The sequence below is a fragment of the Phaseolus vulgaris genome, chromosome 8, assembly GCF_000499845.2.
Source record: "Phaseolus vulgaris cultivar G19833 chromosome 8, P. vulgaris v2.0, whole genome shotgun sequence".
NCBI classification, from domain to species: domain Eukaryota; kingdom Viridiplantae; phylum Streptophyta; class Magnoliopsida; order Fabales; family Fabaceae; genus Phaseolus; species Phaseolus vulgaris.
Genome location: NC_023752.2, coordinates 38216282 through 38287445, shown reverse-complemented (window position 1 = coordinate 38287445; position 71164 = coordinate 38216282). Strand labels below are relative to the sequence as shown.

Here is a 71164-nt window from a genome sequence, read left to right as displayed (position 1 = left end):
ACCGCCCTGGTGGTCGGGTGTGATGACGTGGCATCCTGCTACGGTGTAGGCGTGTTGACAAGGCGCCAGGTTGGCAGAAGGGAAGGAAGTCGGGGGACACGTGTAGTCGCCAGTTGTTAGGCTGGCGTGTTCCGACTTCCAGCTTACCAGAATAGGCGATCGCCAGGTTGAAGATGAAGTCGCCAGATGTAGACCCAGGCGACCAAGCAGTCGGAGATCGCCAGAACAAGCACATCGCCGAAGATGAAGGAGAAGCAGATTATGAAGGCGGCCGGCGAGACCACGGGGAAGGTGTATGAAGGCCCCTAACTCGCCAGTTCCAGTATAGATCGCACTCCTAAGTTAGCTATGCACTGGGCAGTACCATGCATAAATAACTTAGCCAAAATGAGAGTAGAAGCAGCGCCAAGTCAGGGAGCCCCCAGATGATGGCACGTGTACAGTAGGATGCGAGCCACGTGTCCAAGTCTGTAACTGCCAGGGGAGAGAAAGCCACCAGGTATATAAGAACTCTTAACAAACTTTCTGAGGTACGCACGTTCAATTCATACACTTTACGCTTGCGAGTGATAGAGCTGATTGTGAGAGAGGATTTGCACGGTTCTTGTTCTTAGTATTTGGTGATACCGTCACTGACTTGAGCGTCGGAGTGCGATCGGCCGCAGCGGCGCCGTGTCGTTTCTTTGCAGGTTCTTGAAGTGGATCCCGTAAAGGAACGGAGGTGAGAAGCGGTGCGCACGTCGATCCTTTGACGAGGCATTCTCCAGCGTTCTGGTCAACAGGCAGGATCAATATTCGTCTTTACTTACAAGGCTTTAACTGTAATACGACTTGAGATGTGTGGCGTTCCAAGTGCGAGGAATCGCCCCTCCTTCTAACGTCTCCAAGCGGTAGGCGCCATTCCCGAGCGCCTCGGTTACTCTGAACGGTCCCGTTCACTTGGGCGATAACTTGTTCTGCATCTCATACTGATGGGCCTCCCTCATCACCAGATCGTCGCTTCTAAACTGCCTTGACGTTACCTTAGAGTTGTACCTTCGCTCAACTCTTCTCTTTACCGCTTCGGCTTTCACTCTCGCCTCCTCCCTGACCTCATCCAGTAAATCCAGATTCATTCTTCTTTCTTCGTTCGAGTCTTCCGCCACGAAGTTCTGGAATCTCGGCGAGCTTTCCTGGATTTCGACTGGAATCATCGCATCACATCCACAAACCAAACTAAAGGGGGTCTCGTGGGTTCCTGACTGCTCAGTGGTATGGTATGCCCAAACTATGCGGGGTACCTCTTCAGCCCACGATCCCTTAGCTTTCTCTAATCTTCTCTTTAAACCTCTCAGCAACACCCGATTGGCAGACTCCACTTGGCCATTCGTCTGTGGGTGCTCGACAGATGCAAACACCTGTTGTATCCCCACCTCTTCGCACAGCTTTTTCAAGAGGTGACTTGCAAACTGAGTCCCATTGTCTGACACCAGGCGTTTAGGCACACCAAACCGGCACACTATGTTCTTCCATACAAAGCTCTCGATCTTTTGTGCGATGATCTGGGCCACTGGCTCCACTTCGATCCACTTGGTGAAGTATTCAATCGCCACCACCAAGTACTTCATCTGCTTGATCGCCAATGGGAAGGGTCCCAGAATGTCAATTCCCCAAGTATGGAACGGCCAGGGGCTGTAAATCGACTTCAGCTCTTCTTGGGGTGCCTTGTGCCAATCGGCGTGCTGCTGGCATTGCTTGCAACGCTGGGCGTATCTCTTGCAATCTTCTCTCATCGTGGGCCAGTAATAGCCTGCACGGATAGTCCTTGTCGCCAGCGATCGACCTCCAATGTGGCTCCCGCAAATTCCCTCATGGAGCTCAGCCATAATCCTCGTGCACTTCTCTCCGTGTATGCATACAAGAAGGGGGTGCGTGAATCCAAACCTGTACAGCTCGCCGTCAATAAGGGTAAACTTGCTGGAGCTCTTCTTTATTTTTCTGGCCTCAGTTGAGTCCACTGGAAGCACACCATCCGCTAAATAACGTTGGTAAGGCGTTATCCACGTGTCTGGCTCGTGGACAGCGCAAATCTGCATCGATCTTGCCCCTTCTTCTGCTGGGCGCGCTCTGATCCTCGGCGCCCTCAGAGTTTCCTAGCCTGTGAGGCCACTAGTGCCTCGTGCATCCTCTCTTGTTCAGAACGTGATGCTGCCACGTTCTCCTGCAACGTCCTCATTATCTCCATCATCTGCGTCATAGACATAGCGTCCTCTTCGATTCACGGCGCGACTAAATTGGATTGCGTTGTCCTCATCCTTCCTCAGCAAACTCAACAACTCAAAGAAACTCCAGACTAACGGTGAAAACTCCAGAAAACCGACTGCGACAGCAAGCAGTCGAACAGAAAGCACCAAAACTCCAACAAACTCGAACTGTGGTTGGGAATCACCTTTTACACGACCCCACGGTGGGCGCCAAATGATTCTGCCGCTTGACTAAGCTCAAGAACGATACCTCGTCACGATCTTTCTTCACTAGCTTTAACGCCACATGCGCTTCAAGTCCACGTTGCAGATGGTCTCTCTGGGAACCTGAAAACACAAGATGGCGCCTCTGCGACCGGTGGCGCTCCGACGCTCAAGTCAGTAATAGGAACACCCAAAAACTGAGAGAAAACTAAGTGTTGTAGAACCGTACTAAAGTGCTCTCAACCCAAAAAACAATGAGCCGTAATGAACGTACCTCTGCAAACTCTGTTAAGTTTACCTTTATACCTAGGTTTTTTCTCTCTCTAGGCAGTTACGCTTTGGAGGCGTGGCTCGCATCCAACCCTGTACGTGTCATCATCTGGGCTGGGGTAACAGGTAGTACCCAGCCCTACATGTGTCATCATCTGAGCTAGGATAACTTGAGCGTCATTTCTATGCAGCATCCAACCCTACACGTGTCGTCATCTGGGTTGGGGTAACTGGTAGTACCCAACCCTACACGTGTCATCATCTGGGCTGAGATAACTTGAGCGTCATTTCTATGTAGTAACCAACCGCGCGGCCAAGCCTCCTATTCAAGGAGTAATCTAGCACGTAACACGCTCTAGAACACCACCCGACAAGGCGAGTATCAGATGCAACAAAGTACACCGTCTCTGTGATATCGCTCGTCGCAAGTGCCACCCTCCTCATTACTACGCCATGCATGTTCTAGCTGAGGAAACCTCACCATCGACGAATGTCCACTCTGGGAATCCTGTCGTCGATGAGCAAGTTGTTTCCTCCAACTCACTCGACCTTCATGCTCCATGCTGACGTAACAATCAGCTTTACTGAACTTATACGCTTGAACTTACTCGCCTGAACCTCCAACAGCTTCAACTAAGTTTACTGGGAAACTCGGCGATGTGCTTCTTGTGGCGATGTCAGACCACTTGATCTTCCATTATCTAACATGGCGATGACACAAAAACCTGGCGACAACCGACTATGTACACTGCAGAACGCCACTTCCACAAACGGCGACTATGTTCACTTCTGGACCATTCATCTTTCTCTTGTCCACGTGTCCCGCTAAGCACGCCCCACGTAGTCACTTACTAAACACGTCGTCACACCCGATGGCCTGAACAATACAATAATAATAACAATAACGCTAACAATAACGATAACAATCACAATGACAATAACGATAACGATAACGATAACGATAACGATAATGATAACGATAACGATAACAATAACGATAACGATAACGATAAGAATAACAATAACGATAACAATCACAATAACAATAACGATAACGATAACTGTACCGAACAGTCCTCGGGCGTTGACCAGCCTCGGGTGTTGACCATAGTCAACATGATGGGACCTCTGGAAAGCATAGCGGATCAGGGAAGTGTCTTCATATACCACGGATAGGGGTGACCGTGGAGGAGGCAGCACGGGAGCAGGGCATGGAGGCCTCGGGCCTCAACACCTCAAACAGCAATGATAGATAAAGAAAGGTGGTTTTTAAGCCACATGCCCAGTTACCAGTAGGGAGAGACCCGACTCACGATGGAATTGTGCATGAGGTGTAGGGACGTGACAATACGCACCACCGTTGGAGAGCCACTTAGATTGAGATGACCCGTTAAAGGGTCACGTCGCAGAGGGTGATATGCATGCATGGCACGTGAGGAATGCGGGAAACAACTAGGGTTTGTGCTCTGTGTAAAACTTCGAGAATTAGGTCAAAACTCGGATCCCTTTTCAAATGCCCTAAGGTCCCTTTTTATACATCTCTCGTGTTTAAAACGCGTTAAAGCGCATTGAAAGCGTATAAAAATATTCCTTGGAACGTTCGAATCTTAACTGAATTAACGCGTACCTTGGCAAACTTTCACTGAAACATTTAATGAGCACGTGCTTATTGCCACGTGCTCTTCTGACTTGATCGTTATTCTGCGCAGAGGGTCTCACAACGCCGCAACCCAACTTAGGGTTATTCCATTGTGTGAGCCCTCTTTCCTCGAAGTGCTTATGGCACGTGGGGTGACTTCCTGGGTGCCAACTCATGCGCCCCAACCTCTAGTCACTCACCCCGGGAGTGTATCTACCTTCCTCTTGCGTCATGCACCTGGTTCACCCCTGAGCATGACCCTCTCATGGGTCGTATCTGTTCCGGGGGTCTCCCTGAAGTGGCGCGGGTACTTCACGAGTGAGGTTACTCCCTACTGGTACTAGAACTATGGCCTTGAAGCCACCTTTCTCGTCTCTTTATTACTGTTATGAATTGTCGAGGCGCGAGGCCTCCTTGCGATGCCTTAGCTTGGCTATGTCTTTATCTTGGCGACGCCTTAGCCCGGCGACGCCTTTGTTTGGCGACGCCTTTATTTGGCGACGCCTTTCTTATGCGACGCCTTACCAAGGCGATGCCTCCTACTGGCGACGTCCTAACCTAGCGATGCCTCAAGCGGTCAACCTGTTGACTTTCTTTCCTTCTTTGGGGCCCTCGAGCGGTCCACCATATGTTGACTTTGACTTTGGTGTTGACTTTGGTCAACGCCTAGGGACGGTACAGGCACCAAAGGTATATAAGGTTAACAAGAGACATAACTAAGGTACGTTTTGTCATTTTCATAGAAACACTCTACGCTTTCATTAAGTGCAAGTTACGCATTTCTGAGAGCGAACGGAGTGAGAAAGAACACATTGTAATCTAAGAGTGATGGTTTGGTGTTCGTTGTCCGAGATACTGACTTGACCGTCGGAGTGCAAACGGCCGCGAGGGCACCCTTTGTTTCTCTATTTTCAAGTGTTTCCACCGGAGGAAGGGAACGTTGGAGCGAAGGGTTCTTGTAAGGGAAGTCAATAGAAACGCACAAAGACATCAGGTCAACCAGCGAGAACATTTGACGCCCACCGTAGGGCCTGATCTAAAACATTTGTCCCAACCGCAAGAAAGTTCAAGATTCACCGCAGAAAGCTCAAGTTTCATCAAGAAAGTTCAAGATTCACCGAAGAAAGTTCAAGATTCATCAAGAAAGTTCCAAGATTTGTTAAAACAATTCAAGATTCGCCAAAAAACGTCCAAGAATGAGGAATACTAGGCAGAGTTCTACGGCGCACGTGGGAAATGAGAGCTTGACCCTACAGCAAGTGATGGAGATTATGCAGGGCCTTCAAGAGGCGATGGCGGCGTCGGAGGCGGAGCAAGAGCGTATTCAGTTAGACCTTGCGGCGTCGCAAGCAAGAAATGAGGAGTTGCACCGCACCAACGAGGAGTTGCATCGTGGGTTGCGCAACCAGGCTGGGAGTCGCGAAACGGATGATCAAGAATGCGTTACGCCTCCCAGAGAGTTTCCTATGCCCTTCTCGCAGGCGATCATGGATGCGGTGATACCATCCATGTTCGTAGGGCCGAAAGCTACGTTTACCGGCATGGAAGATCTAGAGGCACATTGATGAGCATATATTTATTCACACACAATAGCCTTAATCATAGATTATTGGACCCCACGCGCCCACGTGCACCAACGCGTGTGCAGCCCATGAGGGTGCATGAAGTTGCGATGGACAAGAAGACTCAGGGGAGGAAGCAGCCTTACGAGTCCAGAAAGCCCCAAGCTAAGGGGCGTGCGAGGGAGAATAAGCTTGTGAGGCACAATTTTGTGGTGGAGCTGAAGGATCTCAACGTAGTTCCCAACATTGCAGAGAGGCTGAAGATCCCAACAAAGACCGACAAGGTGTTAGAACCCCACAAGGACGCGTGGTGCAAGTTCCACCAGGTGCTCGGACACCCCACACGCAGCTGCTTGGCATTGGGGCATCAGCTAGATGAGCTGGTGAAGAGCGGGTTTCTGAATGACTACTTGGCAGAGTCACAAGGAATGGGGCCTCAGCAGCGTCAGGGGAAGATCAAGGGCATGAGATGCCAGTACATGGAGGAATCCATACAATCTCAGGTGGATTCTCAGGAGGTGGGTGTACTGCCTCTCAGTGCAAGAGGTATACACATTTAGTTATGTCGTTAGAAGCACAGGCGGTAGATGACGTGCTTGATGTCGACCTTGCTTTCACGAAGGCCGACCTTCGCGACGTCATTTTGCACGATAACGACCCTGTGGTGATCTCGGTGGTGACTGCAGGAAGAAAGGTGCATCGGGTGTTAGTGGATCAGGGTAGTTCAGCAAATGTAATGTTCTAGTCCACCTTCAACAAGTTGCAGCTGTCTCCTGACCAGCTCAGGCCCTACATAGGATGCTTGTACAGGTTTGCTGGGGATCAGGTGGAGGTGCGGGAGTACCTAGAGTTGAGAACCACCTTCATAGATGGCTTCGCCTCCTGCATAGAGAATATAAGGTACCTAGTAGTTAATGCGCACTTTGTGTATAATGTTTTGTTGGAAAGACCAGCCCTGAATAGGTTAAGGGCGGTGGCGTCGACACGCCACATGAGGATGAAGCTGTCAGACCTGAACGGGAAGGTGATAGTGATCAAGTCCGACCAACAGAAGGCAAAGAGATGCTACGAGAATAGCCTCAAAGCCAAGAGGGGGGTGTTCATGGTTGCTTTCGTGTAGATATGGGCTTCAACAAAGATAAGAAGAAAAAGTTGGCCGACCTGCTGGCCAAGCGAAGGGCGGCTGCTGTCGGGGAGGGCATGTCAACGCCCATTGCCCCCTCGACCTCAGCTACTCCTGCCCCTCACCCAACCGAACCAGGCCCCGTTGTTGATAGGCCAGAAGGGGTGGTGGCCATCGAAAAGGACAACGAAGAGACGTGCACCGACCTTGTCTACAAAAGGCAAAGAGTTGGTGAGGCCGTGGCACCCTCGACTTTTGCATCTGGTGGGACCCGACCTTCATGGACCACCCCCTTAGCGCCTCCTCCCCGCTTCAAGTTGTTGTTCACGAGGGTGGGGGAGAGAGTGCCCCTGAAGGCCAAGAAATGCCTTTTACCTCCCAGCTTCCCGTGCTGCTCCAACGACTATTCAACCGCTTCCAAGACAAGGAAGTGATGGAGAGCTTGAGCGGCAACCTCGCTCAGAATCGCGTGGTTGACGGCCTATGGGACTTCCTGATCGCATCCAACCTCGCGCTGAATAGGGTCCAAGAGACCGATGATCTTAAGGTTAGGATGGCGAAGATTGAATAAGATCTGTCCACCTAGGCTAAGACCTTTTCCAATCACAAGACTGCAATGCACGTCGAGTTGGGAAGCTTTCGCCAAGCTGAGAAGGACGCCAAGAAAGCTCTTCAGGATAAGAACCAGGAGGTGGTCCAACGTGGGTGCCCTAAGTATTCACATATCATGCATGCAGCTTTCTCTAGAAACCCTAACCCTAATGGGCCTTAACGCCTCATAGGATTATCCACATGTGTTGCGCCTCCATGCATCATACACTCCACGTGCATGGATCCCTCGTGACTTAGGCTTCCCACATATCTCATGTCTTTACTGTTAATTTATCATGACTCTTGGGTCCACCTTACGTGGCCCTTTACAACGTTCAGACGACTGATGTCCGATCTTCTCCCTCCACTGGTCGAGGTTCGGTATCAATCTCCAACATCGGTCTTAGGATAGCAATATCAAAGACTACCCAATCCCTTGGTAAGTGCGTCTGGGGCCCACCTCACGTGGTCCCCTCCCATTACCAAGCATCGGTGGGCGATGTCTAAGGTCAGTCTCTGAGTCGATGACCGAGGACTGGTCGGGACAAGGAAACAAAGTAGATGCAATGAGAAAATTAAGTGACAGAATAATATTGAATCTAGATTGGGGACACAAAGTGGATGCAAGTTAAAAATTATTAAAATAATAATAATAAGTTAGCGTCTAGAATGGGGACACAAACTGGATGCAAGTTAATATTACATTTAGCGTAGGTCTAGGTGACACTAAGGTGATGTGGACATTTATTGTTACCTTAGCCCATGCTAAGTTAATTATTGTTGGAAATCCCACATCGACTAGAGATTAGGACATTTCATAGTATATAAGTGGGTGCAAATATCACCTTATAAGTTGGTTTTATGAGGTTCAATTAGGCTTAAAGTCCATTTCTTAATATGGTATCAGAGTCATTTTGAGCATATTCTAGTGATGGTTTAGTGACCTTATTAGGCACCTGATACATGTGTTGGAGATCTCACATCGACTAGAGATTAGGACATTTCATAGTATATGAGTAGGTGCAAACTTCACCTTATAAGCCGATTTTATAAGGTTAAAGTTAGGCTTAAAGTCCACTTCTTAATAATTATTTAATTTTATATCAATCTTAGTATCCCTCAAACCTGCACTATAGTTAAATAATATATTTTTCTTTATGTAGGCTTAGCCAACACTATCTTGTAAATTTATGTCTCATTAGAGGTTGTCTCTAATGCATAGCCACCAAAAGATTAACTTTTATTTCTATTGGGACATTAAGCCCACACTAGCCCTATGTACCGTCTCTCTTTTGCTCTTTGTGTCGCTCTTTTGGAGATTCTACCATCATTATTTCTTGTAGTGTCTCCTTAATCCCAACACACCATAATGATGTGTTTAGATTGGGGACAGGATTTGAGGAAGTGAATTTAGAGTGATTTGAGAGGTAAGTGGAAAGAAAGTGACGTTGTTTGAATTTTAGTATGTTAGAGTTGATTTGTAAGAAATTTTTATTGAAGTTTATGAGTGATGTGATGGTTGTAGAGGAATAATTATATTATTTACATTATATTATATAATTAATTATATTTATTTTATTATAATATATATATATATATATATATATATTAACAGTAATTCCTTCTAAATTTTCACATATTTGTGAAGAAAGAAGGATAAGCTATTATTAGCTCTTTTTCTGTTTTTTATTAATTTTTTATTTCTTGATTTTTATAATTTCAGTGTTTTTCTTTGGTTTGTATGAATCCGTCGTTGGAAGAAAACATGCCAAAATTAATCAGGGTTTACATTTTCTTAACATGAAATTTTCTTCTCTAATCTTATATTTCGCGCATATCAATTGTTATTTTTTTGTCATATTAAAGTGATTTTTAATATAATTTTTATTTACAAAAGGTGTTCTTATTGGATTTGGTGTTGGATTATTTGAGGTAGTTGTTGGTGAAAACTAAACTTTTTCTTGGAGGATTGTCGAACTTTATTATCAAATGCTGAGTGGAAGTCCATCAACAAAATTTTTTCCGATGCTCAAGTCAGTAAGAGTATAATAATTTAGTAATAAGTAAACATCAAATATAGAGTGAGTGAGTTATAAGTGAATGTATTTAGTGAGTGAAAAGTTCTCCCTGTAGGTTTGTATTTATAGATAGCAAGAATTCAACATGTGTCTCCATAACCGCATAAATGGGATGACTAGTTTTAGGGATACATCCCAAGATTTATGGTAGTTTAGAGTATCGCCACCCTAATTGGCCACCAACGTTTTTTTATAATACTTTGAAGGTGGTTAATATCTAACAAATATTAATAGCCTAGATTTTATGAATTGAATAATATCCATATTATCAATTGGATATTAATGACCTAGATTTGGGAAGTCCTCCAAGCTCGAAAATTGGACTATCAATATGTTTTTGAAAACATTAGTTATTTATTGTGGTTTCAAGTTAATGTTTAAACTTCATATTCGTTTGCAGCTCAGAGTTCTATCACGCTTTTGTGCTTAAAAGGTGTCTTAGAAGTTTAAAGGAGAAATGTGTATACAAAAGCGATGTAAGATTATATTGCGTACAAGAACAAGCCCCGAGTTGAGGGATAAGAGAACGAGTTTTCAATTTTCCACAAATAACACAAATGTTCTGATCTTAAATCCATTGATCACTAGAGTTAATCAGAAATATTATACACTTTAAAACTCAAAAGTAATGTGTATATAAATTATCGTAACCTCTTAAACTATGTGCCGTCAAAAAAAATTAAAATGTTATCAAAATAACATGAAATTTAGTAATGTACTTGGAGCACTTTGGACCCAGTTTAGAAGGTGTTAAGACGTAACCTGAGTAATTTACCTGGACCAATTTAGAAAAGGATTTGACCTTTTCGTACCATAGACAGGGTAGCATTACATTATTGCCTTGGTGATTGTAGCCGCCTATATTAAATGGTACGCACAGCATTTACAGTCCCAAAGTAAAATCTTGGATGAAACATACATCTAACATTTTCATAAATTAATATTTTAATAATATTTATTTTATTTTTAATTTAAATATTATTATATTATTATAAAGAGTTGTGAAGTATGTGTTTTTTACTATGTTAAAGAAAAGTTTTCCTAAAATCTTAATAAAAATGGAGTGTTTGCGTATCAACACCAATTCAAAACCAATTCCTCTCTGCGCTTTGGACAACTCTAAATGAGTTGCTCCACCATACAACTGTTAATGTGGCAAAAAAAATATTAATTTATTTAGATTGTGGAACCTAATGTTGAAGAGGTCCAATTTAGCTTGCACGAAAATATTTGAATTAAGCGAAAACGGTCTAGTGCTGAAGAGGTCAAATTTAGCTTGCATGAAATAATTTGGATTAAGCGAAAATTGTCCAGTGTTGAAGAGGTCCAATTTAGCTTGCACGAAATAATTTGGATTAAGCGAAAATGGTCCAGTGGTGAAGAGGTCCAATTTAGCTTGCACGAAATAATTTAGATTAAGCGAAAATGGTCTAGTGCGGAAGGGGTCCAATTTAGCTTGCACAAAATAATTTGGATTAAGCAAAAATGGTCAAGTGCTGAAGAGGTCCAATTCAGCTTGCACGAAATAATTTGGATTAAGCGAAAATGGTCCAATGGTGAAGATGTCCAATTTAGCTTGCACGAAATAATTTGGATTAAGCGAAAATGGTCAAGTGCTGAAGAAGTCCAATTTAGCTTGCACGAAATAATTTGAATTAAGCGAAAATGGTCCAGTGCTGAAGAGGTCCAACTTAGCTTGCACGAAATAATTTAGATTAAGCGAAAACGCTCCAGTGCTGAAGGGGCCTAATTTAGCTTGCACGAAATAATTTGGATTAAGCGAAAATTGTCCAGTGCTGAAGAGGTCCAATTTAGCTTGCACGAAATAATTTTGATTACTTCACACCCACATCATGCTCATGCATCACCCTTCTCAAGCACTGCACTTTTCACAGTATGTCAAAATACGAAAATGTAGTGTGTGTGCAGAAACCTTGTTACAGGTCAACACATTTTCCTTCAGAGGTCACCACTTTTTCCTTCCAGGTCTCCACCAAGTCTGACATGAACCAAATCCATTTGTGATTGCACTTCTTCACATCCATATAGGTGGTCTCATCCTCACTCATTTCACACCCACATCGTGCTCATGCATCGCCCTTCTAAAGCACTCCAATTTTCACAATGGATCAAAATACAAAAATGTAGTGTGTGTGCAAAAACTTTGTCACAGGTCACCACATTTTCCTTCAGAGGTCACCACTTATTTCCTACCAGGTCACCACCATGTCTGACATGAGCCAAGTCCATCTGTGATTGCACTTCTTCACATCCAGATAGGTGGGCCCATCCTCCCTCACTTCACACCCACGTCATGCTCGTGCATCACCCTTCTAAAGCACTCCATTTTTCACAGTGGGTCAAAATACAAAAATGTAGTGTGTGTGTGTAGAAACTTTGTCACAGGTGACCACATTTTCCTTCATAGGTCACCATTTATTTCCTACCAAGTCACCACCAAGTATAACATGAGCCAAGTTCATTTGTGATTTTAATTGTTCACATCCATATAGGTGGCTCACTCCTCCCTCCCACATCATGCTCATGCTTCGCCCTTTTCAAGCACTACACTTTTGACAGTGGGTCAAAATACGAAAATGTAGTGTGTGCAGAAACATTGTGACAGGTCACCACATTTTCCTTCAGAGGTCACCACTAATTTCCTACCACTTGACAACAATTTAGTTCTGTTTGTTATTTTAAATTGTAAATATGATTAATTTTTCAGAAACATTAACTTCAACTTTTGGATCCAATGTTGCTTATGCATTGTATCATTAACTTTTTTCTTTCTTGCTTGGATCCTTGTTGTATATATCTTAGCCAAAGAGTTCGTAAAAAAGGGACCCAATTTTCTACCTTAACTTAATATTCTTCATTTTACAATTATTTTAGTGCACCAGAATGAGGAAATGTAAATATTTATAAGTTTCTTTTCACTCAATCCAATGAAGTCAGAACCAAGACATCCTTCATCAGGGACGGTCATAACAGTTACCTTCCAAAGTGTATGACACCTGCTAATGCACCCTTTGCGTTCAATACAAATAAAACCACTTGTGGAAAACCATGTTATCATAATCGAAAATGATGGAAAGTAATATTAACTGTAATTAGAAGCCCTACTGCATGTGACGCTACAACAATATTGGTCTTCATTTTTGGCATTAAAAATTTGTAACATTGTTCAAATGAATGCAAGTCTATATAAGGCATTGTGTTTGTACATTTCTAAATGCTCATGGGACCCTTACTACATCTTTTAATATGTACTTCATACAACATTTACAAAAATTCATTGTACAACTACATACACATTTCATTACAAAGTACATGTAAGAACTTGCTGACATCCTCTAAGAAATCTAACAAATAAGTACACAATTGCACGACATGAAACTTCAAATCCAACAGACTCTCAACCAGCATCATTTTGAACTACCACGAAAGTTGAATTGCTTCAAGACACTTTCGTGTTCTGTATTACGTGCATCTAGCACCCAATTGCAAACCATTTCCTGACGGAATTGTTGAAGTTCGTCCTGAAAAATTATCAAAATAAATTTTCTATTAACTATAAAACTGACAACTTTTAGTCCAATAGTAAAAGGAACAAATACGTACAATGTTGTATTCAGGCATCGTCTTCCCCTGATAGTCAACCATACTGATCCGGTCGGTCATCGGCAGTCGGTGACATCAGCAACAGATAGCCACGTGGACCGTTCTTCGTGGAACACGTGGGCCAGAGAAGCAGATGAGTCATTGAGTAAGTCACCCAGGGTGGTGATCGGTGATCAGGGGGCAGTGGTCAGAGAGGATGCACGATCAGCGCCTGGAAGCAGAAGGCGTGGCGCTATGGTGCACCGATCGGTCATCTGGTGTGAGCGATGATCATCGGGTTTTCGTGTTACACGTAGTTAAGCTGTAAATGAAGGGTGATTCCCGGCGAGAGCGTTGCATACGAGCCTTGCGTGACAGAGTATCAGAAAAAGGAGAAGTTATGTGCTTTGCAGTGTCGTGCACGAGAGTGGCCTAAGAGAGCTAGTAAGTCAGTCGGTGATTGGTGCTCTCTTAACCCATAACGTGCATGGTGCAAAGCAGAGGTGATCGTTCACACAGTAAGTAATGCCTGGTGTGTGTGCTTAGCCAAGCCACGCTTGGTATTCACACTGAGGTTGCACGAGCCACCTAGTTGAAGAAACGCGCTAAGTTACTTCATGCAGGGATAACTTAGGTGCGCAACAGAGGTGCGCTTTGACCCTCAGATGGTGCCACGTGTAAGGTGAGATGTGGGTCACATGTCTCCACGTGTCATCATCTGGAGAGAGGTTCGGCCAGAGTATATAAAGGGCATTCCGCGCTCATGCAAAAGGAGGTAAGATTCATTCTTGCAAGTTACCAGTTTACACACACACAAAGAAAAGAGAGAGAATCACAGAGTGCACACGAGTCTCGCAGAGAGTCAGTTCTTAGTTCTTTGGTGGTTTTGTAAGACTGATTTGAGCGTCGAAGTGCCACCGGCCGCTAGAGGCGCCGTTTGGTGTGTTTCGCAGGTTTGCTTGGAGTTCTTGTGGAGTTCTTGGAGCGTTCTTGCACTTGTCACGGTTGCGGAGGTGGAAGATAGAGTTTGACGAGGCGAATCCTTCGACGTTTGAGTCCCTTGCAACATCACATACCATTCTAAAGCTTAATATATTTCAAGACCAAAACTCCACAATCATAACTGCATAAATGAAGCACATGAAAATAAATTACATATTCATATGCATCAAAATAAGAATAGTTTTCATTGAAATACTAACCCGTTTGGCTGCATAGGAACTTTTTCTTTCACTACTTTTATAGGGGGACTATTTATTTCATCGAACTTCTGAAGAATTTTGTATAAATGGTCAACTTGAAAAGCCTGCAGCATACAATAAAAGAACATTACAAAGGAAATATCAAATTCATGGATCATTGTTTACTAAACATCATGCTCTAGTCCATAAGAATATCTAACTTTATGTCTCTTCCAAACACCTTATTCACCAACCCACCATCATCATCCTCTAAAGATAATTGTTGACCTACCACTGGCAACCCCACAGCGAAACACACATCAAGAACCTTAAAAGGCATTAAATGTTGTCTTATCCTAAAACAATCATCACTGACACTCCACCTACTAATCAGTTCCCGAAGAACGAGACTTGATATGTCCAACTCTTCTTGTAAATGCAACATCCACTTAAAAGGGATTGCCTTTATTCTTTGGCATTGCAACGATGTCAAATTTCTATTGATTTGAACAATATGTTCAGTCTGCACTTTGTGCCTTACTCGAATCTACAAAATAACCATGAAAGGGAAATGTTTAAATTGAATATAATTTCATATTTTCAAAATTAAATATTAGCAACATAGTAATAATATAAATGAAACCTTCATTCTCCTTCCTTCATGATCTTTGACTGTCATACTTTCCCATCGAACCGGCAGAAGCCATTTCAAAACTGTCCAAAACAAAATATATCAACCAATTCATCGAATACAACAACAATTCACTAACTTCTTTTCAACCATAAACCATGAAAAAAATAAACCAGTGAAGAAAGAATGTATTATGTAAATGTGTGTGCAGGAACACCTGATTTAACTCACTTTCTCCCCACCTCATGCCTCACCCCAACCAACACAAAAACTCACTTCAAATTTCCAAAAAAAGTTTCCCTACCTCTGTGGAGGAAGTTTAATATGGGTCACCACATATTCTTATTAGGGTCACCACATACTGCTACTCTTTAAGTTGAGTGAATTTTGTGCTCACTTGACAGTGCCTTACACTCATGGCCTCTAAAGACCTGATCTAACACACTTTCTCCCCACATCATGCCCAACACAAACACTCACTTCAGATTTTCACAAAATGTTTCACTGGTATGTGCAGGAAGTGTAATGGCCCAAGCCTGACTTTATTGTTTTATGGCCCAATTAGTCGCAAAAGCATACACTAATTATATGGTCTTCGATTATCACATACATTTTCCCCTTTACCTAAGATTAATTTTGATGATCTCTTCCTTGACATGGTTGTTTTGGCCTCATCATCAATTACACACTAAAAGTGTCTATCTTCACAATGAGTTGGACAATAACATTTAGATGGACCAAACTCCCAATTGAGACAACATTTATTCAATCTCTCTTAGACCAAGGATATTTGCTATCTAAAATACCTCCTCGAAATAGAGGTGGCTTAATCCAAGGAAAAAATTGAGAACTTATGCCTTCGATATCCTAGAAGAAAACAAGCTTAATGGATTGTAAGCTCATTGACAACCACATGGGTCCAAATCAAAAGTTAGCAAAGCAAGGTCAGACAAATTCAAATCCTAAAATGTATTGGGAAACGATTGGAATACTCATTTTCCTTAACAATTACCAAGAATTACCAAACTCATTTGTTCAACGCTTAGAGCATACAATTTATATGCTCGAGCTTCAGGAGTGTCAAATAAATATATCAATTTTATATCAGCCTATCTAGTAATGGACCAGTCTTTCTTTTTCTCTTCATTTTGTGGTTGTTTCATGTAAAAATTCATATTTAAGTGTAAACATTGGGTGAAATAATCACAATACCAACACCTCAACATTGATGGGAGAAAAGGTTCAGACTTGCTTGAAGAGGAAACTCGAACTAAAATTGAATCGTGAAAGCATACTACATGTTACTGTCTCTATAACAATTGGTGTAACAATCGTGAAAGCATACTACATGGTCTAATTCATTTTTCTCGTGCACTGACAAACCAACTCTTAGCAAGGAATTTTTAGAACATGACAATACTACTTAACGGTCTACACCACCATCAAAATAACACAAATAACAGAAAATCACACAAGACCAATGTTTCACTTTATAAACCCATGAATAAAAACTGTATTACCTTTATCACCCAACCACCGTGAAAAGAGATGGACAAGTCTCCTTGCAAACACCGACGACGACATTGGAGAACTTGAGGACAGCACCAAGGCACTAACTGAACAATAACACCAAGCCACTAGAGAACTCAAGGAGAAGAGCACGGAAGCACGAGACCGACAATCTGAAAGTGAAAGAGGAAAGTGAAAGACAAAAGACGAAAGTGAAAGAACACAATTCTAAACCTAATTTCACAATCGTAAAAAGTTTTAAACTTTTGAAAATGTTTCCTGGGCCCCACATGACAAATATAATATTAATATTTTTGCCAACTGCATCAGTTGTATCCTGGAGCAACATGAGCACCGGTTGCCAACCGGTTGTACACACTAAATGTTTCTTGTCAATTGAACCAATTAAAAGATGCAAGAATGCAAATGAACCGATTAAATTTCATAACAATTGAAATGCACCGAACAAATCAATAGAAAATGAAGAAGAACCGATTAAATCCTGCAAGGGAGAAGATGAACCGAACAAAACATGATTTAAAGCTAAAGTACCGAATAGAATTGCAAGAAAGGAACCTAAGACATGTTTAGGAGTTCATATGATCACGGAAATGGAAGGAATAGATGGAGAAGAAAGAAGACTTATGTGCTTGTAGTTCTTGGTTGATGAACACGCCACTTGAAGTGTGAATGCTCCAAGATAAGTGTGAATTGCCTTCACTTGAGGGAACCAAGGCACTCCAGATGAGACTAGGAAGAGGAGAAGACAAGTTCTCACTACACTCAATCACCAATTTGGGAGAGTTTTGATACTACAAATTCCAATTCTGAATTTAGAAGGACCCAAGCCCTCCTTTTATAGGAGCAAGGGCCGGTCATGAGCTTTACAAAGCTTGTACCACAAGCTACCCAAGAGTCTCCTAAGCTAACGCCTATAGTGACCTATGAAGAGTCACCTTCTTGAAAATTCTAAACTAAAGCCTAAAGATGCTTTACAAAAGAGGTATCTAATGTTTCCCTCTAAGCACCTTCCTAAAAACTATGTATTAAACATTCTACTTTTTATACAAAAGACACTATAAAAAGAGAAAACAATCTACCACTACTTCCTAATTCCATAAACTTGCTCCTTGTAAGCCTTTGAGGTAAGCTAGTGTCTCCTTGAGCTTCTTCAACTTCGGCCTCTACCTCCTCTTGTCCTTGATCTTTGGCCTCTATTTCTTCTTGATCTTGATCTCCATCACCTACTCTCACAGCCTCTAAATAACTCATTTAACCCACTTTCTTCTCACCTTGTGATGGAGATCAAGTTCAAGACCAAATGGAGGCCAATACTCAAGGACAAGAAGAGGAAGAGGCTCAAGTGCTAGACGCTCAAGGAGTTGGTAGCCCACCTCAAAGGCTTACAAGAAGTCAATTCAAAGCATTAGGAAATAATGGAAGGCTGTTTTCTCTTTTTATAATATCTTTGTTAGAAGGTGCTTAGAGAGAAACATAAGAAACCTCTTTTGTAAAAGCATCTTTAGGTCTTTAGTTTAGGAAAATAGTAGGAAGCTTGGGGGGTGTGAGCTTAGTAGAGGGGTGTAGGCGTAATAGGTAGGTGCCAAACTAAGAGAGGAAGTCACACCTTCCTCATGCTCTAGGATTGGCACCATTTTTATGTCATTTGGGGGGAATTTTGAATTTAATTAGCTTTTCATTTCAGCACCTCTTAGGCTATAAATAAAGGTGCTTGCCTTTGTAAAATTCAGATTGGAAATTAGTAATAGAGAAACTCTACTCAATTTGAGAGAGAATTTGTGAGAGCTTGCTTCTCCTTCACCTTGTCTTATCTTGAGTGCATTTGGTTCTCTCAAGTGGCGGCACTAGCTCACTCATCTTGGAGTCTTCATCCTCTAAGTGGCATGATCATCAAACCAAAGCATCCATCTCCATAAGTTCTTTTTTCTTTCATCTCCATATTCATATGAAATTCCTAAAACATGTTTAGCTTCCTTTTTGGTTCGGTAATTCAGTCTATTTTCCAGCTTTGCTTCGGTTCTTAGTTCATTGGTTGCTTATAGTTGTTTCTTCTTCAATTCTAGCTGAATTGTTCGGTGCATTTCTGTTCTTGATCATTTTTAATCGGTGCTTTTACCTTTTTACACAATTTGTTCGGTTCAATTGACAATAGATGGCTCCTCCATATGAGTTTGGTGTTTGGTGCAAGTCTTGGTGAGTTCTTGAAACATAGAACCTTGATCCAATTCTATTATAAGTGCCTAAGCTATCTCCAACTCAAGTTGAGTCCATAGAATGTCAAATAATCATCTCTTTTTTGCTAGTGGATTCATATCACCTTGTGTCCCTCCCTAACCAACACGAACACAATTGACATTTCAAGAAAAAGTTCCTTTGTTAGGTCTGTGCAGGAAGTGAAATGTGGGTCACCACATTCTGCTACTGAGGTCACCACATACTGCAACCCTCTAAGTTTACTGGATTTATGCTCACTTCGCACTGCCTTACACTCATGCCCTCTAAAGTTCTGATCTAGCACACTTTCTCCCCACATCATGCCCATCCCAACTAACATGAACACTCAATTCATATTCCCATAACAAGTTTCATTGGGTTTGTGCAGGAAGTGTAAAGTGGGTCACCACATATTCCCTGAAGGGAAATTTTGTGGTTAATTCACAAGGTCCTACTTCTCACAGTCTTCTTCTCCACCAACACGAACATAATTGACATTTCAAAAAAAAAAGTTCCCCTTTAGGTTTGTCCAGGAATTGTAATGTGCGTCACTACATACTCCTACTAGGGTCACCACATACTGCAACCCTCTAAATTTAGTGAACATTGTGGTTACTTCACACTATCCTACTTTGATGGCCTATAAAAAACTGATTTAACCCACTTTCTCCCCACCTCGTGCCCCTCCCCAACCAACATCAACAATAACACTAACACTCTCTTTTAACCTTTTTTATCCATGTCAACATTACAGAATTTCCTTAAAAATTTTGGTACCTCATGAACCTAACATTCCAAACAATCACTCTGCATTATTTATACACCAAGAGACATATTTCCAACAACAATATTTTTCACAAAAAATCAAGTCATACTCCAAAAAAATGGGTCACGATTTTTGGACAACTCTAACTGAGTTTCTCCACCAATCCCTTTTCTTTGTGTATCCTAACATGCTACTATGAAATAAAATACTACAATAATAGTGAAATACAGACCCACAAAGTAAACCCAACATGAAATACGAATATACATTTATCTTAACAGTCTGTGGAAAAAATCAGCTTTGGCTCACACAATGGTCACCATAGCACAAATAATAGGAATGACCCAACAAAAAAAAATCACACAACATCAAGGTTTCACTTAATAAACAAATGAAAAATAAATAAATGTATTACCTTTGAAAAAAGGATGCTGAAGACGACACTGCCACCCAAACACCGTGAAAGGAGGATGTCGAAGACGACACCACCGCTAAACCACCCTCAAAACACATGCACCTAGGACGACGACGAACGCCGCTGCACATAAAGGTTGCGGACAACTTCGAACAAATAGTTTGCGGAGAACTGGAAGACGATGTGGCGGAGAAGAAGAAACATAAACTCAACCCCTTTCTTAAAACCTAGAACTGGAAGACGATGTGGTGGAGAAGCCCCTTTCATAAAACCTAATTTCACATTCTACCGCACCCTAAACACTAAATGTTCAGATTTTTTCTGGGTCCCACAATCTAAATAAAATAATATTTTTTTGTGCCACGTTGACAGTTGTATGGTGGAGCAACTCAATTAGAGTTGTCCAAAAATTGGGACCCTTCTTTTACTCCTACTAATGATTCTAAAGCGTGTAACAACTTTCTCTCTTCTTCATCTTCATTTTTCTTCTTGTTTCATTGTTTGTGTTTCTCTTCTCACTCTCTTCTCCATCAACTCAATATTGAAAGGTAAAAAGAAAAAAAAAGTAACAACAATCACCTTATTCAGACTTGTATGAGGTGGTTTATTGGGTGGTTCTTTGATAGACTCTTCTACAGTTACATTAAGATTAATGAACACTAGGGTAACGTCAAATTGCTCTCCCTTCATTACTGTAAAATTTAGTCTTAAATAAGAGTTGTATGGGCCAAGTGGACCTTATATTGTTTCATGATATTTCTAATAACACCTGAATTATTACATAATATAATCTTCCATCCATTTGGACTTAATAATCTAACGTTTAAGCCTATTGTTGTTGGGCCAATTGTAACAGTACCATCCGTCGGTTCAAGCACTTTGTCCTCAAAGTGAGTGGTTGAATTGTTTTGGGTCGAAGGGTAGTTATTGGGATGGGATTGGGGGTGTATTGGGTGAAATCGAACTCGCGTCTTCTCCTTGGCAAAGAGAAATTTTACCATTCGACTATATCCGCATTTTCATGGCTGATTTGTTTGTGGCCTATTTTGGAACGTTGGAGAGTGGTTAGGTGTGAGGTGTTGGGGTTGGGAATCTTTAGTGTGGTTATCACGTGGCCATTGGTTTGGGATGGGTGGTGGTTGCAGAGAGTTAGGTTAATATGATTCCAATAGCACAATATGAATGATTCTTGACATTCTTAGGAATCATCTTGAGTTGGATATGAGATAGGCACTTTAAGATAGAATTGGATCAAGGTTCTATGATCAAGAACTCACCAAGACTAGTACCTAAACCCAAACTCATATGGAAGTTCCATGTATTGTCAAATTGAACCGAACAAAATGGATTGAAAAGGCAAAGGCACTGAATAAAATGTGTAAGAACTGAATTGCACCAAACAATTAAGCTAGAAAAGGAAGAAGAACCAAGAATGAACAACAGAAATAAAATGACCGAAGCAAAATAGCAAGGAATTGAAAAGTGCCGAACAGAAAAAGCTAAGAAGCAAGCTAAGACATGAATATAACAAGAGAAGGAAGGAAGGAGAAGAGAAAGCTCATGAAGATGGAGGAATGGTTGGATGATCACGCCACTTAGAGGATGGTGACTCCAAGATGAGTGTGCAAGCCGCCACTTGAGGTAACCATGGGACTCTCAAGATAAGACTAAGTGAGGAAGGCACAAAGCTCTCCAATGCTCTCTCAAAAATTGAGTATAGTTTCTCTAATCAAAATTCAAATCTGAATTGTGAAGGACCTAAGCCCTCCTTATATAGGAGCAAGGGCTGATCATGAAGCTTACAACATAAGCTAACCAAAAGACTCTTCATATGCTACTTACTAATAGCGCCTAAATGAAGCATGAAGAGTATTCTTCTAGAAAATTCTAAACTAATGCCTAAAGATGCTTTTACAAAAGTGGTATCTAAGGTTTCCCTCCAAGCACCTTTCCTAAAAACTATGTATTTAAACATTCTATATTATTTACAAATTTATAAAAGAAACTATAAAGAGAGATATTTAAATGAAGTCTATTCTTGAAAGCTTGTAGACTTCTTTGGCTTTAGGCTTAATCCTCTCTTTATTTTATGTCTTCTTTTAATTTTGAGAAGACTAGAAGGAAGAACTTCAAATATGAAGATGAATGACCTCTTCCTTCATTAATAAAAGCCTCCTTTATTCATTAATGTGAAGGTGAATGACTTAATGGTGGATTTGAAAAATCTGCAGAGTTAGGTGGGCACATTAACTGCAGGTTTGAAAGTGCTTTAGGTGAGTGACATGGAGCCGAGTTAGGTGGGGGCATTAATTGCTCATTGGAAAGGGCTTCAAAGTTAGGTGAGAGAAGTGGTTGGTCATTGGTCTCGCCGGTTGACTCAGCCGTCGTTAACTTCAAAGGCAGATGGTGGCTCCTCCTATCTCCTGGCGATTTTCGCTCTTTCCTTGGGTTGTTGAGAATGGCTCCATTTGAGACAGAGGGGGCCCTACCTGTTGATTGCACTCCGACGATCAAGTCAGTACTGGGCTAGAAACAATAAGTATGTAAAGCAGTTTCAATCTTAGAAACGACATACCTTTTCTAGGGTTCTTACCACCCTTTATATAGGCTGTATTAGGTCAACTTCCCTATCCCTCAAGGTTCTTTCCTTAAGTGGAATAAGGGTTTACTGGTGAGGCATCCTGTGAGGCGTCGCGCAAGCTTGGTGTAGCTGCGAAACAAGACTTGCCTCTTCTGGAGTGCAATCTTTCTAACAGCATGGCCGCCAGGGTACCAACTCATGTACTAGCGCTGCGGCGCCATCTGTTATGAGGATGCCTTAATTATTCATGTGTCGTGCATGCAGTCTTTCCTTGGAAACTCTAACCCTTACGGGCCTTAGCGCCTCCAGGGAACACTTGCTTGTGTCGTACCCGAATGTACTATACACACCCCATGCATGATCCTCTTGTGATTTAGGTCTTTCTGGTATCTGGGTGTTAACTCATACTATCTGTGGGGCCCAACTTACGTTGCCCATTATTACTGTGGGACCATCGAGGTCCTATGTTGACGTCTGATGTCGACCTCTTCTTCAGCCGAGGTCTGAGGTCTGGCTTGTACAGTCATTTGAAAGGCTTTGCGGGTTTGGTGTGGGACTTAATTGCGGATTCAAAGGATTTTGAAGGTTACTATCCACGTGAGAGGAACAGTTAAGGGCACTGGCTACATGGGTTCCTTTGAAGGCACAAAGGAGAGATACATGGAATACTGGGTGAACTCGTGAGGCGAATGGTAAACGGAGTTTGTAAGCCACACCGCCGATGCGACGGATCACTTGGTAAGGACTCGAGTAACGAGGGTCGAGCTTCGCACATGGACGACGTTCCAAAGACTATTGGCGGTAAGGTTGAAGACGTACCCATACCCAATCATCCGGGTTAAAGGAGCGTTCAGATCGGTGGCGGTTGGCCTGGTCGCACATTCGTTTACGTGTCTGGCGAAGGTTTTGTTTGAGGGCGTTGAGAACCAGCATGTGTTGGTGCAACAAATCTGCAATGATGGTACTTGAGCGTGGACTATGTAACAGATTTAGGGCGGTGGGGGGTGGTCTTCCGTACAGAGCATGGAACGGTGAGGTGCCAATGGCAGAATGATATGTTGTATTGTGCCAAAGTTCCGCTAGATGGAGATATTGGAACCAAGTGTGAGGATGATCATCAGCCAAGCATCGTAGGTAGGCTTCCAAACTTCGATTAAGGACTTCTGTTTGTCTCTCTGTTTGTGAGTGGTAAGCGGAACTGAATTTTAATATTGTGCCTTGTGCCTTGAATAGGTGTTTCCAGAATGTACTGACAAACAAGGGATCTCGGTCTGAGACAATTGTTTTTGGCAGTCCATGAAGACGACAATACTCTACTAAAAATCGCTTGGCGAGTTGTTGGGCATTGCGTTGAAGATGGATGAAGCTTGTCTCTATCTAACCTTAGTGTGTTTGATGTAGAATTTAGCTAGTTTGCTTTGAAGGTTGTAATGTGTCTTTGTTGGTTTTGTACTTTAGGCTTGTGTGTATTCAAGGTTGCCTTTTGCTACATGACCCATCCTAGATGCCAAATCAAGGTAGTAAGATCAAGCACATAATGAGGTTAAATGGTTTTAGAAAAGTTTTTTAATGTTTTCTTAAAAGTTTGATTCAGTACAAAAATAAATCTGTTTACTTGAGAAACAATAGGTTTATTTTTGCTCTGTTGAAGGGTTTTTCGAAATTCACTTAGGGCACCAAAGGTAAAGCTCAGTATGTTATTTCAGTTAAGCTGAGCTGGCAATTTTGTTAACATTTAACCTGTTGTTTTTAGAATCAATCTATTGTTTTTAAAACTGCTCTGAAACTGTTTTTTGAAAAGTGGTTAGAAACTGTTCTCTATAAAATAAAATGCTCTGCTCACATAAAAGTGTGCTGAGAAATCACATTTTGAACAAAGATAAAACATTTCTTGTGTTAGTGTACTGCCCTGGTAGTCGGAAATGATGACGTGGCATCAAGTTACTGCATAGGCGTGTTGATGGGACGCCTGACTGGCAGAAGGGAAGGAAGTCGGGGGGCTTGTGTAGTCGCCAGTTATTAAGTTGGCGTGCTTCGATCTCCAGCACACCAGAACCGGCGGTCACCGGGTTAAAGATGAAGTCGCCAGATGTAAACCCAGGCGACCAAGTGATTAGAGATCGCCGAAACAAGGACATCGCCGGAGATGAAGGCAGATAGACATTTCCCAGCTGGCCAGAGGATGAGGTCGGGGGACAGCTTGCTTAAGCATACACGGTGTAACAGGTGGTGCAGATCATGAAGGCGGCCGGCGAGACCACAGGGAAGGTGTGTACGAAGGCACCCTAACTCGCCAATCCAGAAGAGATCGCGCTCCAAGACAACTATGCACTGAGTAGTATCATGCATAAGTAACTTAGCCAAAGGAGAGTCAGAAGTAGCGCCCAAGTCAAGGAGGCTCCAGATGATGGCACGTGTACAGCTGGATGCGAGCCACGTATCCAGATGTGTAACTGCCAGGAGAGAGAAAGTGCCCAGGTATATAAGAGTTCTCAACGAACTTCTGAGGTACACGCACGTTCAGATTGTCTTCTTTACGCTTGCGAGTTCTTGAGTATACTGAGAGAGAACTGGTTCACGATTCCTTGAGAGAGTTCTTAAGTTTCACTCTTAGTAATTGGTGGTTCAGTCACTGACTTAGGCGTTGGAGTGCGATCGGCCGCAGCGGCGCCGTTCTGTTCTTTTGCAGGTTCTTGAGGTGGATCGCGACGAAGGACGGAGGCAAACACGGCGCATACGTCGATCCAAGTTTGACGAGGCAAAGCTCCAGCGTTTTGGTCAACAAGCAGGATCATCAGGCGCCCACCATGGGGCCGTGTAAAACCTGTTCCCATCCACAGCGTGAGTTCTTGGAGGTTCTTGCAGTTTTCTGTGTGGTTGTGTGCTGGTGCAACCATTGTTTGCTGTTCATCTAGGTTCTGTTCAGTAATTTCGCGTTTTCCACCGTTCGTTTGGGTTTTTGTTCGGTGAGGTGAAGTTTTCTGCTGATTGTGCGAGTTTTGATTGGTGAGATCTGAGTTCTTTGGCTCGTTTGGTTTTTCGTGGAAGAAGTTCTGGTTTTTGGTGGAGTTGCGGGTTTCTGTGGAGGTTTTCTGTGTTCTTGAGGTTTCTTTCGCAGTTTCGCAAAGTTCTGACCGATTGATCGCTGAATCGATCGTCGCTGAAGGAGGTGTTGTTCATTGCGCTCTGTGATTTGCCAAGTTTTCATGAGAAAAATGAGAAGCAACCGTTCAAGTCCAGTTGCGCCCGTTGCTGCTGAAGGCGCGCCATGACTATGGCGCAGATGGTGGAAATCATGCGTTCGTTGCAGGCGAATGTGGAAGCCTCGCGTATAGAGCAGGCGAGAATGCATGAGGACCTGGTCGCCTCTCGGGCCAGGAATGATGAGCTTAGCAAAGTGACTGAAGAACTGCGGCAAGCTCTTCAGGAGCAGCGAAGTCGCCCAGTCGCTGAAGAGGTCGCGCCGTCAACGCCGCCTCGTGTTTTTCCTATGCCTTTCGCTCAGGCGATTACCGACACGCCCATCCCTGCGAGTGTGGTACCTGTGAAGGCTGTTTTTACCGGCGTGGAGGATCCTGAGGCACATCTCACCACGTTCCATACGCAGATGATGCTGTCAGGAGGATCAGACGTCGTGTACTACAAGATGTTTGTAAGCACACTCCAGGGAACGGCGCTGGAATGGTTTGTGAGCTTGCCTACAGCTCACATAACCAACTTCCAACAGTTTTCGAAGATCTTCGTCGAGCAGTACATCGTGAACAAGGCACCGCCCAGGGTGTCTTATGATTTGTTTGACATAAGGCAGTATCAGGGAGAGTCCCTCAGGGACTACCTGAATCGTTTTGGGGCGCAGATGGTCCGATCGCCAGCCAAAGATGAAGAGATGCTGGTCTACGCATTCAAGAAGGGCGTGCTGCCGGGACCATTCTGCGAGGCATTTATCAGGGCTCACCCTTCCACGTTTGCTGAGGTCAGGCGACTTGCGGTGGCCCACATCGCCGATGAGAGTGAAGTCGCCGAGAAGAGGGGAAGCGTGGCTCCCGCTAGGCCACGTGCCCAGACCAGGATCCAGCCACAGAGGGTGCTGGAGACAGCAGCGGCCAGAAGGGATCAGAGGACTCACCATCCTTATGATCCAAGGAAGAACAAGGGCAGGGGCCAAGGGCGCCCGCAACCAGCACGCCGGGAGTACAATCGCCCGCCAAAGCACAAGTTTGTCATGGGATTGGCGGACCTGATCGCCATTCCCAATATATCAGCTAGGTTGAAAGCGCCTGAGAAGGTGGGCGACAAGGTGCTGGGACCAAAGCCAGACGCCTGGTGTGAGTTTCACCAGGGCTTTGGCCACACCGTGGATTCGTGCTTGGCTTTAGGATACCAGCTCGACGATCTGGTCAAGAGCGGGTTCCTAAACGACTACTTGCTGGACAGAAGGACGGGGGGCGCGTCGAGCTCCCAACCAGCAGGTGGAGAGGCTCAGCAGCACGAGATGCCTACCCACGGGGAAATCCACACCATTGCAGGAGGTTTCTCGGGTGGTGGATGCACCGAATCACAGAGGAAGAGGTATGCGAGGTCTGTGATGACGGTGGATATGTTTGAGGACCACTCGCCGGATGTGGACATTACGTTCACCAAGCAAGATCTTCGGGACGTTGTGCCTCATGACAACGATCCCATAGTCATCTCGTTGATCACAACAGGAAGGAAGGTCCACAGGGTTTTGGTGGACCAAGGAAGCTCGGCAGACGTGATATTCTGGCCGACTTTCACGCAGTTGGAGCTACCCCTTGACCAGCTGAGGCCCTATGGAGGGTGTTTGTATGGTTTCGCTGGTGATCAGGTGGAGGTCAGGGGGTACATAGAGTTGAGGACTACGTTTACAGATGAGGCGGGTTCGAGAACAGAGAAAATCAAATACCTTGTCGTAAATGCTCCCCCAGCATACAACATTCTGCTGGGAAGGCCCACGCTCAACAGAATAGGCGCTATACCGTCGACCCGACACATGAAGGTGAAGCTGCCGTCTATGGAGGGGGTGGTGATCACCATTAAGTCCGACCAGAAAGAAGCGAAGAAGTGCTATGAGAATAGCCTGAAGAACAAGAGGTCGGTGAGTTATGTGACAACCACCCCGCCTCCTGGTGTGAAGCCCAGATCGATGGTAATAGAAGAGACCGCCGGAAGAGATGTGGTGATGGTGGATGCTGAGCTGGGGGAGGGGAACGCCGGTTTAGAGGAAGAAGAGGCCAGGAATCGCCCTGAGGAAGCGAGGGAGCTGGGAATCGCCAAGGCGGTGATCGCCAGAGAAACCAGGCCAAAACCCGTCGAGCAGTGGCTCGAGAGAGAGATCGGAGGAAAGATCTTCAAGCTGGGAAGATCTCTGGAGGTCGAGCTCCAGGACCAGATCGCCAAGGTGATAGAGCGGCATCTGGATGCGTTTGCATGGTCCGCTTCGGACATGCCCGGGATCGATCCCGACTTTTTGTGCCATCATTTGGCGATGGACAACTTGGTGAGACCAGTGCGGCAGAGGAGAAGGAAGTTCAACGAGGAGAGGAGGCAGGCGATTAGAGACGAAACACAGAAACTCCTCGCTGCAGGCCATATCAAGGAGGTGCAGTACCCTGATTGGCTGGCCAATGTCGTACTGGTGAAGAAGAGCAACGGGAAATGGCGCATGTGCGTCGATTTCACCGATCTGAACAAGGCCTGCCCAAAGGATTCGTATTCTTTGCCAAGCATAGACGCCTTGGTGGACAGTGCTGCAGGGTGTAAGTTGTTGAGTTTCCTGGATGCCTTCTCGGGGTATAACCAGATAAAGATGCATCCCATGGATGAAGAAAAGACTGCCTTCATGACCGAGAGATCGTGCTACTGCTACAAGGTGATGCCGTTTGGGCTGAAGAACGCGGGGGCCACGTACCAGAGGTTGATGGATCGAGTACTTGCACCCATGCTGGGAAGGAATGTGCAAGCGTACGTGGATGACATGGTCGTGACCTCGCCAGAGAAAAGCAAGCACGTTGCGGACTTGGAAGAGTTGTTCACTACGATCGCCAAGTATAGGTTGAAGCTGAATCCTGAGAAGTGCATCTTTGGCGTCGAGGCTGGAAAGTTCCTGGGATTTCTCTTAATTGAGAGAGGAATAGAAGCCAACCCTGACAAGTGTGCCGCCATCTTGGCGATGAGGAGCCCGACCACTGTGAAGGAAGTACAACAGCTTACAGGTCGGATGGCCGCCCTGTCTCGGTTCGTGTCAGCTAGCGGAGAGAAGGGCCATCCCTATTTCCAGTGTTTAAGGCGGAATAACAAGTTTGCCTGGACGAAGGAGTGTGAAGAAGCCTTCGTCAAGCTCAAGGAGTATCTGGTGAGCCCGCCGGTTTTGTGCAAACCGCTGGTGGGAACCCCTCTCAGGTTGTATTTTGCTGTAATTGAGAGGGCGGTGAGTGCGGTGCTCGCCCAGGACCAAGATCAGGCTCAAAAGCCTATTTATTTTATTAGTAAGGTGCTGCAGGGCCCCGAAAGGAGGTATCAGGCCCTGGAGAAGGCTGCACTGGCAGTAGTCTTTTCGGCGAGGAGGTTGCGCCACTATTTCCATAGCTTCACGATACTGGTGATGACCGACCTGCCCCTCCAGAAGGTCTTGAAGAAGCCTGATGTTGCAGGGAGGATGGTGAAGTGGGCAGTGGAGCTGTCGGAGTTTGATATTAAGTATGAGCCCCGAGGCCCGATCAAGGGGCAGATCTTCGCAGACTTCGTGGTCGAGCTCTCGTCTGAAGCGACACGAGTTGAAGGGGATGACTTCCGTTGGGTGCTTTCAGTGGACGGATCGTCGAACCAGCAAGGTAGCGGTGCTGGAGTCATCTTGGAGGGACCCAACGGCGTGCTGATCGAACAATCTTTGAGGTTTGCCTTCAAGGCCAGCAACAATCAAGCTGAATATGAGGCGCTGATCGCCGGTATCTTGTTGGCCAAGGAGATGGGAGCTAGGGTGCTGATGGCTAAGAGTGACTCGCTTTTAGTCACGGGGCAAGTAACAGGCGAGTTCCAGGCTAAAGATCCACAAATGGCGGCTTACCTGGAGTATGTACAGGAATTGAAGAGTTCCTTTGCCTCCTTTGAAGTGGTGCATGTGCCCAGAGAGCAGAATGCCCGAGCTGACTTGCTAGCTAAGCTCGCCAGTTCAGGCAAGGGGGGTAGGCAGAGGACGGTGATTCAAGAAACTCTGAAGACGCCGAGAGCATTTGTAGCAGATCACCTGGTCCTTCAGATAAGCAAGTCGACGGAGAAAGCGGCGAGGAGTCACAGATCCCTGACTCAAGAGACCTTGAGGTCGCCAAGAATAAGAGCATGTCGGGGAGAGAAGGTGAACATGACGCAGGTCTGCACGACCCATGAGCCAGACACCTGGGTAACACAGTACAAGCGGTGCCTGGCAGATGGCCTTCTCCCGCTGGATCCGACGGAGGCTAGGAAGATAAAGAAGAATTCTAGCAAGTTCACAATGATTGACGACGAGTTGTACAGGTTTGGGTTCACTCACCCACTCCTGGAGTGTGTGCACGGGGAAAAATGTACAAGAATTATGGCAGAGCTCCATGAAGGGATATGCGGAAGCCACGTCGGGGGTCGAGCTCTGGCCGCAAGGAATCTCCGTGCAGGTTACTATTGGCCAACAATGAGAGAAGATTGCAAGAGGTATGCGCAGTACTGCAAACAATGCCAGCAGCACGCCGATTGGCACAAGGCGCCTCCTGAGGAGTTGAAGTCGATTTACAGTCCTTGGCCGTTTCACACATGGGGAATCGACATCCTGGGACCATTCCCGCTGGCGATCAGGCAGATGAAGTACTTGGTGGTGGCGATTGAATATTTCACCAAGTGGATTGAAGCAGAACCGGTGGCCCAGATCACCGCACACAAGATCGAAGGTTTCGTGTGGAAGAACATTGTGTGCCGGTTTGGTGTGCCCAAGCGCCTGGTGTCGGACAATGGGACTCAGTTTGCAAGTCACCTGTTGAAGAAGCTGTGCGAAGGGGTGGGAATTCAACAAGTGTTTGCATCCGTCGAGCACCCTCAGATGAATGGCCAAGTAGAGTCAGCCAATCGGGTGTTGCTAAGAGGTTTGAAGAGAAGACTAGAGAAAGCCAAAGGAAGTTGGGCTGAGGAGGTACCCCGTATAGTCTGGGCGTACCACACCACCGAGCAGTCAGGAACCCATGAGACCCCGTTCAGCTTGGTCTATGGATGCGACACAATGATTCCAGTAGAAATCCAAGAGAGCTCGCCGAGATTCCAGAACTTTGTAGCGGAAGACTCGAACGAGGAAAGAAGGCTGAATCTGGATTTGCTGGATGAGGTCAGGGAGGAGGCGAGATTGAAAGCTGAGGCGGTGAAGAGAAGGATTGAACGAAGATATAACTCGAAGGTGATGCCAAGACAGGTCAGAGAGGGCGACCTGGTGATGAGGAAAGCCCACCAGTACGAGATGGAGAATAAGTTGTCGCCTAAGTGGACGGGACCGTTCAGAATAACCGAGGCGCTCGGGAACGGCGCCTACTACTTAGAAACATTGGAAGGAGGGGCGATTCCTCGCACTTGGAACGCCACGCACCTCAAGTTATATTACAGTTAAGAACTTTGTAAGTAAAGACAAACAAGAAGTTATATTACAATGTTTCTGTTAAAACAGTTTGGAGGGGGCACTCTTTTTTCCCTAAGGAGGGTTTTTAATGAGGCCACCCAATAAAGAAGAGTTTTCGAAGCTTAAAGTCGTTTTAGATTGCATGCTTGTTGTTTTCCGAAAGTTTTGAAGAAAGACCTTGTCACTTATATGTGATTTAAGGCAAGTTAAAGATATATTGCATGCTTTCTAAAAAGTTTCTAAGTCCCCATCGTCTTTCGGCGATTGGGGGCATCAGTTAAAGTTAAAGTCCTCATCGTCTTTCGGCGATCGGAGGCACCAGTTAAAGTTAAAGTCCCCATTGTCTTTCGGCGATCGGAGACACCAGTTAAAAGACCTCAACGCCCTCGCGCGTTCTGAGGCGAGATAAAGACCTCCTCGCCGTCGAGCGAGTGCAGGCGAGGAAGAGTAAAAAGTCCTCAGTGCTTCCAGAGGAGAGAAGATGTAGCCTCTGGAGCAATGTAGAGGCACCAGTAAAAAGTCCTCAGTGTTTCTGGGGGAGTGAAGATGTAACCCCTGGGGCAATGTAGAGGCACCAGTAAAAAGTCCTCAGTGTTTCTGGGGAGAGAAGATGTAACCCCTGGGGCAATGTAGAGGCACCAGCGAAAAGTCCTCAGTGTTACTGGGGGAGAGAAGATGTAACCCCTGGGGCAATGTAGAGGCACGAGTTAAAGACCTTCTCGCCGATGAGCGAGTTCAGGCGAGTTAAAGACCTTCTCGCCGATGAGCGAGTCCAGGCGAGTTAAAGACCTTCTCGCCGATGAGCGAGTTCAGGCGAGTTAAAGACCTTCTCGCCGATAAGCGAGTTCAGGCGAGTTAAAGACCTTCTCGCCGATGAGCGAGTTCAGGCAAGATAAAATCCTTCTCGTCTCGAACGAGTTCAGGTATGGTGTAAAGGGTGGAAGAAGTTTGGAGGGTGGCTAAGGTAGGTTCGAAGAGAACGCCTAGCCACCCGGTCTCTTGTTCTGAAGTTCAGGGAGGTAGAGAAGGATCCGAAAGGCGCCTCTACCCCCAGATGAAGGAACAATGGCCAAGTTGTGAAGCCAGGAGGAAGCTGATATCGCCAAGAGTCTTTGGCGACCAGGAAAAATTCAAGCAATAGCGAGAAAGTCAAGACCCGTTTTGATAAGGCAGATCAGATGAGCGGTGTCTTAAGCCATTAGTTAAGTTGAAGTTCGTTATTTCAAGAGCGATTTCACGCTAAGGTTCATTACCTTGAGGTTACAAGTTGTTAGAGTGTTTTTATTCGAAAATCGGCGGTTCGAAGCAGTTAAGTATACAATTGCGCTTACGAAGTTACTAAGTTAATTTCTTTGAAGTAAATTATACAAGGAGAGATAAATCAGACAGAGAAGTTATAAGAAGAAGTACAAAGACTTATAATGAAGTACGATCAGTTCAAGGTACATATACAGAAAAAGGGAAAGTCTATTACAATTATGTGTAGGGAGAAAGCATAAGAATCGTGGATGGAGGGAAGCAATCAGTCTTCAGAAGGAACAACCTTCCCGTCCACCACCTCGTTGTTAAGAGACACCATGGTAAGGTCCAAGTCGGGGTACAGGCAGGCAAACTGTTCCCGGGCGACCTCGAATCCGGCAGCGAGAATCTGGGCAGAGCTCAGCTCAAGTTCTTCAATCTGTTTCTTTAGCCCCTCGTTCTGCTGCTTCAGCTCTTCAGCTTGTTTCTTGAGTTCTTCGATTGTTTCCCGAGCTTGAAGAAGGTCTTCAGCAACCTTCTTGGATTCCGCCTGCGCCTGGGCCAGTTGTGTGGTGATCTTCCCGTTTTCCTCGTTGGCTTCGGCGAGCTTGGCCACGGTGTCGTCTCTCTCCTTTTCCACCTTCTCCAAGAAGACCTCCCGATCGGCTGACCTTTTCTCGAGGTTCTTTACCTTGGCGGCGTCTGCTTTGATCAACGCCTCCAGGTCAGCCACTTTGACGCGATAGGGTACCAGCTTGCTCTCCAGCTTAATCTTCTCTCGAGCTAAGAGCTGCACCTTATGGCGTAGATCGGTGGCCTCCTTGTGTGCCACCCGGAGCTCGGTGCTCATGGCATCTTCTACTCGGGAGTGGTCGATTTCGGCGAGTGTTAGGTTGCAGGATAACCTCTCCGCCTCAATCCTTATGGTGCGATTCTCCGCTCGGAGTGAGAAGATGTCATCCTGGAGCTTCTTGGTGGAACTCTCCACAGCTTTAGATATGATGGAGGGGAAATCCTCCGCCATCATCTTCAGTTTTGCTGAGAAGGGCTCCCACACCCTTTTGACCTCAAGAGAGAGGTTTGCTTGTGGAGGCACCGGGGGGGCTTGTTGTTGGTTCTCGCCGCCGCCTTCTTGAGTTGGTTGTTCAATGAGTGCTTCTTGGCGTGGTGGCGACGTCGGGGATTCAGTGATAAGGATAGGTGAATTGTGAGCACCCTCATCCCCGACTGGTGCAGCATTTGCGGTTGAGACGTTTGAAGGAGGACCCCCTCCAGCTGATACATAGGGCGTGGAGGCGCTCGGGGGGTTCTCCATGAAGTTAGGCTCAGCGGCCTCAACCACAGGAAGTGCAGACGCCAGAGGAACTGCTTGGACTGGCGAGGTGGGAGCTGGTGGAGGAAGCAGTGTTGGAGGCGAAGCTGGTGTGGAAGGTGGTGTTGATGTTGGAGGAGGAGGTGGAGCAGATGGTGAAGAAGGCGCCACCCTCTTCCTCTTGGTGATGAGGCCATCTTCAGTCGCCTCATCATCTTCTTCTTCTTCCTCATGAACCACTTGAGGGGTTTTCCTCTTTGGTTTCCTGAGGATAAGCTTTTTGCGCTGATTGGCGGGCTGGGCCTCGGAAGGAGTTGGGCCTTTGGGTGGCGATCTGCCCTGTGCAGCGGCGATCTCCACCACTGAGTTTGGCACGGTCTGGGAACCCGACGCCAACCCATGGGCTCGGGCGAGCGCCCTCAGTTCAGCTAGTTTCCCCTGGCCCAACATACGATCTGCATGATGCAAAGGTACATGGGTTAGCTCAGAGAGAAAGATAAACACGTAAGTCAGTATGCAACAAAAGCAGATAAGTGGTGCAGAAAGTAAAACCAAAGTCTTGTGCACAACACACAAGACGCCCAGAAACAGTTAGCAGAGGTAATGTCAAGGTAATGACTTAGACGTTGAGGTGAGTTCTAACCTATGCGAACTTCGAGTTGATCTTCGAAGATGAGCGTAGTGGTGAGGAAGGTAATATTGGCGTCTGCCACGCTCTTCCAGAAGAAGCACAGATCCTTGTCCAAAGCACCCATGCTGTCAGGACTCCTTGGCCTCCTGAAGCTTCCCTTGGACTCTTTATTCCCCTTGTTTACCCAATACAAGGGGAAGCCGTCGAGCAGCGAGGCGTCCTTGTCGTTTGGGCGCACCTGGACAAACTTGCCTTTCCAATCTTTGTAGGATTGCTGGAAGATAGAGAGGATCGACCTCCCAGCAATCCCGTTCAGACTCACCCACAGGCGATCTCCCGGGTGTTTGGCTTCGAAGAGGAAAAGAAAAACGTCCACTGACGCTGGCAGCCCCAGGTGGTCGCACATGATCTGGAACGCCCGCACGAACGCCCAGCTGTTGGGATGGAGCTGGGCGGCGGCGATGTTGAGCTCGGTAAGTAGCTCCCTTTCAAAACGAGTGAAGGGAAACCTAAGTTTCACCTTCTTGAACATGGTGGTGTATACGAAGCAGAACAACCCGCCGTTGTTCCCTTTGTCGTCGGCGCACACTGGCATGTCAGGGGGGCAAGGTAGCACCATCATCTTGTCGTCATGCTCCTTGTGGAACAACAGGTGAGGCTCGTCCCCTTTCTTCAGTCGAAGAACTGCCCCAGCAGAGTTTACTGAGGAGGTTTCCTTCAGCAAGTTCGGGGTGGCCCATGGGTATAATTTTTTGAAGTCTGGGGAAGGAACGGAGGCTCCTCCAGCGACAGGTGGAGTAGCCTGAGCCGGGTTAGGGCGGGAGGTTGCAGGCCTCTTAGCCTGGGAGGAAGAAGCACCAAGTGCTCGCGGTGGGTTGTGAGCTTGAGATGAAGGGTTTCGTGACGAGGGAGGAGGATTTGGGGTGATCTTTGAGCGAGCCATCGCGGAAGCTGCAAAGGAAGAAGAAAAGAAAAGGTGATCAGGGTTCGCAGAGGCTGACTCGATCGTGAAAGAAAGGTGAAAAACGAACGAACGAAGGTTCGTTGTAACGAAGACGAAGCCCTAAGTTACGAGAAAGGAGAAATGGAAGAAACAGCCCACAGCGTATGCACCAGACAGTTAATGGATGATGCGAATCGGTTAAAATGCAGGAAAAATCAGCAGAAGAAATAAAGGGAGTACCTTTTTATGATCGGAAGAGCGATGAAGGAAGTTGAGGATTCAGGAGGTTGAAGAGCGTCGTGAGCTTTTGCAGAAGAAACTTGAAGCGTTTTGAGGAAACGAAGAAGTGATGGAACAGTAGAAGCGAAATGGGTTTAAGGGTTTTTCGAATGGGTTTGGGAAGCGCAAACGACAATTAAAGGTAACCGTTGATGAAGCCACGTGTCGAGCGATTGGAGGAGTGGTTGGTGGAGCGTCAGGAAAGCAGAAAGTACAACCGCTTGGAATTCTGCGCCAGCGCCACGTAGATCGATATTGACGTGACTCCTTTAGTCTTTTCGCTGGACAAGTCTTCGCTTAAGACTGGGGGGCTTGTGTACTGCCCTGGTAGTCGGAAATGATGACGTGGCATCAAGTTACTGCATAGGCGTGTTGATGGGACGCCTGGCTGGCAGAAGGGAAGGAAGTCGGGGGGCTCGTGTAGTCGCCAGTTATTAAGTTGGCGTGCTCCGATCTCCAGCACACCAGAACCGGCGGTCACCGGGTTAAAGATGAAGTCGCTAGATGTAAACCCAGGCGACCAAGTGATTAGAGATCGCCGAAACAAGGACATCGCCGGAGATGAAGGCAGATAGACATTTCCCAGCTGGCCAGAGGATGAGGTCGGGGGACAGCTTGCTTGAGCATACACGGTGTAACAGGTGGTGCAGATCATGAAGGCGGCCGGCGAGACCTCAGGGAAGGTGTGTACGAAGGAACCCTAACTCGCCAATCCAGAAGAGATCGCGCTCCAAGACAACTATGCACTGAGTAGTATCATGCATAAGTAACTTAGCCAACGGAGAGTCAGAAGTAGCGCCCAAGTCAAGGAGGCTCCAGATGATGGCACGTGTACAGCTGGATGCGAGCAACGTATCCAGATGTGTAACTGCCAGGAGAGAGAAAGTGCCCAGGTATATAAGAGTTCTCAACGAACTTCTGAGGTACACGCACGTTCAGATTGTCTTCTTTACGCTTGCGAGTTCTTGAGTATACTGAGAGAGAACTGGTTCACGGTTCCTTGAGAGAGTTCTTGAGTTTCACTCTTAGTAATTGGTGGATCAGTCACTGACTTGGGCGTTGGAGTGCGATCGGCCGCAGCGGCGCCGTTCTGTTCTTTTGCAGGTTCTTGAGGTGGATCGCGGCGAAGGACGGAGGCAAACACGGCGCATACGTCGATCCAAGTTTGACGAGGCAAAGCTCCAGCGTTTTGGTCAACAGGCAGGATCAGTTAGAAAGAGAATTAAAAAGGTTCTGCAAAGGTTTTTCAGTAGGAAAATAGATATGTGCTAGTTCTTGAAGAACCTTGTGCTGGATGAAGGTGTTGGTACTGTCTTGGAGCAAATAGAACAACTGGTTTATGTTCTTGCAACACAATTTCAGGTGTAATCTTTCCCTTATTCGTTCTTGTAATAGGTGTAAGTGTTAGTCACTCTTGATAAAATTTCTTGGAGTGCAAGGTGTCCTGAAATAGTGTTTTTCCAGCCTTGTTTGTTGAAGTTCTTGTAGGGTTCAAGAACTGTTGTGTATGCTGTAATTGATTGTATCTATTTTAGTGGATTCCACCTTGGAGTAAGGTGAACTGGACGTAGCTCTTGATGAGTGAACCAGTATAAAAATTCTCTTGTGTTTCTCTTCTCATCCCTGCACTTATTTCTGAGTTTTCACATAATCTGTCAAGAAAGGAATATGTTCTTTTGAATCTAAATTTGTTAACTCTGGACCTGATTAAATCTGCCATTCTAGCTTGTTAATCAATTTTCTAAACATAAATCAAGCTACTGTGTGAATCTGTAATATGGCTAAAGTGTGAATTGTTTTCCTTGACTGAACTGTGACATTTGTTCATTCCTCTAGATGCTTTGTGTTAAGTAAAATTGATTAATCTTGTGATACAATCTGCAACTTTATAAGCTGTAAAAGTTAATCAATTTGTTTATGCTATTCTTGCTATTTGATCTAAACCTTGTTGATCAAGTTCTGTTTTTGCTAAAGTCATTTGTAAAAACAATCTGTTTCATTTAAAATCAATATGTTCTTTTCATCTCTGTTACACTGTAAATCAGTTTCTTTTGCGAAAATTTGATAAGCTCAATTCACCCCTCCCCTCTTGAACTTAGACATTGTTTAACTCTAACAATTGGTATCATAGAGCAAGGGCTTGTACGTTACTCAAGTGTGTGCAGAAATGTCTGAATTCAAGATGCCTTTTGCTGAAGGAGCGTCTATCAACAGACCTCCCATGTTCGGTGGTGTTAACTATGCTTTCTGGAAAATCAGGATGAAGATTTTCATGGAGTCCATTGATATCGGTATTTGGGATGCAGTGGTCAGTGGACCTTTTATACCTATGCAGGTTGTCAAAGAAGAAACTGTGAAGAAGCCTTGGTCTGAATGGAATGAAACTGAAATGAAGAAGGCTCATTATGACTCCTTAGCCAAGAACATCATCACCTCTGCACTGAATATGGATGAATTCTTTAGAGTGTCCCAATGCAACTCAGCTAAGGAGATGTGGGAAGTACTGGAGGTAACTCATGAAGGCACAGATGATGTGAAACGAGCAAGGAAGCATTCACTCATCCAGGAATATGAACTGTTTAGAATGCAATCTGGAGAGAGCATTGCAGATGTGCAAAAATGATTTACACACATTGTAAATCATCTCACTGGTCTTGGCAAAGTGTTTGACAAGGAGGAGTTCAACATAAAAGTGTTGAAATGCCTTGATAGAAGCTGGCAGCCTAAGGTAACAACAATCTCAGAATCCAGAGATTTATCCAAGATGTCCACTGCTGCACTCTTTGGAAAGTTTATGGAGCATGAACTAGAGCTGAAAAGATTGAAAGAATAAGAAACTGTGGAGAAGAGAGCCAAAGGAATTGCCTTGAAAACTACCATGGAACATGATACAAGTGAGGAAGAAGAGAATCATGAACATGATGAGACATTGAGTCTGCTTACCAGAAAATTCAGCAAATTTCTTAGAAAGAAAAACCGTGATAGAACTCAACAAGAAAGAGGTATTCTAAATCCAATGATTCAAACTCTTTTAATTACACTTGCTTTGGATGTGGTAAACCAGGTCATATAAAGGTTGATTGTCCAAACAATCAAAACAAAGAAAAATCAGCAAGCAAGAAGAGTGAAAGAAGCAAAGGCAAAAGAGCATACATCTCTTGGGAAGAAAATGATGTATCCTCATCTAGTGATTCCTCAACCGAAAGTGAAGAAGCAAATATTTGCTTTATGGTGAATGATGAAGAATCTAACTCTGATTCAGTAAGTGATTTTTCCACTGATTCTGAAAATTATGATCAGCTGTTAATTGCCTTTAAGGAAACACATGATGAAGCAAACAGATTAGCTGTCATTTGCAACAAATTGAATAGAGTAAATAGGGTAGTTGAACCTAAGGTCAAAGCTCTTGAGGAAGAACTGCACAAAGTTAAAACTGAATTGGTTAGCCTTGAATTAACATGTTTGCATGCATCAATAAAAACCTGTGATAATTGTAAGAAGCTGGAAAAACAGGTTGATTATTTGTTAAAAACACTATCAAATTTCACCAAAGGAAGAGAAAATCTTGAAACTTTATTAGGTTCACAGAATGTTGTTTTTAATAAAAATGGTCTAGGATAAAATCCTAGAATGAAAAGCAATGTGAAAAAGCTGTCCAGTTTTTTTGTTCCTTCCAAAACAGGTTTTTCCTCTTTTAGCTGTTCAAATACAATGCATTATGCAACTTGTTTTTATTGTATGAAGTCTGGACATATATCTAGAACATGTAAAGCTAGAAGGTACCTTGTTCCTAAAGGATTGGCCAAATGGCTTCCTAAGGAAAGGTATTGTACCGATCAGGTCATCGGGTGTGATGACGTGGCAGCAAGCGATAATATAGGCGTGTTGAACGGGACACCTGGCCGACAGAAGGGAAGTAAATCGGGAAGTCAGTATAGTCGCCGATCGCTGAATTGGCGTTCTCCGATCTCTAGTATGCGTAACCGGCGGTCACCAGAGTTGCGTCACAGTCACCGTATGTGAGTACTAGGAGATCAGGTGGTTAGAGATCGCCGGGGAATGCTAGGAGATCGGGTGGTTTACACACCGCCGAAAGGGGCACACCGCCGAACGATCAGGAAAGTTGTGCACCAAGTTACTCCCTATATGGATAACTTAGTCGAATGGCGAAAAGAGTAGAAGTAACGCTCAAGTTGTGGAGGCTCCAGATGGTGACACGTGTACAGCTGGATGAGAGCCACGTGTCTGGAGGCGTAACCGTCAGGAGAGAGAAAAAGCTCAGGTATATAAAGAACACTTAACAGACTTTTGAGGTACGTTTTCATAATACTTTTAGTACACTGAGATTCACTACGCACGGTTCCTTGAGTTGAGATATTCTCTCTGAGTTTTTGGTGATTCTTCCACTGACTTGAGCGTCGGAGTGCGATTGGCCGCAGTGGCGCCACTTTGTTTTCTTCAGGTTCTTGCGAGGAATTAAGACGTGAAGAGAAAAAGCTAGCGTGGTGCGAAGCTGATCCAAAGGAAGGATCTTTGACGTGGCAAGACTCTTGCACTCAAGTCAACCGGCAGGATCATCAGGCGCCCACCGTGGGGCCGTGTAAAACGTGTTTCCCATCCACAGCGTGAGTTTCTTGAACTTTCTGCAGTTCTTGTGTGGTTGTGTTTTGGTGCAACCATTTTCTGAAGTTTTTCACCGTCCGTTTGAGTTTTCAATCGGTAAATCGAGGTTTTTACCGTTCGTTTGAGTTTTCGATCGGTGAATCGGGGGTTTTAGTGGAGAAGCAGGAGGTTCTTGTTGAGATTGCGAGTTTCTGTGGAAGTTTGAACATCCGAATCGATCGTGTGCTGTCGCGGTTGTTTTCTTGGAAGTTTTCGAAGTTAGAGAAGTTCTGACCGATTGATTGCTGGATCAGTCATTCCGGTGGTGAAGGTTCTGGTTGTTGGAGTTTGATCTGTTGATATTTCATGCGAAAGATGAGAAGTACGCGTCCAAGTCCCGTTGTGCCAACTGTTGAAGAGAGCGTCGTAACCATGGCGCAAATGATGGAGATGATGCGCACGTTGCAAGAGAATGTGGAGGCGTCGCGCGTTGAGCAAGCGAAGATGCACGAAGACCTGGTCGCATCTCAGGCCAGAAATGAAGAGCTCAGCAAGGCTAATGAGGAGCTGCGTCAAGCTCTTCACGAGCAGAGAGGACGCACAACCGATGAAGAAGTTGCACCGTCGTCACCACCCCGCGTTTTTCCGATGCCGTTTGCTCAGGCAATCATGGACAAGGCGATCCCTGCGAGCATAGTGGCTGTGAAAGCCTCTTTCACCGGCGTGGAGGATCCTGAAGCACATCTCACCGCGTTTCATACGCAGATGATGCTGCCAGGGGGCTCAGACGCAGTTTATTGTAAAATGTTCATGAGCACGCTCCATGGAACAGTGCTGGAATGGTTCGTCAGCCTGCCTACAAGCCACATAACCAGTTTCCAGCAGTTCTCTAAGCTTTTCGTCGACCAGTACATCGTGAACAAGGCGCCACCTATGGTGTCTTATGACTTGTTCGACGTAAGGCAGCATCAGGGAGAGTCCCTCAGGGACTATCTGAATAGATTTGGAGCACAGATAGTTCGCTTGCCTGGAAAGGATGAGGAGATGTTTGTGCACGCCTTCAAAATGGGCGTGCTGCCTGGACCTTTCAGCGAGCCGCTGATCAGGAGCCACCCCGCCACGTTTGCTGAAATCCGGCGACGTGCTGTGGCTCACATCACCGCTGAGAGCGAGGTTGCAGAAAAGAGAGGGAACGTGGCTCCTACTAAGCCACGGGCCCAAACTAGAATTCAGCCACAGAGGGTGTTAGAGACGGCGGCGGCCAAGAAGGATCAAAGGACTCGCCATCCTTACGATCCAAAGAAAAACAAGGGGAGAGGGTCAGGGCGCCCTAGACGGTTCAACCGCCCCCCGAGGTACGAGTTCGTCATGGGATTGGCAGACCTAATCGCCATCCCCAACATAGCTGCCAGGCTTAAAGTGCCTGAGAAAGTTTCAGAAAAGGTGTTGGGACCAAAACCGGATGTATGGTGCGAATTCCACAAAAGTTTTGGTCACTCCCTTGATTCGTGCTTGGCCCTGGGTTACCAACTCGACGAGTTGGTCAAGTGCGGTTTTTTTGAAGGATTACCTGCTGGACAACAAAACGGGGCAAGCGTCGAGCTCCCAGTCGGCGAGCAGTGAAGGCCAGCAGCATGAGGTGCCCACTCACGGCGAGATCCACACCATAGCCGGAGGTTTTTCAGGGGGTGGATGTACTGCATCATAGAGGAAGAAATATGCAACGTCTGTGATGGCAGTAGAAACGTTTGAAGATCACTCGCCGGATGTGGACATTACGTTCACCAAGGAGGACCTCAGGGACGTTGTGCCTTATGACAACGATCCCATAGGTGTCTCGCTAGTCACGGCGGGAAGGAAGGTCCACCGGGTGCTGGTGGATCAAGGAAGCTCGGCAGATGTCATGTTCTGGCCGACTTTCAGCAAGCTGCAACTACCCCTTGACCAGTTAAGGCCCTATGGAGGATGCTTCTATGGGTTCGCTGGCGACCAGGTGGAGGTCTTGGGGTACATTGAGTTGAGAACTACATTCACGGACGAGGCGGCCTCGAGAACGGAGAAGATCAAGTACCTCGTCGTGAATGCCCCCTCGGCGTATAACATTCTGTTGGGAAGGCCGACCCTCAACAGGATAGGAGTTGTGCCCTCAACAAGGCACATGAAAGTTAAGTTGCCGTCAATAGAGGGAGTGGTGATCACCATAAGGTCGGACCAAAAGGAGGCAAAGAAATGTTACGAAAATAGCCTCAAGACTAAGAGGTCGGTGACCTACATCACCACAACACCGCCTCCCGGTGTGGAGCCCAGGCCAGCAGAGGGGCGGGTTGTTGATGCGGCGATGGAGGTGATCACTGAAAGAGACGAGATCATGATGGACGCCGAGGCGGGGGGGAAAACGCCGGTCAGGAGGAAGAGGCGAGAAACCGCCTAGAGGAGGCTAGGGAGTCGGGAATCGCCAGGGCGGTGATCGCCAGTGAAACCAGGCCAAAACCCGTCGAAGAGTGGCTTGAGAGGGAGATCGGGGGTAAGGTCTTCAAGTTGGGGAGATCTTTGGAAGGCGAGGCACAAGACCAGATCGCCAAGGTGATAGAAAGGCATCTGGACGCTTTTGCGTGGTCTGCTTCAGACATGCCGGGAATCGATCCCGATTTCTTGTGCCTTCACCTAGCGATGGACCCTAGGTCAGACCAGTGCGACAGAGAAGAAGAAAGTTCAATGAGGAGAGAAGACAGGCGATTAGGGATGAAACGCAGAAGCTCCTCGTCGCGGGCCATATCAGGGAGGTCCAGTACCCTGAGTGGTTAGCTAATGTGGTGCTGGTAAAGAAGAGCAACGGGAAGTGGCGCATGTGCGTTGACTTCACGGATCTAAACAAGGCTTGTCCGAAGGACTCGTACCCTTTGCCAAGTATAGATGCCCTAGTCGACAGTGCAGCAGGGTGCAAGTTGTTGAGCTTTCTGGACGCCTTCTCGGGGTACAACCAGATTAAGATGCATCCTATGGATGAAGAAAAGACCGCCTTCATGACTGAGAGATCGTGCTACTGCTACAAAGAAATGCCCTTCGGGCTGAAGAATGCGGGGGCCACGTACCAAAGGCTGATGGATAAGGTACTTGCGCCGATGCTAGAGAGGAATGTACAAGCGTACGTTGATGATATGGTCGTGACTTCGCTAGAAAAGAGCAAGCACATCTCAGATCTTGAGGAGTTGTTTACCACGATTGCCAAGTATAAATTGAAGCTAAATCCCAAGAAGTGCATTTTTGGCGTGGAAGCGAGGAAGTTCCTGGGTTTCCTCTTGACTGAGAGAGGAATTGAAGCAAATCCTGATAAGTGTGCTGCCATTTTGGCGATGAGAAGCCCGGCTACCGTGAAAGAGGTGCAGCAGCTTACAGGTCGGATGGCCGCCCTATCTCGTTTCGTGTCAGCTAGTGGAGAGAAAGACCATCCGTATTTCCAGTTCTTGAAGCGAAACAATAGGTTTGTCTAGACGAAGGAATGTGAAAAAGCTTTCGTGAAGCTTAAGGAGTATTTGGCGAGCCCGCCGGTTCTGTGCAAGCCTTTGGTGGGAATGCCTCTCAGCTTGTATTTTGCTGTAACTGAGAGGGCGGTGAGTGCGGTGCTCGCCCAAGATCAAGGACAGACCCAGAAACCTATTTATTTCGTTAGCAAGGTGTTACAAGGCCCAGAAGTAAGGTATCAGGCCTTGGAGAAAGCCGCGCTGGTGGTTGTATTCTCGGCGAGGAGGTTGCGCCACTATTTTCAAAGCTTTACGGTGCTGGTGATGACCGACTTGCCTATCCAGAAAGTTTTAAAGAAGCCTGATGTAGCTGGGAGAATGGTGAAGTGGGCAGTGGAGCTGTCGCAGTTCGACATCAAATATGAACCCCGAGGACCGATCAAGGGGCAAATTTTCGCTGATTTTGTGGTCGAGCTTTCTTCAGAGGCAGCACAAGTTGAGGGGGATGATTTTCGTTGGGTACTTTCGGTGGATGGATCGTCCAACCAGCAGGGCAGCGGTGCTGGAGTCATTCTGGAAGGGCCCAACGGCGTGCTGATAGAACAGTCCCTGAGATTTTCCTTCAAAGCCAGCAACAATCAAGCAGAATATGAGGCGTTGATTGCAGGTATCTTATTGGCTAAGGAGATGGGAGCTAAGGTGTTGGTGGGCAAGAGTGACTCGTTGTTGGTCACGGGGCAAGTAACAGGCGAGTTCTAGGCCAAGGACCCGCAGATGGCGGCTTACTTGGAGTATGTGCAGGAGTTGAAGGGTTCCTTTGCCTCGTTTGAGGTGGTGCATGTACCCAGGGAGCAAAATGCCCGAGCTGACTTGCTAGCCAAGCTTGCTAGTTCGGGCAAGGGGGGTAGGCAGAGGACCGTTATTCAAGAAACTCTGAAGACACCCAGAGCGTTTGTAGCAGATCACCAGGTTCTCCAGATAAGTAAGTCGACGGAGAGAGTGGCGAGGAGTAACAGGTCCTTGACCCAGGAGACCTTGAGAACACCAAGGATAAGGGCATGTCTAGGGGAAAGGGTGAACATGGCACAGGTCTGCGCTACACATAGGCCAGACACGTGGATAACGCAATACCAGCGCTGCCTGGCAGATGGCGTTCTCCCGCTGGATCCAACGGAGGCTAGGAAGATAAAGAAGAACTCTAGCAAGTTCACCCTGATCGATGGCGAGCTGTTCAGGTTTGGGTTTACACACCCACTCCTAGTATGTGTGCACAGAGAAAAATGTACAAGAATTATGGCTGAGCTCCATGAGGGTATATGTGGGAGTCACATCGGGGGTCGAGCTCTGGCTGCAAGAGCTCTCCGTGCAGGTTATTACTGGCCAAAGATGAGGGAAGATTGCAAGAAGTATGCTTAATGTTGCAAGCAATGCCAGCAGCATGCCGATTGGCACAAGGCACCCCCAGAAGAGCTGAAGTCTATTTACAGCCCCTGGCCGTTTCATACTTGGGGAATTGACATTCTGGGACCCTTCCATTGGCGGTCAGGCAGATGAAGTACTAGGTAGTGGCGATTGAATACTTCACCAAGTGGATCGAAGCGAAGCCAGTGGCCCAGATCACCGCACACAAGATCGAGAGCTTTGTATGGAAGAACATCGTGTGCCGGTTTGGTGTGCCTAAACGCCTGGTGTCAGACAATGGGACTCAGTTTGCAAGTCACCTATTGAAAAAGTTGTGTGAAGAGGTGGGAATACAACAGGTGTTTGCATCCGTCGAGCACCCACAGACGAATGGCCAAGTGGAGTCTGCCAATCGGGTATTGTTGAGAGGTTTAAAGAGAAGACTAGAGAAAGCTAAGGCATCGTGGGCTGAAGAGGTACCCCGCATAGTTTGGGCGTACCATACCACTGAACAGTCAGGAACCCACGAGACCCTGTTTAGCCTGGTTTATGGATGTGATGCGATGATTCCAGTCGAAATCCAGGAAAGCTCACCGAGATTCCAGAACTTTGTGGCGGAAGACTCGAACGAAGAAAGAAGAATGAATCTGGATTTGCTGGATGAGGTCAGGGAGGAGGCGAGAATGAAGGCCGAAGCAGTAAAGAGAAGGATTGAGCGAAGATATAACTCTAAGGTAATGCCAAGGCAGTTTAAAAGTGGCGACCTGGTGATGAGGAAGGCCCATCAGTACGAGATGGAGAACAAGTTATCGCCTAAGTGGACAGGACCGTTCAGAATAACCGAGGTACTCGGGAACGGCGCCTACCGCTTAAAGACGCTAGAAGGAGGGGCGATTCCTCGCACTTGGAACGCCACACATCTCAAATTCTATTACAGTTAAAGCCTTGTAAGTAAAGACGAACAGGAACAGATTTAAATAGTTTCTGTTAAAACAGTTTCAAGGGGGCATTCTTTTTTCCCTAAGGAGGGTTTTTAATGAGGCCACCCAATAAAGAGTTTTCAAGTTTAAAGTTTCTAAGATTGCATGCTTGTTGTTTTGAAAGTTTTTAGAAAAAAGACCTTGTCACTTGTACGTGATCTAAGGCAACAGTAAAGTTATATTGCATGCTTTCTAGTAAAAGTTTTAAAGTCCCCATCGTTTTTCGGCGATCGGCGGCAATAGTTAAAGGTTTTAAAGTCCCCATCGTTTTTCGGCGATTGGCGGCAATAGTTAAAAGTTTTAAAGTCCCCATCGTTTTTCGGCGATCGGCGGCAATAGTTAAAAGTTTTAAAGACCTCATCGTCTTTCGGCGATCGAAGGCACCAGTAATGTAAAAAGCCCTCAACGCTCTCGTGCGTCTTGAGGCGAGAGAAGAAGTCCTCCTCACCCTTGAGCGAGTGCAGGCGAGAAAGAGAAGAAGTCCTCCTCGCCTCTGAGTGAGTGCAGGCGAGAAAGAGGAGAAGTCCTCCTCGCCTTTGAGCGAGTGCATGCAAGAACATATTGAAAGACCTCTTTGCATAAACAGATTGAGGCAAGATTAAAAGTCCTCAGTGCATCCAGGGGGGAGGAGATGTACACCCTGGCAAGTTGAGGCACTAGAGAAAGTCCTTCTGACCTTAGAGTGAGTTCAGGCAAGATGAAACTGAAAGGTCAGGGGTGTTCATGACCTTAAACGGCGGGAAGGGAAGGTTGATGGAAAACGCCTTTTCCCCTTTAAGTGAAACATCAATATCGACCCAGTAAGACCAGATAAATCTTCCACGCTTGCAGGCGGTGCGAAGATAGATAAAATCCTTCTCGTCTTAAACGAGTTCAGGTACGGCGTGAAGGGTGGAAGAAGTTAAAGGATAGCTGAGGTAGGTTCGCAGAGAACACCTCACTATCCAGATCATTGTTCTAAAACTCAGGGAGGTAGAGAAGGATCCGAAAGGTGCCTCTACCCCCAGATGAGGGAACAATGATCAAGTTATGCAAAACAGGGTAACATCGTCAAAACCCTATGGCGTGAAGGTTGAGATAGTAAGGGGGTTGTACGGCGAGTGCCAGATCAGAAGAGTTTCAGGCGATGACAGAAGTTAGGGGCACCTCACTTGCCAGATTAGGTAAACTGTATTTTAATACTAGTTTGAGTTAAAACCTGTTGCCTAGTAAGTGATTTTATGCTAAAGTTTGTTGCCTTAAGTTCACAAGTTTTGTTGAGCGTCATCACCGAAGAGTTGATAGTTGCTCAAATTTACTTTGAGTTAACAGTTTGTTAAGTTTGTTATAAGGTTAATGGTTTGCTCGAGTTAAAAGCAGCAAATAGAGGCAAAGGCGTATAAGGTGAAATAAAAATACAACGTTCAAGCAATAAAAGTTATATAAGCAGTGCCAATTGAAGTATAGATTGGTCATTACAAACAAAAGACAAACAGAAGGTTTTCAAAGAAGAGGTGATGGGGAAAAGCAGTTAGTCTTCAGAAGGCACAATCTTCCCATCTACCACTTCGTTGCAGATCGACAGCATGGAAAGGTCGAGCTCAGGATATTGGCATGACATTTTCTCCAGAGCAGCTTCGAACCCAGAGGTGAGGATTTGAGCAGCACTCTGCTCGAGCTCATGTATTTGGTTTTTCAGTTCTTCCTTCTCCTCATGAGCTCGAGCAAGTTCTTCAGTAGCTTTCTTACTCTCACCCCGAGCTTGGGCAAGCTCTGCAGCAACCTTTGTGGCTTCCTCACGAGCTTGGGAGAGCTCAGCAAGAGCCTTATCCCTGTCTACCTCGACCTTCCCCAGGAGGATCTCCCTATCTGCCGATCTCTTTTCAATTCTCTCCACCCTGGAAGCTTCAGCCTTTCGTGCAGCCTCCAAATCTGCCACCTTGACCCTAAATGGGACCAACTTGCTCACCAAGTCAATTTTCTCTTGGAGTTGGATGTGCAGTTTTTGGTGTAGATCAGAGGCTTCCTTGCGTGTGTTCCTTAGCTCAGCATCCAGCGCATCCTCCAGCCTTGAATGTTCCATTTCATTCATCAGCAGATTGCAACTCTTGATACAAGCGAAGGGAGATCTTCCGCCATGGTCTTCAGTTGAGCTGCGAAGGGTCCCAAGGTCTCTTTAAAGGGATCTGGGAGGCTTAAGGCTGATGCTGGAGGTGCTGGTGGAGTTTGATGTTGACTCTCACCACCACCCTCTTGAGCTTGTACAGCAAGGGGGGCTTCCAGGCGTGGTGGTGAGGCCGGAACTTCTGTTATAAGCATTGGAGAAGCCTGAACACCCTCATCTTCTCCTAATGCGGCCCTAGCAATGGATGTGGTGGAAGGAGGACCCTCTCCAGCAGATACAAACGGTGTAGAGGCGCTTAGAGGGTTCTCTACATAATTAGGGCTGCTACTCTCGATCACTATGGGCGCGGCGGCTAGTGGTGTTGCTTGGACTGGTTCTAACGGAGCTGGAGGTGATGGCGGTGTTGGTGTTGGAAGTGCAGGTGGTGTGGAGGTGGTTACCCTTTTTCTCTTGGTGATGAGACCATCCTCGGTGGCTTCATCGTCGTCTTCTTCTTCCGGCACCACCTGAGGAGTCTTCCTCTTTGGTCTCTTCAACACCAGTTTTTTCCTCTCTGGGGCAGGTAGGGCCCCAGAAGAAGTTGGACCTTGGGGAGGAGTTTTTCCTTGGGAGATGGCGATCTCCACAACCGAGTTGGGCACAGTTTGGGAGCCCGCCGCGAGTTTGTGGGATCGGGCGATCGCCCTCAATTCAGCCAGTTTTCCTTTGCCCAACATTGCGTCTGCACAAGGTAAAAAATAGATGAGTATGCTCCAAAGCAGAAGCCGAACATACAAGTATGTACATACAGAAGTAACATAGGCAAATAGTACATGGATGAATGATCAAGACCAGTACAGAACAAACAGAATACCAAAGACAGAATGGTAGAAACGATAAGTCAATTTCAACACAAAATGAGAGTCTTGGTGTTGGGGTAGGGGCTGACCTATGTACATTTCAAGCTGGCCCTCAAGGAATTCGAAGGAGATTATTGAAGCAGTGGGGAAGGTGATGTTGGCAGAAGCCATGCTATTCCAGAAGAGACAAAGGTCTTTGTCCAACTCCCCCATGTTGTCAGGACTTCTTGCTCTCCTGAAGTTGTCCCTGGAATCCTTGTTCCCCTTGTTTACCCAATACAAGGGGAAGCCATCAAGCAGCGAAGGGTCTTGGTCGTTTGGGCACACCTTGACGAACTTCCCCTTTCAGTCTTTGTAGGATTGCTGGAAGATGGAGAGGATTGACCTCCCAGCAATCCCATTCAAGCTGACCCAGAGGCGATCTCCGGGATTCTTTGCCTCAAATAGAAAGAGGAAGACATCAACCGAAACCGGCAGTCCCAGGTGCGCGCAAAGAATTTGAAACGCCCTCACGAATGCCCAGCTGTTGGGATGGAGCTGGGCAGGGGCGATGTCGAGCTCGGTCAACAACTCCCTCTCGAAACGAGTGAAAGGAAACCTAAGTTTCACTTTATTCAGCAGCGTGGCGTAGACGAAGCAGAACAACTCGCCGTTGTTCCCCTTGTCATCCGCACAGATTGGTTCTCCAAGGAGGCAAGGCAGCACCGTCACGTTGTCATCGTGCTCCTTGTGAAATGAAAGGTTGGGTCGCTCCCCTTTCTTCAGGCGAAGCACCCCCACCTCAGTATTTATTGACGAGGTTTCCTTCAGTAGAGTTGGGGTGGCCCAAGGGTAGAGCTCTTTGTAGTCCCGTGGAGGAAGGGAGGCTCCCCCGGCTTGTGGTGGAGTTGTTTGGGTAAGGTTGGCATGGGAAGAGGCAGGCCTCTCAGCCTATGTGGAAGGAGCACCAGAGGCTCGTGGGGGGTTGCGTGTTGGTGGAAGGTTTGTCCCAGTGGTAACCCTACGAGTTTTGGGAGGAGGGTTTCGCGATGAGGAAGGAGGATTAGCGGTGGACTTTGTCTGAGCCATCGCAGGAACTACAAAGGAAAGAAAAGGGAGGAGATGAGGATAGCAAGAGAACGACTCGATTGAAGGCGAAGAAGATAGAACGAACGAGTGAGAGTTCACTGGGGTAGACGTTATCAGGAATGAAACTCTAAGTTTCGAGAAAAGAGAAACAACCCACAACGTATGCTCCAGACAGTTAATGGATGATGCAAACCGATTAAAATGCAACAAATATAAGTAGAAGGAGTAAAGGAGTTACCTTTTGATGATCGGGTAAATGTTGAAGGAAGTTGAAGATTGAGGGAGACGAAGGTTTCGTAGTTCGCAGAGAGAGCATTTAGAATGCTTGAAGATGAAGAAAGATAATGAAACAGTGAATAGCGCGAAGGGTTTAAGGGTTTCGAACGTTGTAGGAAGCACAAACGACAATTAAAAACAACCGTTGATAAAGCCACGTGTCGTTTGATCAAAAGGGGTTGGTGAAGCGTCAGAAAGGCAAAGGAGTACGAACGTACGGAAGTCCGTATAAGGGCCACGTAGATCGACGATGATTTGACTTCTTAGTCTTTTCGCTGGTCAAGTCTCAGCTTAAGACTGGGGGGCTTGTGTACCGATCAGGTCATCGGGTGTGATGACGTGGCAGCAAGCGATAATATAGGCGTGTTGAACGGGACACCTGGCCGACAGAAGGGAAGTAAATCGGGAAGTCAGTATAGTCGTCGATCGCTGAATTGGCGTTCTCCGATCTCTAGTATGCGTAACCGGCGGTCACCAGAGTTGCGTCACAGTCACCGTATGTGAGTACTAGGAGATCGGGTGGTTAGACATCGCCGGGGAATGCTAGGAGATCGGGTGGTTTACACACCGCCGAAAGGGGCACATCGCCGATCAGGAAAGTTGTGCACCAAGTTACTCCCTGTATGGATAACTTAGTCGAATGGCGAAAAGAGTAGAAGTAACGCTCAAGTTGTGGAGGCTCCAGATGGTGACACGTGTACAGCTGGATGAGAGCCACGTGTCTGGAGGCGTAACCGTCAGGAGAGAGAAAAGGCTCAGGTATATAAGGAACACTTAACAGACTTTTGAGGTACGTTTTCAGAATACTTTTAGTACACTGAGATTCACTACGCACGGTTCCTTGAGTTGAGATATTCTCTCTGAGTTTTTGGTGATTCTTCCACTGACTTGAGCGTCGGAGCGCGATCGGCCGCAGTGGCGCCACTTTGTTTTCTTCAGGTTCTTGCGAGGAATTAAGACGTGAAGAGCAAAAGCTAGCGTGGTGCGAAGCTGATCCAAAGGAGAGATCTTTGACGTGGCAAGACTCTTGCACTCAAGTCAACCGGCAGGATCAGGTATTAATCATGTTGGACCCTAGACTAAAAGGGGTACCATATGTGCTAAATCTGTTTTGTAGAAGAATAGCAGGAAAACTCAGTGGTACCTGGACAGTGGGTGTTCGAAGCATATGACAGGTGATTTGACTCAATTCATAAGCCTAAAACTCAAAGCTGAAGGACATGTCACATATGGAGACAACAATAGAGGAAGAATTCATTGAAGAGGAGATGTTGGTACTAAAGACTCAACCACTATTGAGAATGTACTGTATGTTGAAGGGCTAAAGCATAGTCTTCTAAGCATTAGCCAGCTGTGTGACAAGGGATACAAGGTTAATTTCGAAGCCAACACTTGTACAATCTCAAATGAAATTTCTGGTAAGGTGCTTTTCACGGGAAAAAGGGTAAACAACATCTATCTCTTAGATATTATGAATAGCTGTTCTGAAAATGAGTGTTTGTTGTCTAAAAGTGATGAGTCCTGGCTGTGGCATAGGAGGTTAGCTCATATCCATACAAATCATTTGAATAAGCTGAAGTCTAAGGAACTTGTTTCTGGTTTACCAAACATAAAATTTCAAAATGACAGATTGTGTGATGCATGTGTAAAGGGCAAACAAATAAGAACCTCTTTAAGGATGTGATTTCTACAAATAAGGTTTTGGATGTTCTGCATATGGATTTGTTTGGACCTTCTAGGACTGCTAGTTTGGCTAGAAACCTTTATGCTTTGGTAATTGTTGATGACTTCTCAAGATATACATGGACTTTGTTTCTTGCTTCTAAAAATGATGCGTATAAAGCCTTTAAGAAACTAGCTAAGGTTCTGCATAATGAAAATGAAAATAGAATAAAACAGATTCGTAGTGATCATGGGGGAGAGTTTCAAAATGCAAAATTTGATAGGTATTGTGAAAAACATGGGATCACACATAGCTATTCTGCTCCTAGGACACCCCAACAAAATGGTGTAGTTGAAAGGAAGAATAGATCATTAGAGGAGTTAGCTAGGACCATGTTAAATGAATCTGGTTTACCTAAATATTTTTGGGCAGATGCAGTATACACTGCCTCTTATGTGCTTAACAGAACCTTGATTAGACCCATTCTTAAGAAAACTCTCTATGAATTGTATAAAGGTAGGAAGCCTAGCATTAGTCATCTTAGGGTTTTTGGTTGCAAATGCTTTGTTCTAAATAATGGTAAAGATAATCTGGGGAAATTTAATCCTAAATCAGATGAAGGAATACATATTGGATATGCTATAAATGGTCATGCTTATAGAGTGTATGACAAAAGATTGCTTGCAGTAGAAGAATCTATACATGTTGTATTTGATGAAACAGATTATACTGTGCCTAAACTTGTTCTGGATGAACCTGGTATGGATGATTTAAGAACCATTTTGCAAAAGAGTAAATCTAGTGAGTTTGATGCAACTAATCCAAATACTGTCAAAGAATCTACTATGAATGCAGGATTGCCTAAAGAATGGAAGACTCTAAGGGATCTCACACTTGACAATGTAATTGGGAAAATTGAGAAAGGAGTCTCAACAAGGAATTCACTTAATAATTTCTGCAGCACAGTGGCCTTTGTTTCACAGATTAAGCCTAAAAGTCTGGAAGAAACACTACAAGTGGATAGCAGCAATGCAGGAAGAACTGAACCAGTTTGAATACAATGAAGTGTGGACCTTAGTTCCTAGAAGACATGAGATGAATATCATAGGAACCAAATGGGTGTACAGGAACAAGATGGATGAACATGGGGTTATCACTAGAAATAAAGCCAGGCTGGTTGCTAAAGGCTATAACCAAGAAGAGGGAATAGATTTTGGTGAAACCTATGTACCAGTAGCACATCTTGAAGCTGTTAGATTACTCTTAGCATTTTCCAGCATACAAGGATTCAAGTTGTTTCAAATGGATGTTAAGAGTGCATTCTTGAATGGTTACATTAATGAAGAGGTGTTTGTATCTCAGCCTCCAGGGTTTGAAGACTACAAAAATCCAAAACATGTGTACATGCTCAAGAAGGCTTTATATGGTATGAGAGACTAAGTGAATTTCTGCTCTCTCAAGGACACAATCGTGGCAATTCTGATAAAACTCTGTTCATAAAGAAGAAAAGAGAAGACATTATACTTGTGCAAGTTTATGTGGATGATATCATTTTTGGATCCACAAATGAGGAAATGTGTGAAGCTTTTGTTGCTGCAATGAAGAGTGAATTTGAGATGTCAATGTTGGGAGAGATGAATTTCTTCCTTGGACTACAAGTAAAACAACTCAAGGATGGAATCTTCATAAATCAAGCGAAGTACTGCAAGGAGTTGCTTAAGAAGTTTGATATGGATCAATGCAAAGCAATCAACACTCCTATTTCAACAAGCTGCCAGCTGGATCAAGATTGTGCAGGAAAATCAGTGGATCAATCAAAATATAGGGGTTTAATTGGTTCCTTATTATACTTAACCGCTAGTAGGCCTGACATTATGTTTGTTGTATGTTTATGTGCTAGATACCAATCTGATCCAAAGGAATCACACTACAATGCAGCAAAGAGAATTCTGAAATACTGGCAAGGGTCTAAGGATGTTGGACTATGGTATCCTAACAATGTATCTTTAAACTTAACTGGTTTTTCAAATTATGACTTTGCAGGTTGCAAGGTCGATAGGAAAAGCACAAGTGGGACTTGTCACATGCTTGGATCAAGTCTAATCTCTTGGAATTGCAAGAAACAAGCTTGTGTTGCTCTCTCTACAGCAGAGGCAGAATATATAGCTGCTGGAAGTTGTTGTGCTCAAACCTTATGGCTAAGGCAGCAGCTAAGTGCCTTTGAGACTCTCTTAAACAAGATACCTATAAATTGTGATAACACTAGTGCTATAAATCTGTCTAAGAATCCTGTCATGCATTCAAGAACTAAACATATTGAAATTAGACATCACTTTCTAAGACAGCATATAGCTAATGGAACTTGTGATATCAAATTCATTGGCACTGAATTTCAATTGGCTGATCTTTTTACTAAACCTCTTGCTAAAGATAGGTTTTATTTTCTTCTAAATGACTTGGGTATCATTAGCTTAAATTGTCCCCTGCAGTAAAAATTTCAATATGTTATTTCATAATTTAACGTGTTCTGTTTCTATTTCAGAATCACAGTCGTGACTAGGAAAGAGAAATATTTACTTTTCTCTCTCTCCTTGACTATTGACTGCTTTTATGGTTATTGACCAGTAGGTTTATGACAGTCATGTGTGGATATTCTAACTGATTTGATATCTAGAATGTGCAACAGATTTGATTTGCTAAGCTGAAATATGGTTTCAATATATTCTTGCGTCAATCGACATCTGCACTTGCTGTACCACACAAGAATAAAATCTGTAGTATATCTGCTTAAATTGATTTTTTTTTAAATCTGATTTAAGCCCTATATAATTCTGATATTGATCAATTGCCTTTCACATTTTCTCATCCCTACTACAAGCTGTCCAAGTTCAAAACATTAATGTTTGCTTCTGTTTTTAAGTGATCATGTAAACTGTTACTGATCTTCTTTCTAGCTGGGATTGTCTTTTGGTAAATAGGTGCAGGTAACAATAGATAAAGCATGGCATCCTCGTCACACAGAAAGAAGAAGTCCAAAGAGCAACCTAACAGCAGCCAAGGCATTCTAGAAAATTAGTTTGCTGGAGATTCTGAAGCTATGACAAGGTTCATACATGAGACAAGCAAAAATCAAGTCAATGTGCCCAAGGTGCTGGAATTCTCATGGTTGAAGGAAGAAAATCTGACTGCAGCAAAAACTCTACTCAAGCATCAAAAATTGAAAAGCTTCTTGGAAATGACTGGAAATGTCTATCCAGACCTCGTGAAGGTGTTCTACAGCAACCTTGTTCAAGATGGCAAGAATCTTGTATCCCAGGTTCTATTCTGTTTGATGAATCCAAAGGGGGAGAAGGATAGCTAGTGATAGGTTATGATAGATGAAAAATTGTTCACATAAGTTGATCATTTGGTTCAAGCTGGAGGGAGGTAGCACAAAACTTAAATTCTGCTATATTCTGTTTTTATTTATAAATGTTGTTGTGCAGTTTTTTGGAAGCTAGTGCAGTGCAGGTATTGATCATCAAAGTATGCAAAGCAAAGGGGGTTTGTCTCCATCAAACAGGGGGAGATTGTTGAAGATGGATGAAGCTTGTCTCTATCTAACCTTAGTGTGTTTGATGTAGAATTTAGCTAGTTTGCTTTGAAGGTTGTAATGTGTCTTTGTTGGTTTTGTACTTTAGGCTTGTGTGTATTCAAGGTTTCCTTTTGCTACATGACCCATCCTAGATGCCAAATCAAGGTAGTAAGATCAAGCACATAATGAGGTTAAATGGTTTTGGAAAAGTTTTTTAAAGTTTGATTCAGTACAAAAATGAATCTGTTTACTTAAGAAACAATAGGTTTATTTTTGCTCTGTTGAAAGGTTTTTCGAAATTCAGTTAGGGCACCAAAGGTAAAGCTTAGTCTGTTATTTCAGTTAAGCTGAGCTGGCAGTTTTGTTAACATTTAACCTGTTGTTTTTAGAATCAATATGTTGTTTTTAAAACTGCTCTGAAACTGTTTTTAGAAAAGTGGTTAAAAACTGTTCTCTATAAAATAGAATGCTTTGCTCACATAAAAGTGTGCTGAGAAATCACAGTTTGAACAGAGATAAAACATTTCTTGTGTGAGAAAGAGAATTAAAAAGGTTCTGCAAAGGTTTTTCAGTAGGAAAATAGATGTGTGCTAGTTCTTGAAGAACCTTGTGCTGGATGAAGGTGTTGGTACTGTCTTGGAGCAAATAGAACAACTGGTTTATGTTCTTGCAACACATTTTCAGGTGTAATCTTTCCCTTATTCGTTCTTGTAATAGGTGTAAGTGTTAGTCACTCTTGATAAGATTTCTTGGAGTGCAAGGTGTCCTGAAATAGTGTTTTTCAGCCTTGTTTGTTGAAGTTCTTGTAGGGTTCAAGAACTGTTGTGTATGCTGTAATTGATTGTATCTGTTTTAGTGGATTCCACCTTGGAGTAAGGTGAACTGGATGTAGCTCTTGATGAGTGAACCAGTATAAAAATTCTCTTGTGTTTCTCTTCTCATCCCTGCACTTATTTCTGAGTTTTCACATAATCTGTCAAGAAAGGAATCTGTTCTTTTGAATCTAAATTTGTTAACTCTGGACCTGATTAAATCTGCCATTCTAGCTTGTTAATCAATTTTCTAAACATAAATCAAGCTGTTGTGTGAATCTGGTCGAATCCGCCAACGAGTCCTACTCAGAGACCTAAGGAGAAGATTGGAGAAAGCCGAGGGAACTTGGGCAGACGCGGTCCCTAGGATTGTGTGGGCTTACCACACCACTCCCAAATCCACCACCAAGGAGACACCTTTCAGCCTGGTATATGGATCGGATGCTTTGATCCCCGTCGAGATCCAGGAAAGTTCACCTCGATTCCAGAACTTCGTGGTCGAGGAGTCTAATAAGGAAATGAGGGTAAACTTGGACCTGCTCGACGAGGTCAGGGACTCAAGGTCGAAGCCCTGAAGAGGAGGGTAGAGTATAAGCACAAGTCCAAGTTGAAACCTCGACAGTTCCAGATCGCCGACTTGGTAATGCGAAAAGCTCACCCCTACCAACAAGAGAACAAATTGTCTCCCAAGTGGACTGGCCCATTCCACGTAATAGAGGTGCTCGGGAACGGAGCATACAAACTTGAGACCTTGGAAGGCGGAACTATTCCTCGAACATGGAATGGACCCAATCTCAAATTTGATTTCAGTTAATCATACTTGATCCTGCCTGTTGACCAAAACGCTGGAGCTTTGCCTCGTCAAACCAGGATCGACGTATGCGCCGTGTCAGCCTCCGTCCTTCACCGCGATCCACCTCAAGAACCCGCAAAAGACGAAATGGCGCCGCTGCGGCCGATCGCGCTCCGACGCCCAAGTCAGCTACTGAACCACCAATTACTCAAGAGTAAAACTCAAGAACTCTAAGGAACCGTGACCAGTTCTCTCTCAGTGTACTCAAGAACTCGCAAGCGTAAAGAAGATAATCTGAACGTGCGTGCCTCAGAAGTTCGTTGGAAACTCTTATATACCTGGATACTTTCTCTCTCCTGGCAGTTACACATCTGGACACGTGGCTCGCATCCAGCTGTACACGTGCCTTCATCTGGAGCATCCTTGACTTGGGCGCTACTTCTGACTCTTCTTTGGCTAAGTTACTTATGCATGATACTACTCAGTGCATAGTTGCCTTGGAGCGTGATCTCTTCTGGATGGCGAGTTCGGGTGCCTTCGTACACACCTTCCCTGTGGTCTCGCCGGCCGCCTTCATGATCTGCCCTACCTGCGTCACCGTGCATGTTCAAGTGTGTTATCTCCCGAGCTCGTTCTCTGGCCAGCTGGGAAATGACCATCTGCCTTCATCTTCGGCGATGTCCTTGTTTCGGCGATCTCTAACTACTAGGTCGCCTGGATTCACATCTGGCGACTTCATCCTCAACTTGGTGACCGCCGGTTCTGGTGTGCTGGAGATCGGAGCACGCCAACTCAATAACTGGTGACTACACGAGCCCCCCGACTTCCTTCCCTTCTGCCAGCCAGGCGTCCATCAACATGCCTATACAATAGCTTGATGCCACGTCATCACTTCTGACTACCAGGGCGGTACACAAGCCCCCCAGTCTTAAGCAAAGACTTGTCCAGCGAAAAGACTAAAGGAGTCACATCAATACCGATCTACGTGGCGCTGGCGCAGAATTCCAAACGTTTGTACTTTCTACTTTCCTGACGCTCCACCAAACACTCTTCCAATCACTCGACACGTGGCTTCATCAATGGTTACCTTTAACTGTCGTTTGCGCTTCCAAAACCCATTCGAAAAACCCTGAAACCCATTTCCCTTCTACTGTTCCATCACTTCTTTGCTTTTTCAAACGCTTCAAGCTTGTTCTGCAAAAACTCACGACGCTCTTCAACCTCCTAAATCCTCAACTTCCTTCATCGTTCTTCTGATCATAAAAAGGTACCCCCTTTACTTCTTCTGCTGATTTTTCCTGCATTTTAACCGATTCGCATCATGCATTAACTGTCTGGTGCATACGCTGTGGGCTGTTTCTTCTGTTTCTCCCTTCTCGTAACTTAGGGCTTCATCTCCATTACAACGAACTTTCGTTTGTTCGTTTTTCACCCTTCTTTCACGATCGAGTCAGCCTCTGCGAACCCTGCTCACCTTTCCTTTTCTTTTTCCTTTGCAGTTTCCGCGATGGCTCGCTCAAAGATCACCCCAAATCCTCCTCCCTCGTCACGAAACCCTTCATCTCAAGCTCACAACCCACCACGAGCACCTGGTGCTTCTTCTTCCCAGGCTGAGAGGCCTGCAACCTCCCGCCCTAACCTGGCTCAGGCTACTCCACCTGTCGCCGGAGGAGCCTCCATTCCTTCCAGACTTCAAAAAGCTATACCCATGGGCCAGCTCGGCACTGCTGAAAGAAACTTCTTCGATAAACTCTGAAACGGCGGTACTCCGACTAAGGAAAGGGGACCAGGCGGATCTTTCCTTTCACAAAGAGCACGATAGCAAGGTGACCGTGCTGCCTTGCCACCCTGAGGAGCCGGTCTGTGCTGACGACAAAGCGAGCGGTGGCAAGTCGTTCTGCTTCCTCTACACAACGTTTTTCAAGAAGGTGAAGCTCCGACTTCCCTTCACTCGTTTCGAGCGAGAGCTGCTAACCGAGCTCGATATCGCCCCCGCCCAGCTTCACCCCAACAGCTGGGCGTTCATAAGGGCGTTCCAGATAATTTGTGCACATCTGGGACTGCCAGCGTCAGTGGATGTTTTCCTCTTCCTCTTCGAAGCCAAACACCCAGGAGATCGCCTTTGGGTGAGTCTGAACGGGATTGCTGGGAGATCGATCCTTTCTATCTTCCAGCAATCTTATAAGGATTGGAAGGGGAAGTTTATTCAAATACGCCAAAACGACCAGGATGCCTCGATGCTCGACGGGTTTCCCTTGTACTGGGTAAACAAGGGAAACAAAGACGCCAAGGGAAGCTTCAGGAGGCCAAGAAGTCCTGATAGCATGGGTGCTTTGGACAAGGATCTGTGCCTCTTCTGGAAGAGCGTGGCAGACGCCAATATCACCTTCCTCACTACTGCGCTCATCTCCTTCGAGTTCTTCGAAGATCAACTCAAAGTTCGCATAGGTTAGAGCCCATCTCAGTGTCTAAGTCATTACTCTTGGCGATACTTCTGCTAACTGTTTCTGGGCGTCTTGTCTGTTGTGCACAACACTTTGGTTTTATTTTCTGCACCACTTATCTGCTTTTGTTGCATACTGACTTATGTGTTTATCTTTCTCTCTGAGCTAACCCATGTACCTTTGCATTATGCAGATCGTATGTTGGGCAAGGGAAAACTGGCTGAACTGAGGGCGCTCGCCCGAGCCCATGGGTTGGCATCGGGTTCCCAGACCGTGCCAAATTCAGTGGTGGAGATCGCCGCTGCCCAGGGCAGATCGCCCCCTAAAGGCCCAACTCCTTCAGAGGCCCAGCCCGCCCAAGAGCGCAAGAAGCTCATCCTCAGGAAGCCAAAGAGGAAAACCCCTCAGGTGATCCAAGAGGATGACGAAGAAGACGATGAGGCGACCGAAGATGGCCTTATCACCAAGAGGAAAAGGGTGGCGCCTTCTTCACCTCCTGCTCCACCTCCTCCTCCAACACTGCTCCCTCCACCAGCTCCCACCTCGCCAGTCCAAGCAGTTCCCTTGGCGGCCACATTTCCTGTGCTTGAGGCCACCGAGCCCAACTTTATGGAGAACCCCCCAAGCGCTTCCACGCCCTATGTATCAGCTGGAGGGGGTCCTCCTTCAAATGCCTCAACCGCAGATGCTGCACCAGGCGGGGGTGAAGGTGCTTCCAACTCGCCTATCATCATCACTGAATCCCCGTCGTCGCCACCACGCCAAGAAGCTCCCACTCAACAGCCAGCTCAAGAAGGTGGTGGCGAAAACCAGCAGCAAGCTCCCCCGGTGCTTCCAAAGACAAACCTCTCCCTTGAGGTAAAAAGGGTGTGGGAACCCTTCTCAGCGAAACTGAAGATGATGACGGAGGACTTCCCCTCCATCATATCCAAAGCTGTGGAGAGTTCCAGCAAGAAACTCCAGGATGACATCTCCGTGCTCCAAGAGGAGAATCGCACAATCAGGATCGAGGCGGAGAAGTTATCCTGCAATCTCATGCTCGCGGAGATCGATCACTCCCAAGTGGAGGATGCTATGAGCACCGAGCTTCGCGTCAAAGGAGGCCACCGATCTACGCCATAAGGTGCAGCTCTTAGCTCAAGAGAAGATCGAGCTGGAGAGCAAGCTGGTCCCTTATCGCGTCAAAGTGGCTGACCTGGAGGCGTTGATCAAAGCAGATGCCGCCAAGGTAAAAAACCTCGAGAAAAGGTCAGCAGATCGGGAGGTCTTCTTAGGAAAAGTCGAAAAGGAGAGAGACGACACCATGGCCAAACTCGCCAAGGCCAAAGAGGAAAGTGGGAAGGTCGCCGCAGAGCTGACCCAGGCGCAGGCGGAGAACAAGAAGGTTACTGAAGACCTTCTTCAAGCTCGGGAGGGAGCTGAAGAACTGAAGCAGCAGAATGAGGGGCTCAAGAAGCAGATTGAAGAACTTGAGCTGAGCTCCGCCCAGATTCTCGCTGCTGGATTCGATGCTGCCCGTGAACAATTCGCCTGCCTGTACCCCGACTTGGATCTTTCCATGGTGTCGCTGAACAACAAGGTGGTGGACGGGAAGGTTGTTCCTTCTGAAGACTGATTGCTTCCCTCCATCCACGATTCCTATGCTTTCTCCTTTAGATATGCCTACTTGTGTACCGCCCTGGTAGTCGGGAGTGATGACGTGGCATCCTGCTACAGTATAGGCGTGTTGGCAAGGCGCCAGGCTGGCAGAAGGAAAGGAAGTTGGGGGGCTCGTGAAGCCGCCAGTTATTAAGTTGGCGTGTTCCGATCTCCAGCATATCAGAATAGGCGATCACCGGGTTAAAGATGAAGTCGCCAGATGTGAACTCAGGCGACCAAGCAGTTGGAGATCGCCAGAGAAGGCACATCGCCGAAGATGAAGGAGAAGCAAATTACGAAGGCGGCCGGCGAGACCACAGGGAAGGTGTATGAGGACACCCTAACTCGCCAATTCCAGGAGAGATCGCACTCCCAAGTTAGCTATGCACCGGGCGGTACCATGCATAAGTAACTTAGCCAAAATGAGAGTAGAAGCAGCGCCAAGTCAAGGAGGCTCCAGATGATGGCACGTGTACGACTGGATGCGAGCCACGTGTCCAAGTCTGTAACTACCAGGAGAGAGAAAACAACCAGGTATATAAGAGTTCTCAACAAACTTTCTGAGGTACGCACGTTCAGTTTATACTCTTTACGCTTGCGAGTTATAGAGCTGACTGTGAGAGAGGATTTGCACGGTTCTTGTTCTCTTAGTATTGGGTGATTCGGTCACTGACTTGGGCGTTGGAGTGCGATCGGCCGCAGCGGCGTCGCTCTGTTTCTTTGCAAGTTCTTGAGGTGGATCTCGAAGAGGAACGGAGGTGTGAAGCGGTGCGCACGTCGCTCCTTTGACGAGGCAGTTTCCAGCGTTCCGGTCAACAGGCAGGATCATCAGGCGCCCACCGTGGGGCCGTGTAAAACTTGCTCCCATCCACAGCGTGAGTTCTTGGAGGTTTTCGAAGTTTTCTGCGTGGTTGTGTGCTGGTGCAACCATCGTTCGCTGTTTGCTTGAGTTTCGTTCGGTGAATTCGCGTTTTACACCGTTCGTTTGGGTTTAGGGTTTAGGGCCACATAACCAATTTTCAACAGTTCTCGAAGATTTTTGTCGAGCAGTACATCGTGAATAAGGCACCGCCCAGGGTGTCTTATGATCTGTTTGATATAAGGCAGTACCAGGGGGAGTCCCTCAGAGATTACCTGAATCGCTTTGGAGCGCAGATGGTCAGGTCGCCGGCCAAGGATGAAGAAATGCTGGTCTATGCCTTCAAAAAGGGCGTGTTGTCGGGACCATTCTGCGAGGCCTTGATCAGGGCTCACCCCGCGACGTTTGCTGAAGTCAGGCGACTTGCGGTGGCTCACATCGCTGACGAGAGTGAAGTCGCCGAGAAGAGAGGAAGCGTGGTTCCCGCCAGGCCACGCGCCCAGACCAGGATCCAGCTGCAGAGGGTGCTGGAAACAGCGGCGGCGGCCAGGAAGGACCAGAGGACTCGCCATCCTTACGATAGGAGGAACAAGGGAAGGAGCCAGGGGCGCCAGCAACCAGCACGCCAGGAATACAATCGCCCGCCTAAGCACAAGTTTGTCATGGGACTAGCGGATCTAATCGCCATTCCTAATATATCTGCTAGGTTGAAAGCGCCTGAGAAGGTGGGCGACAAGGTGCTGGGGTCAAAGCCGGATGCCTGGTGTGAGTTTCACCAAGGTTTTGGCCACACTTTGGACTCGTGTTTGTCCTTGGGATATCAGCTCGACGATCTGGTTAAGAGCGGGTTCCTAAATGACTATCTGCTGGACAGGAGGACGGGGGGAGCGTCGAGTTCCCAGCCAGCAGGTGGAGAAGCCCAGCAACACGAGATGCCTATCCACGGGGAGATCCACACCATTGCGGGGGGCTTCTCAGGTGGTGGATGCACCGCATCGCAGAGGAAGAAGTACGCGCGATCGGTGATGACAGTGGATATGTTTGAAGATCACTCGCCGGAAGTGGACATTACGTTCACCAAGCAGGATCTTCGGGACGTTGTGCCTCATGACAACGATCCCATAGTCATTTCGTTGGTTACGGCGGGAAGGAAGGTCCACAGAGTTCTGGTGGACCAAGGAAGTTCGGCAGACGTGATGTTCTGGCCGACTTTCACGCAGCTGGAGTTGCCCCTTGACCAGCTAAGGCCCTATGGAGGGTGCCTATATGGGTTCGCTGGTGACCAGGTGGAGGTCAGGGGGTACATTGAGCTGAGAACCACGTTTACAGATGAGGCTGGGTCGAGGACGGAGAAAATCAAGTACCTCATCGTAAACGCCCCTTCAGCATATAACATCCTGTTGGGAAGGCCCACGCTTAACAGGATAGGCGCCATTCCGTCGACTCGGCACATGAAGGTAAAGTTGCCGTCCATGGAAGGGGTGGTGATCACGATCAAGTCTGATCAGAAAGAAGCGAAAAAGTGATATGAGAATAGCCTGAAAAACAAGAGATCAGTGAGTTATGTAACAACCACCCCACCTCCCGGTGTGAAGCCCAGATCGACGGTAACAGAGGAGGCCGCCGGAAGAGATGTGGAGATGGTGGACGTTGAGCTGGGGGAGAAGAATGCTGGTCTGGAGGAGGAAGAGGAGCAGAATCGCCCTGAGGAAGCGAGGGAGCAGGGAATCGCCAGGGCGGTGATCGCCAGAGAATCCAGGCCAAAACCTGTCGAGCAGTGGCTCGAAAAGGAGATCGGAGGAAAGGTCTTCAAGCTGGGAAGATCTCTGGAGGTCGAGCTTCAGGACCAGATCGCCAAGGTGATTGAGCGGCATCTGGACGCGTTTGCATGGTCCGCTTCGGACATGCCCGGGATTGATCTCGACTTCTTGTGCCATCATCTGGCGATGGACAATTTGGTGAGACCAGTGCGACAAAGGAGAAGGAAGTTCAACGAGGAGAGGAGGCAGGCGATCAGGGACGAAACACAGAAACTCCTCGCTGCAGGCCACATCAGGGAAGTCCAGTACCCTGAATGGCTGGCGAATGTCGTGCTGGTGAAGAAGAGTAACGGGAAATGGCGCATGTGCGTCGACTTCACCGACCTGAACAAAGCTTGCCCAAAGGATTCGTATCCTTTACCAAGCATAGATGCCCTGGTCGATAGTGCTGCAGGGTGTAAGTTGCTGAGTTTCCTGGATGCCTTCTCGGGATATAATCAGATCAAGATGCATCCCATGGATGAAGAGAAGACAACCATCATGACGGAGAGATCGTGCTATTGCTATAAGGTGATGCCGTTTGGGCTGAAGAACGCGGGGGCCACATACCAGAGGCTGATGGATCGAGTACTTGCACCAATGCTGGGAAGGAACGTGCAAGCGTACGTCGATGACATGGTCGTGACCTCGCCGGAAAAAAGCAAGCACGTTGCCGACTTGGAAGAATTGTTCACAACGATTGCCAAGTTCAGGTTAAAGCTCAATCCGGAGAAATGCATTTTCGGCGTGGAGGCTGGAAAGTTTTTGGGTTTCCTCTTTACTGAAAGAGGAATAGAAGCCAACCCAGACAAGTGTGCCGCCATCTTGGCGATGAGGAGCCCAGCTACGGTGAAAGAAGTCCAGCAGCTAACAGGTCGGATGGCAGCCCTATCTCGCTTCGTGTCAGCTAGCGGAGAAAAGGGGCATCCCTATTTTCAGTGTCTGCGGCGAAATAATAAGTTTGTTTGGACGAAAGAGTGCGAGGAAGCTTTCGTCAAGCTGAAGGAGTATCTGGCGAGCCCGCCGGTTTTGTGCAAACCGCTGGCGGGAACCCCTCTCAGGTTGTATTTTGCTGTAACTGAGAGAGCGGTGAGTGCGGTGCTCGCCCAGGATCAAGATCAGGCTCAGAAGCCTATCTATTTTGTGAGCAAGGTGTTGCAGGGCCCCGAAACGAGATATCAGGCCCTGGAGAAGGCTGCGCTGGCTGTGGTATTTTCGGCGAGGAGGTTGCGCCACTACTTCCATAGTTTCACAATACTGGTGATGACTGACCTGCCCATCCAGAAGGTCTTGAAGAAACCTGACGTTGCGGGAAGGATGGTGAAGTGGGCAGTAGAGTTGTCAGAGTTTGATATTAAATATGAGCCCCGAGGCCCGATCAAGGGGCAAATCTTTGCAGATTTCGTGGTTGAGCTCTCATCAGAGGCGACGCGGGTTGAAGGAGACGATTTCCGTTGGGTACTTTCGGTGGATGGATCGTCGAACCAGCAGGGCAGCGGTGCTGGAGTCATATTGGAAGGACCCAACGGCGTGCTGATCGAACAATCTCTGAGGTTCGCCTTCAAAGCCAGTAACAATCAAGCAGAGTATGAGGCGCTGATCGCCGGAATTTTGCTGGCCAAGGAGATGGGAGCTAGGGTGCTGATGGCTAAGAGTGACTCGCTGCTAGTCACGGGGCAAGTAACAGGCGAGTTCCAGGCTAAAGATCCACAAATGGCGGCTTACTTGGCGTATGTGCAGGAATTGAAGAGTTCCTTTGCCTCCTTTGAAGTAGTACATGTACCCAGAGAGCAGAATGCCCGAGCTGACTTGCTAGCTAAGCTCGCCAGCTCAGGCAAGGGGGGTAGGCAGAGGACGGTGATTCAAGAAACTCTGAAGACGCCGAGAGCATTTGTGGCAGATCACCTGGTCCTTCAGATCAGCAAGTCGACGGAGAACGCCGCGAGAAGCCATAAGTCCCTGACGCAAGAAACTCTGAGATCGCCGAGAATTAGAGCATGTCGAGGAGAGAAGGTGAATGTGATGCAGGTCTGCGCTACCCATGAGCCAGACACTTGGATAACACAGTACAAGCGGTGCCTGGCAGATGGCCTTCTCCCGCTGGATCCGACTGAGGCTAGGAAGGTAAAGAAGAATTCTAGCAAGTACACCCTGATTGATGGCGATCTGTACAAGTTTGGGTTCACTCACCCGCTCCTGGAATGTATACACGGCGAGAAGTGCACGAGAATCATGGCGGAGCTCCACGAAGGTATATGCGGAAGCCACGTCGGGGGTCGAGCTCTGGCCGCGAGGACTCTCCGTGCAGGATACTACTGGCCATCCATGAGAGAAGATTGCAAGAAGTATGCCCAATGTTGTAAACAATGCCAGCAGCACGCCGATTGGCATAAGGCGCCTCCCGAGGAGTTGAAGTCGATTTATAGCCCTTGGCCATTTCATACCTGGGGAATCGACATCCTGGGACCTTTCCCGCTGGCGATCAGGCAGATGAAGTACTTGGTGGTGGCGATTGAATATTTCACCAAGTGGATCGAAGCAGAACCAGTGGCCCAGATCACCGCACACAAGATCGAAGGTTTCGTGTGGAAGAACATCGTGTGCCGGTTTGGAGTGCCTAAACGCCTGGTGTCGGATAATGGGACTCAGTTTGCAAGCCACCTGTTGAAGAAGCTCTGCAAAGGGGTGGGAATTCAACAAGTGTTTGCATCCGTCGAGCACCCTCAGACAAACGGCCAGGTGGAGTCAGCTAATCGGGTGTTGTTGAGAGGTTTGAAGAGAAGGCTTGAGAAAGCCAAGGGAAGTTGGGCTGAGGAGGTACCCCGTATAGTCTGGGCGTACCACACCACCGAGCAGTCAGGAACCCATGAGACCCCGTTCAGCTTGGTCTATGGGTGTGATGCCATGATTCCAGTGGAGATCCAGGAGAGCTCGCCGAGATTCCAGAACTTCGTAGAGGAAGGCTCGAATGAAGAGAGGAGGCTAAACCTGGATCTACTGGATGAGGTCAGGGAAGAGGCGAGATTAAAGGCAGAGGCGGTGAAGAGGAGGATCGAACGAAGATACAACTCGAAGGTGATGCCAAGGCAGTTTAGAGAGGGCGATCTGGTGATGAGGAAGGCCCACCAGTACGAGATGGAGAATAAACTGTCGCCCAAGTGGACTGGACCGTTCAGAATAACCGAGGCGCTCGGGAACGGCGCCTACCGCTTAGAGACGCTGGAAGGAGGGGCGATTCCTCGCACCTGGAACGCCACGCACCTGAAGTTGTACTATAGTTAAGAGCTTTGTAAGTAAAGACAAACACAAAGGTCATATTACAATGTCTCTGATGAAACAGTTTGAAAGGGGCACTCTTTTTTTCCCTAAGGAGGGTTTTTAATGAGGCCACCCAATAAAAGAAGAGTTTTCGAAGTATAAGGCGTTTTCAGATTGCATGTTTGCTATTTTCCAAAAGTTTTGAAGAAAGACCTTGTCGCTTGTACGTGATTTAAGGCAAGTAAAGATATATCGCATGCTTTCTAAAAAGTTTTTAAGTCCTCATCGTTTTTCGGCGATCGGAGGCACCAGTTAAAGTTTTTAAGTCCTCATCGTTTTTCGGCGATTGGAGGCACCAGTTAAAGATTTAAAGTCCTCATCGTTTTTCGGCGATCGGAGGCACCAGATAAAAGACCTCAACGCCCTCGCGCGCTCTGAGGCGAGATAAAGACCTCCTCGCCGTCGAGCGAGTGCAGGCGAGGAAGAGTAAAAAGTCCTCCGTGTTTCTTGGGGCGAGAAGATGTAACCCCTGGGGCAATGTAGAGGCACCAGTAAAAAGTCCTCCGTGTTTCTGGGGGCGAGAAGATGTAACCCCTGGGGCAATGTAGAGGCAAGTTAAAGACCTTCTCGCCGATGAGCGAGTTCAGGCAAGTTAAAGACCTTCTCGCCGATGAGCGAGTTCAGGCAAGTTAAAGACCTTCTCGCGGATGAGCGAGTTCAGGCAAGTTAAAGACCTTCTCGCCTACATGCGAGCTTAGGCAAGATAAAATCCTTCTCGTCTCGAACGAGTTCAGGTATGGTGTAGAGGGTGGAAGAAGTTTGGAAGGTGGCTAAGGTAGGTTCGAAGAGAACGCCTAGTCACCCAAACTTTTGTTCTGAAGTTCAGGGAGGTAAAGAAGGATCCCAAAAGGCGTTTCTACCCCAGACAAAGAAGCAGTGGCCAAAGCATGAGGCTAGAAAGAAGCTGATATCACCAAGAGTCTTTGGCGATCAGGAAGAGTTCAAACAGCGGCGAGAAGGTTAAAACACCTGTTTGATTAAGCAGGTCGAGTGGAGCGGTGTTTAAGCCAGTGACTGAGTTGCAGTTCATTGCTTGAGGGATATTTTTACGATAAGGTTAATTGCCTTAAGATTACGAATTGTTAAGTGTTTGTTGCTTAAGGCTGAAGTGATCCGAAGCAGTTAAGTCAAAGGTCGTACCTACAGTTTTCCTAAGTCATTTCTTTGAAATTAAACAAGCAAGGAAAGTTGAAGCGAGTGAAGAAGTTATAAAAGGAAAAACGTAGACCTTTGTCATTAACAGTTAACAGTTCAGAGCATATATACGAAGGGACATAAAGTTTATTACAAGTTATAATACAAGGGAAAGCACGAAGGTAGCAGATGAAGAAGAGTTGATTAGTCTTCAGCAGGAACGACTTTTCCATCCACCACTTCATTGTTCAGCGACACCATGCTGAGATCCAGGTCGGGGAACAGGCAAGCAAATTGTTCCCGCGGAGCTTCGAATCCAGCAGCCAGAATTTGAGCAGAGTTCAGCTTGAGTTCTTCAATTTGCTTCTGAAGTTCCTCAATCCGCTTCTTGAGGTCTTCAGTTTGCTCTTTCAGCTCTTTATTCTGTTGCTCCAGCTCTTCAACCTGTTTCTTGAGTTGTTCATTGGTCTCTTGAGCCTGGAGAAGGTCTTCAGTAACCTTCTTGGATTCCGCTTGTGCTTGGGCCAGTTCAGCAGCCACCTTTCCCTTCTCTGCGTTGGCCTCGGCAAGATCGGCTATGGCGTCGTCCCTTGCCTTTTCCACTTGCCCAAGGAATTTCTCTCGGTCGACTGACCTCTGCTCCAATTTCTGCACCTTAGCGGCGTCAGTTTTCATGAGAGCCTCCAGGTCAACCACCCTGACGCGAAGAGGCACAATCTTGCTCTCCAGTTCGACCTTCTCTTGAGCAAGTTGATGCACCTTGTGGCGAAGGTCAGTGGCCTCCTTGCGCGTCAGCCTGAGCTCGGTGTTCATTGCATCCTCCACTCGAGAGTGTTCGATTTCTGCGAGCGTCAGGTTGAAAGACAACTTCTCCACCTCGACCCTCATGGTGCTGTTTTCGGTTTTGAGGTTGAAGAGGTCGTCTTGGAGCCTCCTGGTTGAGCTCTCCACAGCTCTGGTTATGATCGCCGGGATATCTTCTGCTATGGTCTTCAGCTTGGCAGTTAGAGGCTCCCACATCCTTGTGACCTCCAAAGGGAGGTTTGCTGCTTGGAGAGGCACCAGGTGAGCCTGTTGTTGGTTCTCGTCGCCACCTTCCTTAGCGGGTTCTTCAGTAGGCGCTTCCTGGCGTGGCGACGGAATCGGGGATTCGGTGATCAGAATCGGAGAGGTATGAGCAACCTCATCCCCGATTGGAGCAACTTCTGCAGCTGAGGTGTTTGAAGGGGGACCCCCTCCAGCTGACACATATGGTGTAGAGGCGCTTGGGGGGTCCTCCATGAAGTTTGGCTCTTGGGCCTCAACTGCAGGTGGCGCAGTGACCAGTGGGACCGCTTGGACTGGTGAGGCAGGAGCCTGTGGGGGTGGCGATGATGGAGGAGGAGCAGGCGTCGATGGAGGTGTTGAGGTTGGAAGAGGGGGTGGAGCAGGCGGTGAAGAAGGTGCCACCCTCTTCCTCTTTGAGACCAAACCGTCTTCAGTGGCCTCGTCATCTTCTTCCTCTTCCTCGTGGATCACCTGAGGGGCTTTCCTTTTAGGTCTCTTGAGGACCAATTTCTTGCGTTGGGCAGGTTCCTTAGGTGGCGATCGCCCGTGGACGATGGCTGTCTCCACCACCGAGTTAGGCACCGTTTGAGAACCCGTCGCCAACCCGTGGTTTCGGGCGAGCGCCTTCAGTTCAGCGAGGATGCCTTTGCCCAACATGTTATCTACATGGAACGAAAATGCATGGGTTAACTCAAGGAAAAAATAAGTGCGTAAGGTAGTACACAGCAAAGCAGATGATATGTGCAGGAAAGATAAAACCAAAGTCTTGCGCATAACGCACAAGACGCCCAGAAACAGTTAAACAGAAGCAGTATTAAAACAACAGTTTTTAATGTTCTAACCTATTCGAATTTCTAGCTGGTCTTTGTAGAATTCGAAGCAGATCAAGGTGGTGGTAAGGAAAGTAATGTTGGCGTCCACCACCCTTTTCCAGAAGAGACAGAGATCTCTGTCCAATGCTCCCATGCTGTCAGGACTTCTGGGTCTCCGGAAGCAACTCTTGGACTCTTTCTTCCCCTTGTCCACCCAGTACAAGGGGAAGCCGTCGAGAAGGGAGGCGTCCTTGTCATTAGCGCGTACTTGGACGAACTTCCCCTTCCAGTCCTTGTAGGATTGCTGGAAGATAGCAAAGATGGACCTCCCAGCAATCGCGTTCAAGCTAACCCACAGGCGGTCTCCTGGGTGCTTGGCTTCGAAGAGGAATAGGAACACGTCCACTGATGCGGGCAACCCCAGATGGTCGCACATCACTTGGAAAGCTCGAACAAACGCCCAGCTGTTGGGGTGAAGCTGGGCGGCGGCAATGTTGAGCTCGGTAAGGAGTTCCCTCTCGAATCGGGTGAAAGGGAAATTGAGCTTCACCTTCTTGAGTAAGGTCGTGTAGACGAAGCAGAAAGGCCCGTCGGCACTCACCTTGTCATCGGCACAAACAGGCAGATCGGGGGGGCAAGGCAGCACCATCATCCTTTCGTCGTGCTCCTTATGAAATGATTGATGAGGCTCATCCCCCTTAGTCAGCCGCAAAACTGCTCCCGCAGTGTTCACAGAGGATGTCTCCCTCAGAAGGGTCGAGTTGGCCCAGGGATACAAGGTTTTGAAGTCTGGCAAGGGAACGGGGGCTCCTCCGGCGATAGGTGGAGTCGCCTGGGCCAGGACAGGACAGGAAG

The 71164-nt window shown here is 46.5% G+C and overlaps 4 protein-coding genes across 4 annotated transcripts; 3 read left to right on the top strand and 1 right to left on the bottom strand.

The window, feature by feature from the left end:
- Window positions 1-37852: 37852 nt before the first annotated feature.
- On the top strand, window positions 37853-38308 carry LOC137825072 (uncharacterized). The gene has a single exon (XM_068630747.1). The coding sequence runs from the start codon at window positions 37853-37855 to the stop codon at window positions 38306-38308; it is 456 nt and encodes a 151-aa protein (XP_068486848.1).
- Window positions 38309-40719: 2411 nt separating this feature from the next.
- Window positions 40720-41910, top strand: LOC137825070 (uncharacterized). The gene has a single exon (XM_068630746.1). It carries the CDS (start codon window positions 40720-40722, stop codon window positions 41908-41910), a length of 1191 nt encoding a protein of 396 aa, XP_068486847.1.
- A 5729-nt stretch (window positions 41911-47639) lies between these two features.
- On the bottom strand, window positions 47640-48191 carry LOC137825069 (filament-like plant protein 1). The gene has a single exon (XM_068630745.1). The coding sequence runs from the start codon at window positions 48189-48191 to the stop codon at window positions 47640-47642; it is 552 nt and encodes a 183-aa protein (XP_068486846.1).
- A 5462-nt stretch (window positions 48192-53653) lies between these two features.
- On the top strand, window positions 53654-54138 carry LOC137825068 (uncharacterized mitochondrial protein AtMg00810-like). Its single transcript, XM_068630744.1, has 2 exons — window positions 53654-54066; window positions 54123-54138. Exons 1-2 carry the CDS (start codon window positions 53654-53656, stop codon window positions 54136-54138), a joined length of 429 nt encoding a protein of 142 aa, XP_068486845.1.
- Window positions 54139-71164: the final 17026 nt, after the last annotated feature.

Coding starts and splice junctions, on each gene's coding strand:
- LOC137825069 (XM_068630745.1), bottom strand. CDS start 48,191: ATGGAACATTCAAGGCTGGAGGATGCGCTGGATGCTGAGCTAAGGAAC.
- LOC137825072 (XM_068630747.1), top strand. CDS start 37,853: ATGTCTGAATTCAAGATGCCTTTTGCTGAAGGAGCGTCTATCAACAGA.
- LOC137825070 (XM_068630746.1), top strand. CDS start 40,720: ATGGCGCAAATGATGGAGATGATGCGCACGTTGCAAGAGAATGTGGAG.
- LOC137825068 (XM_068630744.1), top strand. CDS start 53,654: ATGTGTGAAGCTTTTGTTGCTGCAATGAAGAGTGAATTTGAGATGTCA.